This window comes from Pyrus communis, chromosome 12, assembly GCF_963583255.1.
Source record: "Pyrus communis chromosome 12, drPyrComm1.1, whole genome shotgun sequence".
Lineage (NCBI taxonomy): Eukaryota > Viridiplantae > Streptophyta > Magnoliopsida > Rosales > Rosaceae > Pyrus > Pyrus communis.
Genome location: NC_084814.1, coordinates 12,437,199 through 12,509,287, shown reverse-complemented (window position 1 = coordinate 12,509,287; position 72,089 = coordinate 12,437,199). Strand labels below are relative to the sequence as shown.

Genomic DNA, 72,089 nt, shown 5'->3' with positions numbered 1-72,089 from the left:
GCAACGGGGCAGGCACACTGAACCTCACCAACTAGCCTAACCCGCGTTTGCAAAACAAAAGTGCAGTTTAAAGAAGCAGGATTTCGCTCCACTAAGATAATTAAATCCCTACTGGTGGTCTCTTGAAAAACAAGTGGCCACCACCCATATATCGATATTACGCTAATTTTCGGCACAGACCCATCGAACTGCAGAAGAATTAAGCAAAATTATCAAGGACCATAATTTAGTTACCTGGGTTGAAGGCTCTCATTAACTTTTCCGTAGAACTCAACCGTCAAGTTAGGGTTTTTAGCACCAAAAGTACCTTAGTTTTGTCAACAAAACAAAGAAAGAATTAAGATGGATTACATCACCAAAAAAGAAGAACAAAATTAGCTCAGGAACCAGAGGATTGCCTAAAGACTGAAGCTTTAATCCTGAATAATGCTTCGTTGCACAACTGCGGAAGACAAATGGATAATAATTACAATTAGAAACACTAATCTTTTTTAATTTTTGGGATTAGAAAACGAATTGAAAGAGAAAACAAGAAAATCCCATGAGAGAGGAGAGAAAGAACCTGGGAGGAGGAAGGGAGAGTCTAGCTTGGGGATGAAGGCCTGGAGAAGTAGTCGTTGGGTGAAAAGAGACTGCCATTTTCACCACCAGAGAGCGAGCAAGTGAGATAGAATAGGAGGAAGACGAAGGGAATAGACTGAAGAGACCCGATCCGCTACAACCGGCAACAGATTTACAAGACGACAATAAAAACAATAATTCCAACTAATTCAAGTCATCTAATGCTCTTATTATTTAATTATATATAGCATGAAATAATTTTTTGTAAAGAGATCGAAATTTGAAATGTCACAAGGTGTATCAACAACTAACAGTCTTCAAATTGAATGGAGTTTTTTTTTAGAGATTATGTTTATATGAGGATAAAATAAATAAACGATTTAGATTACAATATTTGTACATTGAAATGACTTCACATTGTCATATAAAAAGCAACAGATAATGATTGTCTGCCCTCCTACTTCCGGTGCCCTCCTATTTTGTGTGGTCACGGTTAAGTCACGTCAACATTTTATATTATTTTTTTTATAGAGATAATAAGACAAAAATGAATAGTAATATAAAATGTTGATGTGGTTTAACCGTGACCACACAAACAGGAGGGTACGGGAGGGCACCGGAAGTAGGAGAGCAGACAATCCTTGTCCAAAAGGAACAACTCCTTGATTGTATTACAAAGAGGAATTGTATCAATGGTCCTTTTGACACACCCCGACCCAGAAAGTCCACTTGGACCCTGAATCGAGCTGTGCTGGCCGACACCTGGAAGGTGACGAAGCCATAAAATGTGATAGTGTATAAAAAGTGAATAAATTTGAATCTAAAAGTGTCTAATTATCAGAGTGCGCTACGAGTGGGAGCGAACCCATTTCACACGCGATGTCAGAGCATAAGTAAGGTACAGTAGTGTGGGTAAGAATCATACCCTTAAAAGAAGCCACCAAAACTAAGATTAGCTATAGATTCTGGTCGATACAAACTCAGCAGCTAAAACCTGGAGGGCACCAAACAGAAGGTGTGAGTAAGCAATAAAACCAAGCTATCCAAAGTTATTACCTTTCTAAAAGTAATGCCCCTAAATGTAAAACCCGTATCGTTTTCCATAAGACAATACGACATATATACATATATCCAAACCATACTCAGAAATGACCAAAACCACGGTTTGCCATTAACTCCACCATACATTAATAAGTAGGCCAAATGAACTAAATCAATACAAAGTGATATATCAGTCAGAGTCATCTAAAATGACATGTACAACTTGTCCGTATCTCATCAATCATGGCTAGCATATAAGTCGGAGTCACCTCTAGTGACCTGTACAACTTATCCATATCTCATCAATCCTGGCTAGCATATAAGTCGGAGTCACCTCTGGTGACCTGTACGACTTATCCATATCTCATCAATCCTGGCTAGCATATAAGTCGGAGTCACCTATAGTGACCTGTACGACTTATCCATATCTCATCAATCCTGGCTAGCATATAAGTCGGAGTCACCTATAGTGACCTGTACGACTTATCCATATCTCATCAATCCTGGCTAGTATATAAGTCGGAGTCACCTCTAGTGACCTGTACGACTTATCCATATCTCATCAATCCTGGCTAGCATATAAGTCGGAGTCACCTATAGTGACCTGTACGACTTACCTATATCTCATCAGTCCTGGCTAGCATATAGCTCAATAAGTATACCTGCACACGAGTCGGAACCACCTAAAGTGGTCTGTACGACAGGACTGGGTGTAAATAAATACGCTCAAGTGCTACGATCACGTGAAGACTGGGCGAATAATCGCGGGTCACCTACAAGTCGGAACCACCTAAAGTGGTCTGTACGACAGGACTGTGCACCTACCTTGGATCCAAGGCGAGCGTAAGGTGCGGGAGGTGAACATCACGTGAAGGACTGTGCCCTGGCCACGGGCGGGAGCACTAACACCGAGGTGCAGGTTTATGAGCTCTCAATGCATCTCAATATAACATGTGCAACTCATGGCAACCAGTACGACCGTATCGAAGTTGCCTAATTCATAACTGTAGTCATGCTATGACGCAATCGATTCAATTAGTACCATAAACTCACCTGAACTTACCTGGGTGTCCTGAGTTCACCTTTGCACTTGAAAGCATTCCCAATAATTATATGCAAGTAATATACATATGGATATATAATGATGCAATCTACTACTCAACCATGTCGTAGCATTTTCAATTATAAACAATATAGTGTGAAGTGTACAATCAATAACGCCCTACTCCCAAACTACTTATTTTCAAGGATAATTATCCATGACAATCCAATTAACTCTAATTTAACTAACTAATTCACAAAACTAAAACTTGTCTTTACCAATTTCCTTCGCATTACTCAATTTCCCAAGCAAGGTTTTTGTCTCAAATATTTTATGGCTGCATCTAACGTCTCGTTAGACTGCCTACGTACCCTAAACAGGGATCAAGCCATTCGTAGTTCACATAGTACTTCAAGCATTCACAATAATTATATATGAAAGTAATATGCCTAATCAATTTAAAAGTGTCGATAGAACTCTCAACAATATGTAAGATAAAAAGGAAAGGATCCACTCACCTGGAGCCCACGCTATGATTCTCTAGCGCACGCATCGAGGCGTCCTAAATGATTGGTCCCTGTGACCAATTATCAAATCACATCTCAGAACTCTTATCCGTAGAATATGTAATTCACATAAAACACAACCTCAACGACATTCTAAAATAGTTTGAGACCCATTGACCACAAGTCAACCGTCGATCAAAGATCGACGGTAGGGTTTACAACCCTGTATAACCTGACCCGGAAGATCCGCATATCAGATTTCCAATCCGCAACTTCCAACGATCCACAATATGTTTCTAGAATAACATATTAAAATTTCATTACGATCCAACGGTCAGATCTCCGCCAATTGCCTAAAACAAGTGGCCGTGAACATTTATTTTACTAACTTACAAATCCAATTCGGAAAGATCCGTACATCGGATTCCCGATCCATAAATTCCTATGATCTTTAAATATTACGTATTATAATGTATCCAATTTTGGTGACGATCCAACGGTCGGATCATCGATTCACATTTTATCAAGTAACGTATCGTAACGAATTTAGGTTCCAACTATCAACCTATGTCATTCTAATAACAAAACTGAATTCAAGACATTCGACATAGCCTAAAAATAGCATTGGCGGCCCACTGGCCACGCGCCGCCGCACGCGCCGCCGCGGGTGGCGGTCGGCCGCCCCGACTCGCCGGAAAATCCAACTATTTCCAAAAATTCTCAAACTTCACAGAAATGAAGATCTCAGTGAGTGGAGCAACTTTCATACCTGCCACGAAGTCCAAAAGTGGACGGAAGATGGTCAATTTTGCCCACGAAGCCGGCGGGTGCCTAAAACTTCCCGACGTCGATTCGTCGTCTACGGTGGTCCAACGGGGTCAAGGTTGGTTGGGTTTTGCTCCTGGGATGATGGGCTACAAAGCCCAAGTGGTGGCATCGGCCATTGCTTTGCCGATTTGCCGGAAAATCGAAAAGGGTGGCCGGAGCACCATTGATTTTCGTCAACTTTCGTGGCCTCAAACCTCCACATCCCATGGTTAATCAAGGTGGTTCTTGGGTGGGTTTTGTAGAGGGGAATGAGAGCTTCAAGATGGTGGTGGTGGCATCGAAAAACTCCACCGGAGTTGGCCGGAATCGGCCCTGGAAAATGGGTGGTCGCGAGTGGGAAAACCCACGGGAAAAACTGGGATTTTTTTTTTTTTTTTTTTTTTTTTTTCTTTTTCTTTCTTTCCTTTTTCTGATTGGGCTTCACCTTAAATAATCAATTTCTAACGTCCGTAACTATACCGTTATAATCCGGACTCGCAAACGGCTTTCGCCTATGCGTTCACATCCACGAGTATTACGAGAATATGTTAAAAGAATAAGTCATACGTCTCTCTAGACGATGGTCAACAGAAGTCAAAGTCCTTGCCTCTAGGGCAATTTCGTAAATTCACGCTTTTAAAATAAAATAAAAACGTAAAATTTGGAACGGGTTGTCACAATCTACCCACCTTAAGAAAATTTCGTCCTCGAAATTTAAAATCATCAATCCAAAGTAGAATACTCAATATTAAAGAGATATATGTATGTAACTACATACACGAGGAAGACACAAAGTGATAGCAACTACATAAAAGAGGATGACATTCTGTCATGATCAGAGTGTAGTGACTCTTCTTTCATGCCTCCAAATTCCTACTTTCCTTCTCTTTTACATAAACGTGTTCAAAGCGTAACGCACTTCGAAATTTAGCATGTAGTATTTTTGGGTCAAGCCTAAACAACCATTAACGAATTAAATAAGTAAATACAAATATTAACGTAGAATAATCTACTTGTTTACTTGCTTAACAACCCAACGAATAAGTTATTAATATTACGGTCTGCACCCCGCAAAACCGACAATTCACTGTTGTCTTGATAAGCAAGTAACAATTCCCGAGGGTGCAACATTACCACCATGCCCCTCAATGGGAAATACACATGCCAGCCTCGATCGTACTCATTCACTACCTTCTGAGGCAACATCGTCAATAACATAAATTTTCTACATCACAATCTCAATCAAATATTTGTTCGCAATAAGCTGCTATAAATCACAAGCTGCACATACAATATTTGTATTATATTTTGAAGGATACCATACTCCTAAACAGGAATGTAACCGTAGTTACCCATAATTCTAACAAAAGTATGTGTCCATTAAATATGCGTTGTATGTAAAATCTCCATACATCAACCCCAATGACACCATAGTTAACCGGAAATTGTAACCGTGGTTACAAGTGACTAGAATGGAGATAAGGATATACTGTAGCCATGCTACTGGTGGGACAAACAAGATGCAACTCGTCCACAAAGGTCTGAGTAACTCATTTCAAACTAATCGTTAATCTAGGGTTAGAAATGCGATACTGAACAACTTCTAATACTCAAAACCTTCATAACGACTTCCAAAGGCTTGGAAGTGAAACATGTAACACAATGAAATATAAATACACCAAGATGATAATCTTGTCAGGTTTCTGTTTGCTGAATTTGTATAAAAGTCTAGGAGTAGTTTTCTCAAAAAGTCATCGTCCTCTGGACGCAATTAGAAAATTGTAGTTGCCCAAGGAAGTTTGAACTCTATATCCTCAATATCCCTACAACATTAATCAAAAGCGGGGTGCATCTAGAGTGAGGATTCATTTAGAACACATCAACGGGAGCCTCGATTTTATCTCTTTCCTACTTCCACATTTGATCACGTCACAAAGAGAATTTCTAGATCACATCCCCCGAAGAGGTTGACTACATCCCACTTCTATCTTAGTGGTCTTCACAAGTGTCTTGTTGTTGAAATTTCAACACCCATTTTAAGGAAATAACTATTGCCAATACTTCAATTTTTAGAGCAAGAAGAATATTGTTTTCTACTTAAGTAAACAACCACCAATTGGAACATCATATAAGCGTATCATTGGTTTAGCATCACGATTAATGAATTTCACATTCTTTACATATACCACACATCTCGGACTGCGCATATAAAAAGATACTTCCTAACTCCATTCATACAAAATGATTAAAATCATTTGAACCATTTCTTGATAGATTAAAGGTAACTCTATATCAATACTCATATTTCCCAACCAAATAGAATAGGACATGCTGGAAGTGTGCGAGAGTAGATACACGATAATGCACTCATAGATGCCAATTTAATTCTACTATTGCCTCTGACAAAACTTAGCTTGTTCCAAAAAGTAAATGTAATAAAAAGTTCGAAGATCAATGAAGATTTGGACACACTTTACTGCATAAAAGTCCCAATCAATATTCCAATAAAATTAGAAATTGTTAATTCTAAGTCATAAGTATGATGGTTCATCTTTAGCGGTTCTACCACCGAGAAACATAAGCGTTAACATACTAAGAAAGTCTGAATCCAAATTGACTTATCACATCAATCGACAATCACTATGCATCATCAAAATCTCCACCGAGAAGTGTCATCTAGCCTTCGAAATAAGGTGACGACTATTGACTTTAGGTCAATGAATAAGATGGTTCGTTTCAAACGATTCTAATCGTGAAAATAAAAGCAATACTCCGTCATGTTGCCATACCAACTTAACAATGTGGTGGTATCCGCGGTAAGATTTTTTTTTTTGGGATATGACGCCAAAAGTATACGTCCTCGAAATTTACAGTACTACTAACCAACTCTACGACACGAACTAAAAGGTCTTCACATTTTCCTTGACACTCATAACAATCTAATAGTGAGATACCATCCCGCATTTCGATTCTAAAGTCTACCTATGGAAGTGATCGAGAGGTGGTTAGTCAAAGGGTTTTCGTTTACATAGATAAGTGATAGAGTAAAAACAACAATCATGAGTTTAACGTCCTATTGCAAAGCTTATTCCTAAGCTTCCACGATCCTAATTTATTCGGCTCAAGCGAAGTAGTTCATTGATCCTAGGAGGATTTGATGATTGCTTTTCGGATTTCTACAACTCCCAGGATATGACAACTTACATTCGCAAGCCTATTCTCACACATTTAATAAGTACAACTACGAAAGCAAAAATCTAGGAATAGCGTTGATTGAAAAATCCCAATGCTAGAAAAAAAACCTTGCTTAATATCTACTTTCAAAAAGACTTCATCGACAGTCGATCTTCCTCCTAAAGATCCAACATGAACACAAGTACGCTTGAAGATATTAGTGCTAATAGGGACCGAACAATAATTATCCCTCAGATGATCTTCCGCGAAATGTTACTAAGAAATCAAGACTAACTAAGATTTCCAATCTTTAAAGAATCAATACTAACGGCGGTAGGACAATGATAGAATTATTTGGTAATATCTCTGGCGATACATGATTATCAAAACATTTACTTAGGTCATCAACTCGCCTCACTTTTATACCTTTCCTCCACAAGGAAAATCTTCGTTTTAGTTCTATGGACATGGCCAAAATGATTTTATAAAATGTCGTCAAGGCCACAAGATTGTCCAAAACTGAAGAAAAGTTAACATATTTTTCCATATTCGACGAGGTGGCATCATTCGAACGTCAGACACAAAAACCAAGAGTGCTCACATCACGCGTGTGATGAACACAATACTGCCCAACATATGCTCTGATACCAAACTGACACACCCCGACCCAGAAAGTCCACTTGGACCCTGAATCGAGCTGTGCTGGCCGACACCTGGAAGGTGACGAAGCCATAAAATGTGATAGTGTATAAAAAGTGAATAAATTTGAATCTAAAAGTGTCTAATTATCAGAGTGCGCTACGAGTGGGAGCGAACCCATTTCACACGCGATGTCAGAGCATAAGTAAGGTACAGTAGTGTGGGTAAGAATCATACCCTTAAAAGAAGCCACCAAAACTAAGATTAGCTATAGATTCTGGTCGATACAAACTCAGCAGCTAAAACCTGGAGGGCACCAAACAGAAGGTGTGAGTAAGCAATAAAACCAAGCTATCCAAAGTTATTACCTTTCTAAAAGTAATGCCCCTAAATGTAAAACCCGTATCGTTTTCCATAAGACAATACGACATATATACATATATCCAAACCATACTCAGAAATGACCAAAACCACGGTTTGCCATTAACTCCACCATACATTAATAAGTAGGCCAAATGAACTAAATCAATACAAAGTGATATATCAGTCAGAGTCATCTAAAATGACATGTACAACTTGTCCGTATCTCATCAATCATGGCTAGCATATAAGTCGGAGTCACCTCTAGTGACCTGTACAACTTATCCATATCTCATCAATCCTGGCTAGCATATAAGTCGGAGTCACCTCTGGTGACCTGTACGACTTATCCATATCTCATCAATCCTGGCTAGCATATAAGTCGGAGTCACCTATAGTGACCTGTACGACTTATCCATATCTCATCAATCCTGGCTAGCATATAAGTCGGAGTCACCTATAGTGACCTGTACGACTTATCCATATCTCATCAATCCTGGCTAGTATATAAGTCGGAGTCACCTCTAGTGACCTGTACGACTTATCCATATCTCATCAATCCTGGCTAGCATATAAGTCGGAGTCACCTATAGTGACCTGTACGACTTACCTATATCTCATCAGTCCTGGCTAGCATATAGCTCAATAAGTATACCTGCACACGAGTCGGAACCACCTAAAGTGGTCTGTACGACAGGACTGGGTGTAAATAAATACGCTCAAGTGCTACGATCACGTGAAGACTGGGCGAATAATCGCGGGTCACCTACAAGTCGGAACCACCTAAAGTGGTCTGTACGACAGGACTGTGCACCTACCTTGGATCCAAGGCGAGCGTAAGGTGCGGGAGGTGAACATCACGTGAAGGACTGTGCCCTGGCCACGGGCGGGAGCACTAACACCGAGGTGCAGGTTTATGAGCTCTCAATGCATCTCAATATAACATGTGCAACTCATGGCAACCAGTACGACCGTATCGAAGTTGCCTAATTCATAACTGTAGTCATGCTATGACGCAATCGATTCAATTAGTACCATAAACTCACCTGAACTTACCTGGGTGTCCTGAGTTCACCTTTGCACTTGAAAGCATTCCCAATAATTATATGCAAGTAATATACATATGGATATATAATGATGCAATCTACTACTCAACCATGTCGTAGCATTTTCAATTATAAACAATATAGTGTGAAGTGTACAATCAATAACGCCCTACTCCCAAACTACTTATTTTCAAGGATAATTATCCATGACAATCCAATTAACTCTAATTTAACTAACTAATTCACAAAACTAAAACTTGTCTTTACCAATTTCCTTCGCATTACTCAATTTCCCAAGCAAGGTTTTTGTCTCAAATATTTTATGGCTGCATCTAACGTCTCGTTAGACTGCCTACGTACCCTAAACAGGGATCAAGCCATTCGTAGTTCACATAGTACTTCAAGCATTCACAATAATTATATATGAAAGTAATATGCCTAATCAATTTAAAAGTGTCGATAGAACTCTCAACAATATGTAAGATAAAAAGGAAAGGATCCACTCACCTGGAGCCCACGCTATGATTCTCTAGCGCACGCATCGAGGCGTCCTAAATGATTGGTCCCTGTGACCAATTATCAAATCACATCTCAGAACTCTTATCCGTAGAATATGTAATTCACATAAAACACAACCTCAACGACATTCTAAAATAGTTTGAGACCCATTGACCACAAGTCAACCGTCGATCAAAGATCGACGGTAGGGTTTACAACCCTGTATAACCTGACCCGGAAGATCCGCATATCAGATTTCCAATCCGCAACTTCCAACGATCCACAATATGTTTCTAGAATAACATATTAAAATTTCATTACGATCCAACGGTCAGATCTCCGCCAATTGCCTAAAACAAGTGGCCGTGAACATTTATTTTACTAACTTACAAATCCAATTCGGAAAGATCCGTACATCGGATTCCCGATCCATAAATTCCTATGATCTTTAAATATTACGTATTATAATGTATCCAATTTTGGTGACGATCCAACGGTCGGATCATCGATTCACATTTTATCAAGTAACGTATCGTAACGAATTTAGGTTCCAACTATCAACCTATGTCATTCTAATAACAAAACTGAATTCAAGACATTCGACATAGCCTAAAAATAGCATTGGCGGCCCACTGGCCACGCGCCGCCGCACGCGCCGCCGCGGGTGGCGGTCGGCCGCCCCGACTCGCCGGAAAATCCAACTATTTCCAAAAATTCTCAAACTTCACAGAAATGAAGATCTCAGTGAGTGGAGCAACTTTCATACCTGCCACGAAGTCCAAAAGTGGACGGAAGATGGTCAATTTTGCCCACGAAGCCGGCGGGTGCCTAAAACTTCCCGACGTCGATTCGTCGTCTACGGTGGTCCAACGGGGTCAAGGTTGGTTGGGTTTTGCTCCTGGGATGATGGGCTACAAAGCCCAAGTGGTGGCATCGGCCATTGCTTTGCCGATTTGCCGGAAAATCGAAAAGGGTGGCCGGAGCACCATTGATTTTCGTCAACTTTCGTGGCCTCAAACCTCCACATCCCATGGTTAATCAAGGTGGTTCTTGGGTGGGTTTTGTAGAGGGGAATGAGAGCTTCAAGATGGTGGTGGTGGCATCGAAAAACTCCACCGGAGTTGGCCGGAATCGGCCCTGGAAAATGGGTGGTCGCGAGTGGGAAAACCCACGGGAAAAACTGGGATTTTTTTTTTTTTTTTTTTTTTTTTTTCTTTTTCTTTCTTTCCTTTTTCTGATTGGGCTTCACCTTAAATAATCAATTTCTAACGTCCGTAACTATACCGTTATAATCCGGACTCGCAAACGGCTTTCGCCTATGCGTTCACATCCACGAGTATTACGAGAATATGTTAAAAGAATAAGTCATACGTCTCTCTAGACGATGGTCAACAGAAGTCAAAGTCCTTGCCTCTAGGGCAATTTCGTAAATTCACGCTTTTAAAATAAAATAAAAACGTAAAATTTGGAACGGGTTGTCACACCTTTAACTTTAACCTAATAGGAACAATGGTCCCTCAACTAAAAACCTATGATCATTGGTCCCTTAACTCATCAAAATGGGTAGCTATGGTCTTTTTTGTCAACTCCCAAAATTTCGTCAAAATGAGTCATGTTCAAAGGACCATTGCTACAATTTGGTTAAAGTTGTAGAACCATTTCTCTAATTGGGTTAAAGTTAAGAGATCATTGTTACAATTTTTCTCATTTGGTTTTCCATATTTTCCTCTTAATTCAGCCTCACGTGTGTGGCACATAACTCATTTTAACGGGATTCTGACGAAGTTGACAAAAAGGACTATAACTGTACACTTTGATGAGTTTAGGGATTAATGATCATGAATTTTTAGTTGAAGGAATATTATTTTAATTAGGTTAAAATTGAAAGACCATTACTACAATTTTCTCTATTATTAGTTTTTAGATGTTACGTTTTTACATTTAACACTATTATCTAATTTCAATTACCGGGGCTACTCTCCCTCTCCACACTCAATTTTCAATTTCCTTCCTTGCAGTTTAAATTAACCTAATTAAAATATTGATTCAATAAAAAAAAATCAATCGCTCTCCAAATTTAACTTTTGCCCTTTTTCAGCAATTAACATTTGCCCATTTTTAAATTAGAATATTGACAAAAAAACCAAAGCCGAAACCGAAACACAAACCAAACTGATCGGTACCGAACGATTTGGTTTTTGTGCCTTTAAAACTGAACCACAGTGGGAAAAAGCGATTTGGTTTCAGTTTGGTCTTCTGAAACTGAACAGCACAACAAAAAATAAAAAAATATATTTAATTTAAAATACCCATATAGATGGTGTGTTCTAAATGGTTGTTTGTTTGAGTCCATAAATTTAGTTTGATCCGCACACTGCAAACCCATTTGTTTGTTGTTTTTCAAACCAAAGGGGGATTCAAACTTAGTTTACTGCCCTTGTTTGGAAATAAATAGTCAAATGCTATGATCCCTTCCCTTGTTTCAGATTCAAAGGAAGTTCTCTGCCCTTGTTTGGAATTAAAGGAATAGGATCCTCTCCCGATCCTTTTTGTGGGGATCCGAAGGTTCAATTAATTGTATCCGTTCATCATATATCGTGCAGTTATAAATCATTTTAAATTTTAAATTTTAAATTGAAAATAAATAGTATCTAACGAAAGTTGACCACACAATGTATAATGAACATACATGATTGATTGATCCCCGGATCCCCACAAAGAGGATCCGGAGAGGATCCTTGTCCGGAATTAAATACTTAAACAAACAAACCCATTCGGCCATTTATTTACTGTGTTTCAGATTCAAGTATTTAACTAAAAATATGCTAATTGATATTTAAATTTTGCAGCATGAATTGAATTTCCTACAAAATTTGTAATTGAATTCCATGTAATTTGCTGTGTTTCACCTTTTATTTTGTTTGCAAATGATTTGAAACCAAGCGGTCTGAACCAAAACTGTTTGAAACAGCACCAAACCGAACTGTGCCCACCCCTATTCGAAACACAGTTCACTACATTTAATACAATGCATGGGTATCATTCAAACTTCCATGTTTTCCGACTACAAAAGCACAAGGTAGTATAATTTCTCTTACAGGAAGCTGGGATTCGTATTAACAGCTTCAGTCGACAAAGAACTGGAGGAAGGATTTAAAGCCATGATATGAACGATGAATCAAACATTTGGTCTCCAAAGCACTCAAGTCGGCTTCTCATATGAATTCTGATCTCTGAATTCTGCAATGGCGCTTCTTATCATCTCGGCAGCATGGGGCTGCACAAAAAGGTGAGTGCTATCCAAGACGTGTATTATGAATCTCTGTGAAGCAGGCAGTGAATTGTCGTAATTGATGATGAATTGCGCCATCGGTATGTCACTGTGCAAGAGAAGCACAAATGCTTTCAGAAAAAGGCAAGAGCATGAGATGGTTAAAGAAGAAACTAAAACTATTCTTTAAGGATGGTGAACTCAGCAGCTGGATTAACAGATACTAAAAGCCTGAAGATACAAACTCCCCGGAAATTGCTTCACTGAATGAATCAAAATCTATTTGTGCATTGCGCTGTGTATGATCATGTAATGTACAGAAGTCGGAAGCTTTAAATCCAAGCACTTGCTTTGAACTCAAAAACACTAATGTGAATCTGTGATGACCAGACACTCCGTAGTAGCTACCAATAGAAACAAATCAACCCTAAACCCAAAAGAGAGAGAGAACTGCCAAGTGCCAACCCAATTGCACGATAATTTTTAAGCAAGACGAGATTTTAAACTTGTCATTGTATGCATTGAATTGAAGTAGTTTTCTAAATATACGAAAGCGAGGAGGAACCACAACCGAATATCTTTGAAAACCATGCTAAATTCCACAAAATTAATATAACCCGGAAGATACAAACTCCACAGAAATCGCTTCACCGGATGAATCAAAATCTATTTGTGGATTGCGCTTTGTATCATCATATAACGTACACAAGTCAGAAGCTTTAAATCCATGCACTCGCTTTGAACTAAAAAAACCTATTGTGAATCTGTGATGATCGGACACTCCGTTGTAGCTACCAACAGAAACAAATCAAACCTAAGACCCAAAAGACATAGAACTGCCGAGTGCCAACGTATGCAAGACAAGATTTTAAACTTCTTGTTGTATCCATTGAATAGAAGTAGTTTTCGAAATGTACGAAGGCGAGGAGGAACGGCAACCTAATATCTTTGAAAACCATGCCAAATTCCGCAAAACTAATAGAAGCGCAACACAGAATTGGTACAAGTAGTATCTTACCAAGAGATGAACAGTCCTTTAACAGCGTTCACCATCTTGCATCAGAAACCTCAATATTCTTAACTTCAGCAACAAAAGCCAAGATATGAGAAAATACTTGGATTATATCCTTAACCCTAAATACATAACATAATTAAAAGAAAGATTAAATCCACAACACACTGCCTGAATTAATTAATTAATTATTTTACGACACAAGATCCAATCCAGAATATAAATCAATCAATGAGCCAAAGTACCAAACCCAATTCCACAAAAAGGGAATCTTTCGGGGAACCCCAAAGTCCCAAAAACACCGAAGCTTAAAAATGGAATAATAAACAAGATCGACAAGCATTCAGCAGGAAACAAGCTCCATTTTTTTATTTTTTGGTCAAAAAGCTCCATTTTTTAAGGTGAAGACATTAAGATTGCCAACCTTCTGTTGCAGAGGTGTTCGGAGATTTTGTATCGGTCTGTCCCGGCAAGGTCTCGCCCGATCACACTGTATTTAGCGCTCACTCTTCTATTTTATGCTCCTCACGTGTTTTCCTTCTCTTCGGAATCGCAGCCGAACCATCCCGATTTCCGTTCTTTGTTTTTCCATTAAATTTATTTATTATCAGCAATGACTCACCCGCGCAACATTTTTAGTACCAATTCTATTATTGCACTATTCACACTAAGAAGCTTAATGTTATTCATTTTCATTTAGAAATGAAAGATCTCATCAAATGCATACTTGAACCATATTATTACTAGCCTATTGTGAGGTAAAGTCTACCCCTCTCCTTTAGTGTAGATAATATATTTGTTCAAAAGAAATAAAACTTACACTTTTTCTTTTTAAACAAACAATATTATCGAAACTAAAGGGGTGACCGGGTGAGGAGTGAGCTAAGTCTTTCAATTAGCTTGCCATAATAATGTGGTTTAACTTTACCTTTAACGAGAATTGAACCTAATATCTCTCACTTACACTATTTGAAAAAAAAAAAAAAAAAACAAACAAACGATATTATCTACATTACAAGATTGGGTAGGAATGAGCTTAGCCTCATAATGGGCTAACAATAATGTGGTTCAAATTCACATTTGAAGAGAATCAAACTTCAAACTTTTTACTTACAAGTGAAGAAAAACACTGTTAGACCATATTACTAAGTAGCCTCTCACTTGCACTATTAGACTGAAGAGTTTGAATTCGGGCTACCATCAGTTAAAATGAACACTTTATCTATCGTGACAACCTATTACTTGCTCTTTATTTACAATTATAATGATGTCTTGTGTGAAAAAAAAAAAACATTTGTATATATTTTCCTGCATGTCCTTGTGTTATGAAGTTGTTCTCCCGTATTTGTGTTTTAGTCACTCTCAAGTTTGCCTCTGTTTGCAGAGAAATTTTTCCAAGTGCCGGGAACACCATGACACATGGTGTTCACTCATCCATTAGCATTTAGTTTTATTTATTTATTGAAATATAAAATTGAAGGATATCCAAGATGTCAAATCCTAATGGGTGAGGGAACACCATGTGTCATGGTGTTCCCGGCACTTGGAAAAATTTCTCCTGTTTGCAGGGTAAACACGTAAACTTATGTCCTTTTTACATGAAATTATCATGATGATGCAAAAATTAGTAATTAAAAGAACAAAAGAAATGAAATTGGCTTTGAATGGTGGGTGCAGCTGGATTTAGTTTGGTTTGGCACAAAAAGTATAACTAAATTAATTAGCAATCAACGGTTTCGTTTGATTTGACTTTGACTAATACCATTATTGAAACTAAACCATACTATTGTTAGTCGGTTTGGTTTGGCTGGTTTAAGCCTATTACATGTCAACATAAAATACTCAATATCTCAAGAGTTCTAGTTTTCTAAACATCCATGCATTTCACAGATTTCTATTGGATTATATTTTTTTGGGAACATGCATATTTCATCAAGTCAACCACGACTAAGTTTCAATTAAACAAAATAATGTGCTAGCAAATCTTTATTTGTTACATCTCACATAAACATAAAATACAAACGAATTCTCCTAATTGTTGATAGTCATTAATGCTTACAAAAATTTCATCATGTTACAACTAATAATATGTCTACAAAAGACCTCCTAATAACGTATAGTATGTGGGCATTGTAAAACAAATATATATTGTAGGCCTATTTAATTGAGCTATTCTAGGGGAATAGAGAGGGGGAGGCCGGCGGTAATGAGAGAGAGAAGAGAGAGATTTGATTGTGAGGTGTGTGTTGTCTCCCCCATTGTGCCTTTATTTATGGTAGTAAGACCCTTTTAGGATTACAACTCTAATAGGAATTAGACAACTAAAAGGAATATAAAAGATATCCTTAAATACACTAGGATTTTCACAATCAAATTCCTATTCCAAATATGGCAACAACACTCCCCTTTAGTGTGTAAATACTCAAACAAACATCCCATCAGATCTTTTACAGATAAGATAGAATAGTTGATGAAGTCGGCAGCACAACGGGCTAATGTGACTTTCACATTTTAAAAGAAAGTATGCATTGGTAGTAAAACTCACAAAACCTTGTTATGGTAAAACTCAAGGTGGGAGAAAAACCCATAGGCTAAGGAGAAAAGTGAGAAGTATGCATAATGTCTAAAACAAACGTCAAACAGGATGAAAGTAGTGAACTCAACGGAGTATGACCATCTCATGATGGGTGCCCCATCAAAACCTCGTTAGGTAGCAAAAACCCAGTGGGAAAAATGCTCCTAATTGTAGGAAAAAGAGTACATTAAGATCAAGTGAGTATGCTTCAGTATACTCCCTCTGAGTTAGACATAACTTCCAAATAAGAGAACTACAAGCAATTCAATTCAGATAATTTACGCATACCGATTCCTTGGACGAGCTTTTGAAAAGTAGACTTGGGCAATGACTTGGTGAAGAGATCGGCTAGGTTGTCCTGGGAACAGATTTTCTTGACTTCAATGTTTTGATGTTGTTGTTGCTGGTGAGAATAAAAGAACTTCGGCGTTATGTGCTTGGTGTTGTCTCCCTTGATATATCCTTTCTTTAACTGCTCGATACATGCTACAGTGTCTTTAAAGATCATCGTAGGAAGGTCAACGATGGAAGTAAGGCCACTAATGCTTTGAATATGCTCCATAACTGTTCTCAACCAAAAGCACACACGTGATGCTTCATGCAGGGCAAGAATCTCAGCATGGTTCGAAGAAGTCGCAACTAGCGTTTGCTTGGTAGACCTCCAAGATATAGTGGTGTCTCCAACGGTAAACATATAGCCCGTTTGAGAACGTTCCCTAAGTGGGTCAGACAGATATCCAACATCTGCGTAACCAACAAGGTGGGAATCAATCCAAGAACCGAGGGGGGTGACAACTCTCGAAGATTCGCAGGTATAGAACAAGCCCAAATCCGTAGTACCCTTAAGGTAGAGGAAACTATCTTTAACACCATTCTAGTGTCTACGTGTGGGTGCATTGCTGTATCTAGCCAAAAGATTAACAGCGAATGAGATGTCGGGTCTAGTGCATTGAGCCAAGTACAATAAAGCCCCAATTGCACTTAGGTATGGAACTTCGGGTTCCAAAATCTCTTCCTCATCCTCCTTTGGACGGAATGGATCTCGTTTAGCATCTACAGTCCGAATGACCATAGGTGTACTTGAAGGCTTCGCTTTATCCTCATTAAAACGTCGCAACACCTTTAGGGTGTAGTTCGATTGATGTACTAGGATTCCATGCGAACAATGCTCGATCTCCAGGCTGAGGCAATATGAAGTTTTCCCAAGATCTTTCATCTCAAATTCCGATTTCAAGTGCGCGACAATTTCCTCAAGCTCTGCGGGAGTTTCGATGAGGTTCATGTCGTCGACATAAACTGCAACGATTGCAAATCTGGAATGTGACTCCTTTATGAACACACATGGGCATAATTCGATGATCACATAATCCCGACTTGTCAAATATTCACTTAAACGGTTATACCACATCCGCCCGGATTGTTTCAATCCGTATAGTGATCTCTTCAATCTAATAGAGAGAGTGTTCCGTGATCTATAACTATTTGAACCAGTTAATGGAAGTCATTCTGGAACTTTCATGTAGATTTCCGTATCTAGATCCCTATAGAGATACACAGTTACCACGTCCATAAGATGCATATTCAGTTTTTCGGAAACTACCAAACTGATTAGGTAGCATGATGTGATTTATAATAGCACACAAATTAAACCCTATAATTGTAGTATGTGTAAGTAGGGATCGTTCTAGGCCGGGGATTAGAAAGGATGCTAATCTACACAATTTAAACTCTAAAACACTAAACTAGACCCAAAAACAGAACTAGACTCTAACAACTCAAAACAAGATAAATAGACTCAAAACACACAAACTAAGTTAAATTGACTCAAAACAGGTACTAGAAAGTGATTTGGACGAATACTAAATAGGGCCATATTTTGACGAATTGAAACTAAACTAACACAAATAAGAACTAAAGAGGTATTTGGACGAATTTCAAACTTAACTTGACTCAAAACACTAATATAAATAGACTTAAACAGATTCTAACTAAGTTCAAACACAAACTATTAAAGGGGCATTGGTTTTGGATGAAATTAATTAAACTAAACAGATTGCATAAACTAAATAGGTTAGACACGAAATTGGGTGTTTTAAAGGTGAAAGGCTAGCTAGAGGGTCATTCTCCACACATGACACATATGCAACACAAATCGATTTCCAGTTATTATTCCTTTAAACCATGAATGACAATGTCCCAAATTAATCGTGAGAAGCACAAATTGACTTTCAGATTTTCCTAAGGTCATTGAATTGGATGGATAACGCATCGGCAACCAAATTATTCTTCAATAGTTCCCTACATGAACATCATAATAGAGATACAATCAAAGATCATTAAACTTTGTGAAAATCATAAGCATTGGCAAGGCATTCATAACTATGAACTGCATGATACTCCTACCATGGATTTACTTGACACAATCATGACTAGTGACTTCCATTACTTATAAATATAAGTTCATAACGATTAGGTGAAATTCCCTGATATTTTAGCATCAAACTCATGCATGCAAACTAAGTGTGCACCCTTAATCAACATACAAGAATAAGTTATCAGTCAAACAGATAAGTAAATTGCATTCATGTTTTACGAAACAACAACTCAAGGAAATCAATTCATATCACATATATGTTCATGGCTTTGAATCCACCTCTAGCTAAAACGAGTTTAGTTCCACATAATTGCATTAATTAACAACGAAATCAACATAATTGTAAAACTAAAACAAGGATAGAAGACACCCCAGAGACGCTCCAGCACTCCCAAAAGCTTGGGCATAGGCACGGCACAAAGGTTTCTCCCTTCCTTCCTTCTCCTTGCTGCGGCACACCTTTAAAACTCTCTAAAAATCTCTCAATTGCTCTCTTCTGTGTGTTCTAAATCTCTATAGGAACTTCATATATATAGGGTTAAAATGGCTGAATCCAATGAGGAAAGGGATTAAGTTGTTTGGATGGATTAGGACTCCTAGAATCAGATGGGAAGTATTTAGAATATGATAAGGACTCCTTTTGCAGCTGGAGATAAGTTTAGATAATGTTGGATTAAATAGGATAATGTTTGGATAATATGGGCTAAGATAAGATAAGACTGGATAAGATAGAATAAGGTTGGATAAGATCTCCTTGTTTTCAGCTGATTCCTTGTCTTCCAAGCCTTAATTTAATTCTTCCAGATTTGTAGCACATTTTTAGCATCATATGTCATTAAAAACGTCCATCCATTATGCTCCATACACATGCTATCCAATCCAAGTCCAAAACTACTCCAAATTGCTCATTTTGGCCATTTATTGTCATCTTCACCAATTGAACCTACAATAATACGAAAATAAACTCAATCACTATAATAAATAGAAACTAACTATCTAAATGCAAGAAAACAAGCTAAGTCACATAAATATGCTCCTATCATAGCGGAACGTTATGACATCCATTATGGGGGAATACGCCTCCTTGTAATCAATCTCAAGGCGTTGAGAGAAGCCTTGCGCTACGAGGCATGCTTTGTATCGCACTATTTCATTATTCTTATTACGCTTCTTCACGAAAATCCACTTGTAGCCCACGGGCTTCAAATGTGGTGGAGTATGAGCTATATGTCCAAACACCTTACGTTTCGCAAGCGAATTAAGTTCGACCTGGATTGCTTGTTTCCAGTTTGACCAATCCGTTCTACGTCGGCATTCATCAACAGAACGTGGTTCAATATCATCACTAAGAATGATGTTAGTAGCTACTGTGTATGTAAATGCATCGTCGACGATCATCTCATTTCGATTCCAAACCTCATCAAATACTGCGTAGTGGACCGAAATCTTGTGATTCTTGGGAGGTCAGTTTGCCTTATCTAAGATATTACCGTAATCTATAATAACCTCATGCATTGGAACATATGAGTGAGCGATGGTTGGATTTAAACTAAGGTCACTAGTTGGTGCCGTTTTCCTCTTTCAGGATTATGAATCCTTTGAACTAAGCGGTCTGCATGCTTCAGGGTCTGGGTAGATGATTGGCTAGCTGCTAATGTACCGAACTGCGTGGAAGGTGCAACGTCCCCACCTTCGGCGATTGTCCGACCTTCCTAGGCAGGATTGTGACGTACGCATGGTACATCTATCTTACAGGTGCATTTGCAGCAGGTATATGTGATCTTGTCACCTTAGCTAGATCATTAAAAGCACCTAGCATGCTCTGAGCAATGCTCTGAAGATATATAATTTGTTGCACCTTAGTTTTAGACTGGGTAGTATGGGGATCTAAATGAGACATAGTGGGAGTATACCAAGACAATTCGCGATGTTCTCCAAGAACGTTAGCATGCTTATCTCCCCTTAATGACGGGAAGATTGTCTCATCAAAGTGACAATCCAAAAAACGTGTGGTAAAGAGATCTTTTGTCAAGGGTTCTAAATAATGAACAATTGATGACGAATCATAATTGACATAGATTCCCATTTTTCTTTGATGATCCATTTTGGGACGTAGTAGCAGCGCTATGGGCACATAAACTGTTCACCCAAACACACATAAATACGAGACGTTAGGCTCGCATCTAGTAACCAACTGTAACGATGAATGAGGTTAGGTAGCGGTGGGCGTTAGGCAAACCGGCATAGTTGTGTGCAATATTATATAGCCCCCCGCAGATACCGACAGTTTGGTTTGCATAACCAAAGTCCGAGCTATCAATTGAAGGCGCTTTATGAAAGCTTCTGCCAGGCCGAAGTGAATATGAGGTACAAGATGTTCCACATCAATCCCTACTGAATGCAATAATTGTCAAAAGTCTGTGACTTAATTAGGGTGGTGAGGCCTTAACTTAATAATTTGTGCTACGAGTTCTATAAATGCAGTGTTACGTGTGGACAATAAGCAAATATGTGACCATCGTGTCGATGCATCAACCAACACCATAAAATATCGAAATGGTCCGCATGTTGGCTGGATAGGTCCATAAATATCCCCTTAAATCCTCTGAAGAAATATAGGAGGGTTGTGAATAATCTTTGTAATCGAGGGTTGAGTATTCAACTTCCCTAAAGAACACGCTTTGCATGGTGGGAATCCAATGTAGGGAGGTAAATGATGCCTATGTGATGATTTGAGGATATGGCGCATCATGTCACGTTCGGGATGTCTCATATGGTTAAGCCAAAGTAGCAAAGTGCTTTGGAATTCAGGCACAAGGTCAGCCACATGGTGGGCTTCCATGCCGCGAATGGTTGTTATGTATAACCCACTCGGGAGACGTTCCAACTTCTCGTGAATAAGCTTTTAGCCATATTCGTATGAAGTGATACAAAAAAATTCAGAACCATTATCTTCAATGGTTTCAATATGGTATTGATTATCTTGAATATCTCTAAAACTCAGCAACATTCCGGAATGTTGAGAATAAAAGACCTCTTTAATGGTTAAGACGGTACCATTGGACAACATGATAGGGCCTTTCCGTATCCTTCAATCAGGTTGGATGAGCCTAAGAGAGTTGTCAGAGGTGCTTTCTTAGGTACAAAGTTAGAAAAATAGTGTCGCTCACGCAATATGGTGTGCATGGTAGCACTATCAGCCAGACAACTAACTTCCCCACTAGACATTACCTAGAAATAAATTGATTGAATGGGTCACATGCATAAATATAATTCCATTCATTTAATTAATCAATTCGAGAAATAATTATCCATAATTCAAAACAAACTAAAACCAAACAAATTATTCCAAATACTTAGAAGCAACGAATGAAAGTTTGAAAGAAATTAATGTGATGAAAGCCTAAGGTCATGAATCCACCAATAACAATCATATCCTCTTTTCTTCAAGCCAATTACTATCCAATTACCATGCCAACATTTAAGGTTGTTCTTTCTAAGATAAGAATTAATCCTTGGTCAGGCATGAACTCGTGTGTCTATACAGTTAACTATATCCTATTGGTTAGGCATACAGTTAAACACATAAAAACCCATTAAGCACGAAAGAATAATGTCAACCAAGACTAGTTTGATATTGGTCATCCTCACTAGTTTGTCCACTATTCTTCATCTTAGTTCCAATAAACCTAATTGATATTGGTTATCCTCTCAGATTTATCTAAATATCTAGAAACAAGTCCACAATGATGGCAGTCACAAGAACATTCAAAACTAGAATAGATTAAGCACAAAGATTAAGAACTAAAGATGGCATGCAATCGAATAATAATCAACAAGATACTTCGGAAATAATCATGTCATGGCTTCATCATAAACCTTAGAAAAGTATTTTAGTCACACATAATCATAATAAAAATCACAAAAGAAGTCATGGAAGATGAAACCTGGAAAAGAATGGCAAAAGCACACTAAATTGTCCTCTTTCACTTTTGACGAATTTCTTGTGTATTTCGTTCCCCCTTTAAGGTAGCCCGTGACACTCTATTTATTCTAATAAAATCCTAAAAATTCTGATAAAAACTATCCTAAAAGAAAACAAACTCCTAAATAATTAATGACACAAACTAGGAAAGAGTCCTTCTTGACTTGGGAAACACGGCATCTGTCTTGCACACCAGATTTAGGGTCGATTTATCTTCTGAAAAATTCTGTACAAATATGGAAAATGTAGCTTTATCTCTTATTTTTCCACGCATATATCGCAGGCCTCTAGGAAAAATCGGGAAAGCCTCCAAATCTTCATTCTCCTCCAGTTGTGCAGATATGACGAGAAAGTTACTTCTGCGAGATTGATTAGTAAAATTGGAAAGTTTGGCTCCATGAAAAATTACGAAATTCAGATACAAAGATCTTCCAGCCTTGCATCAAAACTCCTCCGGAAAGTTGAATTATCGCCAAAAACGTTCTAAGTGCGCAGATTGGCTGAAACAGAGAAAAGGAAAGTAAGAAGGCTCTTTTAAGACTAATTCCTTAACAAAACTTAGGGATAAATGATATGAAAACATGATAAATAATGCACCTATCAAATACCCCTAAACTACACTTTTGCTAATCCTCGAGCAAAACAAAAATAAAAGACAAGAAAAACAATAGACCTTCCATACATTCGCCTCGAAGCAATCTAGAGACGGTCACCAAACTTAAGAGAATTTAAACATTTTTCAAAATCAAATTAACCAAGCCTTACACAACATTCTCAAGCGTAATGAGTGAAATAATCAATATCAACACAACTTACTCAACCCGGATAGGTATATGCAAACCAAAGTTTCCACTTCAAATCCTTTACCATGAATATCACTCACAAAGAAATCACACATTAAAGGGCAAAGTGTTTCACTCAAATCATGATCAGCAATATACAACCCCATAAGCTTGCTCTTCATATCAACTTTCCACTAATGTAAGTCAATGCAACACCAAAGATCAAAGGTCTTTACAAGGGTTGTAACATTAGGCTAGGGTATGAGCTATCGAAGAAAGGATAGGGAAAAACTAAAACTTAAGAAATACCAAGATATCTTCGTTATGTACTTTGGTTGGTCCTCTTTAAAACTTGGATCTTCTATTATTGGCATCCAGGACTCATGATGTAGGAATGGAACAATTTCAAGCTTTTATTTCATAACTTCTAATATAACATAAAAGGTTGGTTAGAACGGCTCAAACGATCCAAACATGGCCTTAATCATCTCCCTAGTGTTGCATGACTTAGGATTTCGCCTCGAGAGATATTGAAGTAAGTTCTAGTGAATGATAATGTAATCATGAAACTCACAAGAAAGAATATGCAAGAGGCTCAAAAGCTCACAAGGGTTCAATAAGTTTTCACTTAAAAGCCACATATAATTCTCTAAGTTAGAAGCTGATTATTGACATTAGTTATTGGTATAAAATAAACTTGATAATGATCATGTAAGAATCAGATTAACCATATAAAACAATTAAATTTTCACATAAAAAAGAACAAATTCAAATAAGTGACGTAGAAGAAAGCAACTTATTATCATTGACTTATGGAAGGTCTAACAAAACGACCCAAGAAAAATAAAATCTTTTTTTTTTTTGATAATTTTTTTTATGAATTGTTTTTTTATGACATTAAGACTTAAATAAAAGAACGGAAAATAGAACAAATAAACACAAAGAAACATATGCCAACAGAAATTACAAACAGTAAGTTGCAATATGACAGTACCACAGGCAGTTTCGACCTTCAGACAGAGATTTGATCATAACTTTTGAAAGAAAAATCCGATTTTCAAAATCTTTAAATGGATGGAAAGAAGACAAAAAACTGAAGAACTCAAAACGGACAAAATGTTCAAATTCCTTCCCAGTTAATACAGTTTTACGCAAACATAGACATGATGAACACTAAACAAAAACAGAACACAGAAACAGAGATCGAGATCCTCCCCCAAACTTGAATCAAACATTGTCCTCAATAAGTAAAACAAAGAAAACAGAATGAATAACACACTGAAAGATAGGGTATGAAAACTTCCCGGGATTTTTCAATGGAACATGCATGAGCAATGTTGACCCTGAGACGTCATGCCTTGTAACGTAGTCCTCCCCAAACTGCGCATGCTGGACGTCCCCCAAACTGGATCATTGCAGACTACCGTGCCTGAGAGCATGAACGGAATTAAAACTTACTCAAACAACAAGAAACAAAAATGAAAAATTACAAAAATAAAAGAAAAGTTTAGAAAGCTTGGGTTGCCTCCCAAGAAACGCTTCTTTATAGTCATGAGCTAGACTATGCTGAAATTAACACGAGGATGGCGGATCATTCAAATGAGGAACCACTCCATGCATCTTCTTTGTTTTCCCTTTCTTCCGCCTTGTGGCTTTGAAATGTGGTGTCGACACAAGACAATGAGGTGCTGCTGGTCCTAGAGGCTCCCATGCTTGCCTCCACTTTGGTGCATGAATGAGGGACGAATTGAGGGCTGCAATTATGTCCATGGCTGCCTCTCCTTCCATATTTAACTCTTCACTGCATGTCTTCAGCAAATTTGTAGAGACATTCTCCAAGAAGTTGGCATTAACAATGGCAGCAAAAGCTCGATGTTGCTGCACTTTTCTACGTCGACTGGTAACTTAAGTGCTTCAAACATCTTGAATTCTATGGATTCTCCTTGAACTCGCAGCTTGAGTGTGCCTTCTTTGACATCAATTAAAGCTTCAACGGTTGCAAGGAAAGGATGACCAAGTAAAATAGGAATGTTTTGGTCTTCCTTCATGTCAAGCACAAGGAAATCTGCTGGAAAGATGAATTGGTCTACTTTGATCAAAACGTCCTCAACAAGGCCCTTGGGATAAGTCACTGATCGATCAGCCAATTGCAAAGAGACGGATGTTCTTTGTAGCTCTCCAATACCTAGCTGCTTATAAATAGAAAATGGCATGAGATTAATACTGGAACCAAGGTCTAAGAAAGCTTTATTAAATTTAAAATCACCAATAACACATGGGATAGTGAAACTCCTCAGATCTTGTAATTTTGGAGGCATCTTTGTGGTCAAAACCTCACTGCAACAATTTGTAAGCTCAATCTTCTCATGGTCTGTAAATTTCCTCTTGTTTGTGCAGAGACCCTTCAAAAACTTTGCGTACGATGGAATTTGTGCTACAGCATCGAGTAAGGGAATGTTGATTTGAACCTTTTTAAATTTCTCCAATATATCTAACATATGCTTGTCCTTTCTCTGCCTCTGAAATCTCTGCGGGAAAGGCATAGGAGGATCATAATTCTTCAACTTTGGAGCAGGAGTAGGAGCAGCGAGTGGTGAAGAAGGTAGTGGAACTGCTTCGTTGGCATTCTCTTCTTGGTCCTTTGGTTCTACGACTTCTTCCCTTCTATCATAAAGTTTGCCACTCCTCAATGTTCTAATGGCATTAACTTGCTCCTTGCCTTTTGGATTAGCATCAGTTTGGCTTGGAAAACGCCCCGGTTCTCTTTCACTCATTGCCGCATCGATTTGACCGACTTTTGCTTCCAATTTGCCGATGGCTTGACTATTTACTTGCAGCCCTTGTTGGAGAGCCTGTTGCCCTTATTGGAGAGCTTGCAAAACTTGAGAATTAACTTGAACCATCTGAGCGATTCTTCCCAAGAAGGTTTCTTGGTGTCTATAGGTGCGGCTCCTTGTTGCCATGGCTTGGATCCTTGGTTAAAATTATTCTTCCAAGCTAAATTAGGATGCTCTCTCCACCCTGGATTATAAGTATTTGAGAAGGGGTCGTTTCTTTGACGGTTAAACGCGTTGACTTGATTAACCTCTTCAACTTCTGGACAAGTACCACTTTGAGGACGAAGATGAGTAGGATGGGTCTGAGTAGCACAAATCCCACACGGTTCTGCATTCTTGGATAACATAGTCACCATTGCATCTAATTTCCTTGATAGATGAACTTACTTCATATGCAGAATTTCGGGTTAACTCCCTACTATCCCATTGAGATGAATTTGCAACAACATTCTCAATGATAGTAGTAGCTTGCTCTGGTTCTTTACCCAGTATATTACCATCAGCGGCAGCATCCAATCTATGTCGACATTCATCACGTAAGTGTTGGTAGAAGTATAAAATTAGTTGCCATGGTAAAAATTGATGGTGTGGACAACTAATTATCAAAGCTTTAAATCTCTGCCATGCTTGAAAAAGTGGTTCTCCCTTGTTCTGCCTAAAGTGAAATATGTGATCCCTCAACCTCTGAGTTCTAGACTGAGTGTAAAACTTTTGAATGAACTTACTAGAAAGTTGAGTCCAATAGGTAATTGATCTCGCTGGCAGAGTCTTGAACCAGGTTCTAGCATCACCCGTGAAAGAGAAAGAGAAAAGCTTTAGGCGAATGAACTCATCGGAGACGCCTTTAATGTTCTGTGTCCCACAAATATCCAGAAAGTTATCTACATGTTCACTGGCATCTTGGTTCTCATCACCAGAAAATTTGGGCAACATGTTAATAACATAATCTTTAATCTCATAAGAAGAAGTAGCATCAAGTTCAGAATAAACTATGCATGATTGTCGAGAAGAAAATTGCGGCATAGAGAAATCTTGAATGGTTCGAGGTGCACCATCGTTATTGTCGTTTGCAGCCATCTCTTCCTGTTAGCTCTTCTCCTTAGCCTTCTCTTCTCTTTGTTCCCTTTGTTCCTTGCGAATTTGCTTGAGCTTTTGTTCAATTTCTGGTTCGAATTCCACAAGCTGACTTTCTGAGGAACGAGTATCGACCATTCACCTATGAAGAACCAAAGAGTGATTTCAGTAATACGCTTTCAGATGTAACGCAGAGAATCTGCTGATGGGTTATGGTGGAAACAAAATTCCAATTGGAAGACTAAAAGACTCGGGGTGGTAAGGGAAAACTAAAAGCCAAAAGAAGAAGGTATCTACCGGACAATGATAACCAAACACTAATAGTCAAACAAGGAAAAGTCTAATTGACAATTAAAGATTTATGCGATTAGATCATCTCCAATGGTTGGACTAAAAACCAAATTTTTTAGCCCGAAAAATTTAGCTTTTAGTCCAGAAATAACTTTTTTGCTCTAATCGTTCTAGCCTAAAATTTTAGCCCGGGACTATTAAAAAATAAACTTAGACTATTGTTTTTTAAAATTAAATTTAAAAAAAAAAAATATGTAGACCATTGTAAATTAATTTTATAAACATTTTAATCTAAAAAAATTTAAATTCCGATAAATATTGGATGGAGTCCATTCCGATTTTTGGGCTAAATTTTGGGGGGAATTTGGCATTGGTTTAGCATTTAACATTTAGCCCAAAAATTCCCCTTGGGTTGGAGTGTGTTTGGGGGAAAATTTTGGGGGGTAATTTGGCTTTTAGCCCACCATTGGAGTTGGTCTTAGCAAATTTTTTTTTAAATATGAAAATAAAAACAAGATAAAGAACAAAAAAAAAAAAGGTAAAAAAAAAAGTAAATAAAATAAAATAAAATCAATTAAGTAAAGTGTAATCAACAAGCCGAGTTGGGATTAAGGGGCAATCCCCAGCAACGGCGTCAAAAACTTGATGTATATTTAAACTAACCCAAATAATAGATTAATTTAAACCAAATTAAACTTGCAAGTGCATGAATCAGTTGTAGAAATAAACGTAAATACGAGGTCGATCCCACAGAGATTGCTTTTAATACCAATTCAACCAGTTGATTACGTGAAACTTAACTAAACTAGGAAATGAATGATTGACTAATTGATTGTGAAAAATAATAAAAACTTCAACTTAAAATTAAACAAGGAATATGAATAACGAAAACACGCAACGAATGAAAATTTGAAAGAAATTAATGTGATGAAAACCTAAGGTCATGAATCCACCAATATCAATCGTATCCCCTTTTCTTCAAGCCAATTACTATCCAATTACCATGCCAACATTTAAGGTTGTTCTTTCTAAGATATGAATTAATTCTTGGTCAGGCATCAACTCGTGTGTCTATACGTGATAACTATATCCTATTGGTTAGGCATACAGTTAAACACATAAAAACCCATTAAGCACTGAAGAATAATGTCAACCAAGGATATTGGTCATCCTCACTAGTTTGTCCACTCTTCTTAATCTTAGTTCCAATAAACCTAATTGATATTGGTTATTCTCTTAGATTTATCTAAATATCTAGAAACAAGTCAACAATGATGGCTAGTCACAAGAACATTCGAAACTAGAATAGATTAAGCACAAAGATTAAGAACTAAACATGGCATGTAATCAAATAATAATCAACAAGATACTTCGGAAATAATCATGTCATGGCTTCATCATAAACCTTAGAAAAGTATTTTAGTTACACATAATCATAATAAAAATCACAAAAGAAGTCATGGAAGATAAAACCCGGAAAGGAATGGTAAAAGCATGCTAAATTGTCCTCTTTCACTTTTGATGAATTTCTTGTGTAGTTCGTTCCCCCCTTTAAGATAGCCTATGACACTCTATTTATTCTAATAAAATCCTAAAAATTCTGATAAAAGCTATCCTAAAAGATAACAAACTCCTAAATAATTAATGACACAAACTCCTAAATAATCCTAAAGAGTCCTTCTTGACTTGGGAAACACGGCATCTGTCTTGCACGCCAGATTTGGGGTCGATTTATCTTCTGAAAAATTCTGTAAAAATATGAAAAATGTAGCTTTATCTCTTATCTTTCCAAGCATATATCGCACACCTCTAGGAAAAATCGGGAAAGCCTCCAAATCTTCATTCACCTCCAGCTGCGCAGATCTGACGGGAAAGTTACTTTTGCGAGATTGATTAGTAAAACTGGAACGTTTGGCTCCATGAAAAATTACAAAATTTGGACACAAAGATCTTCTGCCTCTTAGCTTCCTTCTCCAATTGGCCTTGCATCAAAACTTCTCCGGAAAGTTGAATTATCGCCAAAAACGTTCTAAGTGCGCAGATTGGCTGAAACAGAGAAAAGGAAAGTAATAAGGCTCTTTTAAGACTAATTCCTTAACAAAACATAGGGATAAATGATATGAAAACATGATAAATAATGCACCTATTAGGGGGTTCGGCCATTAGAGGTAAAACGCCCTAAAAACATGTCTAAACTTTATTCGTCTATAGGAGTTGATGCCTCCTGAAAATTTGATATCTCCATGGATGTAGTAACATCTTCGGGATGATCCACATGCGCAAAGTTAGACTCACGACAGGAATGATACTTGGCAATAGCCTCGGGGGTAGCTCGGCATACGCGTGACCAATGATCCTTTGATCCACAGTGGTAGCACATGTCCATTTTAGTGGAAGCCGATTGAATGGTAGTTTTTCGCTTGTTCTTGAAGTTTGGGACCTTAGGTGCAAGGGGTTGGCACTTCGAGGTCAAATTTCCTCCCTTGGGTGGCCCTTGATTTTGTTGACCTTAGGCCCGTGGTTGGGCTTGCCACCCATTTCCACGGCCACGACAATTCTTGCGTCATTTATGGCTCCTAAAATTGGTTACATGCACTTCAGGTGCGACGTTCGAGCCAGTGGGTCGAGCTTGATGATTCTTCATCAAAAGCTGGTTCTGTTTTCAGCGAGAAGTAAAACAGAGGTCAAATCCGAAAATTTGATCAATTTATGTGCCCTATATTGTTGCTGCAAGACAATATTGGTGGCATGGAAGGTTGAATAGGTCTTCTCAAGGAGATCTGATTCGATTAGTTCCACTTTATAGAACTTCAAAAGTGATCGGATTCTACAAACTTCAGAGTTGTATTTATTCACTGACTTAAAGTCTTGGAAGCAAAGATGCTGCCACTCGTGTCTTACTTCAAGCAAGTGGATGCCATTTTAGTGATCGAAACGGTCAGCCAGGGAAAGCCAGAGGGTGTGTGGGTCCTCCTTAGCGAGGCACTTGGTTTGTAAAGCATCAAGGATGTGTCTTCAAATGAAGATCATTGCAGTAGCTTTCTGAGCTTCGTCGACAGGTTTGTCATCGGTAGGTGCCTCGATGGCTGCTCTAATACCCTTTGCAGTAAGATGAAGCTTCACGTCTTGAATCCACTTCAGGTAGTTTCTTCCAGATACTTCCAAAGTGGTGAAATCGAGCTTGTTCAAGTTCAACATATCCTTAAAACGGAGGGTACAACAAAACATGGTTAGTCATATAGTAATCCATAGACATACATCGTAGAATATTCAGGTTCTATGGACATGTATTGGTTTAATTTATGCATGAAAGCTGCAGGTTTCATGTGGTAAATTTTGAATGCAAACTTCAGGTTTCAAAGGCACTAAATATGAAACTACAGGTTCAATTTAGTTTTATGAATGATTAGTTCATAAAGGAGAGGTTCCTGGAAGAAACACATAATGCAATATGCTGAATGAAGTGTAATGGATTTGAGTTTCTTCAAGAACTCAAGGGTGAGAGCTTTGGGACTACGAAAAGATGTCAACGGTTCAAAGTATACAAATAAATTATTGAATCGATAATGTCCAAAAGTGATATTCGGGTTAATAATTTTGGATTAATTATCAGATTAATGGACTGTAGGTTGTTTTTAATTAATTCAATAGATTGGGACCAAACGGGGTCGATCGTGGAAGCAAAAATAATAATAACATTCAGATTAAAATTATTTAAAATGCCAAAAATTAGCATTGGATTCGAAAAACCATAGCCTAATAGCATTTAAGCTTGGGTGTCGTGAGTAGAGCAAAGCCCTAGAGGCTTTTGGGCCTCGAGTTTGGCTGCTAAGCAGCCCACATGTGGTTGTAGGCCATAGGCCGAGGGACTGGGTGGCCCAGCAGCAAGTTGCTGGCGTTTTTAGGCCAAAGGGTGCGTGGGAGCAAGCCTAGCTGAAGTTGGCTTGTGGGTCAGCACACGCAAGGCCCAACCAAAGTTGGGGCCAGGTCTTTGGACCATGGGACAAGCCCAGCCTGTAGGGCTGGCTAAGGTACATAGGTGTCAGGGCGGTAACAAGCCCAACAAGCCCAACAAGCCAAAGGCTTATGGGTTATGGACTCGGGTTGGATCGGGGCTTCAGCCCCGTAGGTTATGCAACCCAGGCTGAAGCCTGGTTGGTTTCCAATAAGGCAGTGAGCCCAAAGGGCTGTGTGCCTTGTCCAGGTGTCAATACGACATCGTTTCCCCACGTGGCTAGGCTCCAGGCCAGCGTGGTGGTCCAACATGGTGTCACGGTGCTGCAAAAAAATATCCCAATTTTGTTTTTGTTTTTCGAATTTTCTAGGGTTTGAAAAACCCAAATTGCTTTTAATTTATTTAGCTTTGACTCAAAAATTCCCCATAGTAATATAATTGTGTAATGCATAAAACATATATATATATATATTGATAGATATATGAAACATATACAATATATATATATATATATATACATAAAACATATATATATATATATATTGACAAATATATGAAACATATACAATATATATATATATATATATATATATATATATATCGGAAGGGAAATATAAACATAGAGGGGTTCATGCATCATAGGGAATGTTTTCATGCTTCGTGGACGTTTCAAATATCTTTCTTTATTTTAAGCGTACCTGATTGGTAGAAAACAAATAAAAGCCTTTGAATTTGGTAGAAGAGAGCCTCCTCCTATGATCCTTCAGTTCCTTAGTTTCTGGCAAGAGCATGTTGATAATGTGTTACAAGCCTATTTAAATTGAGCTATTCTAGGGGAATAGAGAGAGGGAGGCCAGCGATAGTGAGAGAGAGAAGAGAGAGATTTGTTGTGTGGTGTGTGTTGTATCATCCCATTATGTCGTTATTTATAATAGTATAATAGTATGATAGGTAAAATCCTTACCTAAAGATTACTAAGAGGAATATAAAAGATATCCCTAGATACTTTAGGATTTACACAATCACAGTCATATTCCAAATATGACTGCAACAATATAATTATTAATAAAAAAATCTATAGTCGATTCAGTTTCATTTTGATTGGTTTCAAAAGTAACCAAACCAAAATAAATCGGTTTGGTTCAACTTTTCAATTATCTAACTTTTCTTCTTGCTGAAAACCGAACCGAACCAACCAAAATAGTTCGGATAAACTAGTTTGGTCAGTTGAGTCGGTTTGATGCCCAACCCTAATTAATAGGAGCTGTCATCAGTTGAATTAGAACACGAATCGAACCTTTTTGATCACTGAATTACACCCTAATCAACATTAATCAGTCACATACACAACAAATCGAACCTTGTAATTGAAGGAAAGAAGTGAAATTGGCGTCCGAGTGGAGCTAAAATATCGCCTAGGTCATCAATTTTGTTTCTTTTTGTTTTTGGTTTTTTTTTTTCTTTTTTTCTTTTGAACAAACAATATCATGGAGGCCTAAGACACTAATCAACATTAACTCGTAAAGATACACAACAAACCGAACGTCAAACACTCAATTTCGGCGAAAGGACAGGAAAAAACTTTACAGTAGTGACAGAGAAGGACTATGAGGAACACAAAATTCAACTATACTCCTATGAATCCTGAACCACACGACCTAAAACATAAAATCAAAGCAGACACCAAATAACACTACTTTTTTTTTTTTTTTTTTGGGACTACTTAAGGCTTGATGTAAACTTGGAAAATTGATCATGGATGAAATACAAGTAAATAGAAGCTAAATTGGACTGAAATGTATCGATGCATCACCTTGCAATGCGTGGGAGTACGGGTTGTTCATCACCGTACATACACCACCTCTTCTTTGCAAACATCAAAATACCACCCTAAGGGCCCGTTTGTTTGATAGGATTAAGGAGGACTGGACTGGACTGGACTATAGTCCCTTGTTTGGTCTGCTGCAGGATTTAGTTTAATGAGATTAGGTGGGATTCGCTCGGATTAAACACCTCCTTACGAGGTCTTACCCAGGATCCCCGAAATTGGGCGGACTCGTAAGCCCAGAGAAACTGAGAAAATCACGAGGTTCCTGCTCGTCCTCCCTGCCCTCGCTCATCGTCGTCTTCCCTCATCGTCGTCTTGCCGTCGCTCATCGTCGTCTTCCTCACCCTCATCTCTACGTCTTCCCTCATCTGCATCTGCTCGCCCTCATCTGCTCCGAGCTGTCTGGTAAACTTCGAATCTTCGATTTATTTCGTCATTTGTTTTGCAGATCGTGATATTACTGAGCTTTATTTGATTTTGTTGTTTTGGGTTTGAGAAATTTTGAATCCTAGACCTCTGCACTTGAACAAATTGACGTGGCTTCGAATTTGATGTGTAAATCTGAAATGTGATCTGGCTTCGAATTTGATGTGTAAATCTGATATATGATCTGGGTTCTAAACAAATTCGAGATTTTAATTCGAATGGGATTTTTTTGGGTTTTTCGAAAACATGATGCGATAATGTTGCTTCGATAAAGTAGGAAAATGTTCGTCTTCTCAGCAGATTAGTAAGTCTGCCAAAAGAATACGCATACGAGTTAGCAAGCAACATGTATAGAAAATGTTCGGTGAATAACTCATTAGGACTCCACTGTCAATACGAACTTTGAACAACTCATTCGTCTTTTACTTACGAGTAATTTCTTTATCTTTTGGTCTTATTTCTTTATCTTTCTGCGGGATAACCGGCTCCTAGTGGAAAAACTGCACGATACTATTGGCTGTTGAATACATTTCATTTGCATTGTTTCTGAAGACACATTTTTCTGTTTGTACTGTCTTCGACTGATAATCCCGTTGTTATGGTTTAGATTGATTTATTCAAATGTTACTTGGGCTTGGATTGTTTAGACTTTGTAGTTTGCCATATGCTTTAAAATGCTCCAGCTAATTGCTTGTTAATATCGTTCGGATTTATCCCTTGTCTTGCTTTTCTTATCTTGTAGTTCCTAGTTCTTCATGAGTCACGCAGACTTAGCATCATTCGTACATTCGATGATAAGGAATCATAGCATCCATTGTAGCTTTATGAACTCAACATTACATTGAAATGACAGCATTGTTCTGCATATTGATCTTCCTAACTGCAGGTGCTATTCTCGAAACGTTTGTTGTTTCTTCCCTTCTATATACACCACCATACACGCAAGGGAGTCGTTTGCCAATAGTCCGAGAACTGCATACTGACTCTTTAACCCCTCCAATATTCTATTTGACTCTTTAACCCCTCCAAGAACAGGGTCATTTCTTAGTTCCCAGTACATATTATGTTATGCATGGATGAGATTTGTCTCTGTTACTTGGCACTGTCATTTCCTTGCGGTTGAAGTTAAATTATAGACATATATACTTTTTACAACGTTTTTAGTTGATTTATTTTCTTCTGCAATTTAGGCTTCGAATTATGTCATTGCTGTTGTTGGCCACACAATTGGTGGCATGTAAATTTCGTTTTTGTGCAGTCAGCATAGTGTATTCAAGTTCTGAACTGTGTGAGCACTGTGAGGTGTGTAACATCTGTTCTTCCTGCCCTTCATCTTTTTCTGTTTAAGTGGAACAACATGATAGGAGTATATTCATGCGACTTAAATGGCTTGTTCTCGTGCATTTACGTTATGTTTCTCTCGTTATTTTAGTCCTTTATGCTTCTTTTGTGTGTTTTCAGGTTCTAAGGGCCTAGGGAGCAAGAAAGTGCATTTTGAGGCCATTTGGAGCATTTTTGGGCATGGATTGGATAGCTTATCCATGGAGCCAAGAGGATGGACGAATTTGAAGGCCTTGTATGCACTTGAAGACACAAAACAATGGCCCTAACCCAATCACATAACACCTTGCCATGGGCTTAACACAAACACCATTCCTTGCCATGCAAGGAGGAGCAATTTGGGTCCATTTCATGTACTTAAACTCTAGCCCAATCCACAATCAATTCAAAGCCATGCAAAACCTTTCAACACCCTTTAATCATCCCCCTTTAAGTTATGATTTTATTTCCTAACCCTACATGCATTATTTATTAGCTCCCATTCCCTTATGCCATTTTCAGATTTCCACCCACTAACCTAGTCATCAACACATGCATTCACTTCATCATTACACCACCACTCATTCTTTAATCCACATGCACATTCAATCATTCACTCAAGCACCCTTGTGCCATGTTTCCCCCTTTGTTCCCACCCATCACATGCATCATCATCAAACAAACATTGCAGCCACATGCACCTAAAACTAATCAATGCCGTGCACTTCCCTTGCATTTTCAGCCATCACACTTCATCATTGCAGCCACCATTCACCCTAATTGTCAATCACATACTTTCCCATTGTATAATACATCCACATGCATCTTTAACCAACAAACATTGCAGCCACAAACACTCAAACACAATCAATGCCGTGGGGTACATTACAATTCCAGAAATTCCAGCTTTCCAACCTAGCCACATTCACATGCATTCACTCATAATCATTCACCAAACTTGCAGCCACATTTCCACCTATTCCAAGCTGTCATGTTCCCTCTCATTTACCTATAAATAAGCATGCAACCTAGCCACAAGGGATTCATCTCATTTCATACACTTCACACAACACAAACACAACCCTTGTGCCGCAAATCCCCTTCCATTTCTGTGCAGTTTTTCTCCTCCATTGCAGCCACTATCCAACCACTTCCCATCCCTCCAAAACACTTCACATAATCCCCAAAGCTTACTTAGACCTTGTGCTACAACAACGAGGAAGAAAAGAGTGCCTAAACGTTCATACAATTCAAGTTTGAGTTGTTGGAATTTTTAGGTGTTTCTTTGATTTCAAAGTTTAAATTTAATTCTCTTTGTTTTGTACGTATGAGAATGGAAGAGAAGAGTGCCTAAACGTTCATACAATTCAAGTTTGAGTTGTTGGAATGTTTAGGGGTTTCTTTGATTTCAAAGTTATGAGGAACTAAACCCCCTTTAGCTAGGGGGTGATTCGAAACTATGTTTATATTTGCAATATGAATTGATTACTTTTGGTTGGAATTTCATAAGTTGTGGATTCAATTCGTTTAACTGTTTGATTGATAATTTATTTATGTATGTTCATTGAGATTGCAAGCTTAATTTTCATGCATGAATATGACGCTAGAATATAAGTGAGTTTCACCTAATCGTTATGAACTTATATTCACAAGTAGTGGAGGTTGCTTATAAACAATCGCGTTAAACGAATTCTTGGCATAAGTTTCATGCGTATTCCATAGTAACGAATGCCTCGTCAACACTTATAATTTTCATTGAACTTAATGATCTTTGTTGAATGTCTCTATCATGCGTATTCCATAGTTAGGGACTTTGATTAAGAATAATTTGGTTGTAATGCGTATTCCATTCAATCCAACGAATTTAGGGAAATCTGAAAGTTAATCTAAGCGGACCTAATTAACTTGGAGCATTGAGTTTCACAACTTATCGAAAGACCAACTGAGAATCAATATTGTATGCAAGTGTAACATGTGTGGAGAAGAACCCCTTGGCTATTCCATCATCCATATTTTCATCACATTCATATTTACGTTTTGCCTTTAATTACAATTTGTCCATTTAATTTAATCTCGTCCAACCACAATCACCCCCCTTATTTTGTTAAGTCTTATTCATTTGATTTGTCTTATTTTATGTTTTTGAGTATTTGGAGTCTTTTAAACTTGTTTTGATTCTTTTAGTTTGTCTTAGTGTTTTAAAAGTTAGTTTTATTTATTTGAGTCAAGTATTTAGCATCCCTAGTTAATCCCCGGTTAGAACGATCCCTACTTACATCATTACTACAATTGTCACAAATAGGGTTTAGTTTGTGTGCGTATAAATATCGCATCAAATTTTGGCGCCGTTGCCGGGGATTAGCAACTTTGCTAATCCTTTGTCTTTATTTTTATATTTTGTTTTTCGTGCATTCTTATTTCAGATTCTTAGTTTGTTTGTTTCCTTGTTTTTTTTAGGTACTGTGTATGACTCGTAGCTCTCGGCCTATTATAGAGAACATCTCCGACTTTGACGGTGATTTTGAACGCACTTTGAGGAGAACGAGGAGTCAACAAGAGCCACCACAACCTCCACCACAACCTGGGCTTGAAGAAGACGAAGTAGGTGTAGAAGAAAAGCCCACGGATCAGATTTTTGAAGAAGAACAAGCCATGGCAGCAGATAATAGAACCATCAAGGAGCTTTCGGCCTCGGGTTTGGCCAATGCAGCCCCTCTTTGCATTCAATACCCCGCGGCTGCCCAAGGCAAGACCGATGAATTTGAACTCAAATCCAGTTTGTTACACCATATTCCGAAGTTCCATGGCTTGTCTATGGAAGACCCCAACAAACACTTGAAGGAGTTCGAGGTGGTTTGTTCGAGCATGACCCCCATCACTGTGGATGGGAGTATATTGAAGATGAAGGCCTTTCCATTTTCACTTATGGACAAGGCCAAAGATTGGCTCTACGAACTAGCCCCGGGAACTGTGACTTCGTGGGAGAGTATGAAGCGTGCTTTCTTGGAGAAATTCTTCCCTACTTCGAGAGTGATTCTCCTACGGAAGAAAATTAATGGTATTCAACAGAATCATGGTGAGACATTCCCGGCTTATTATGAGCGCTTCAAGGGCCTTGTAGCTTCATGTCCTCAACATCAAATGAAGGAGGAACTTCTCCTTCAATATTTCTATGAGGGCCTCCTTCCTATCGAACGTCAAATGCTTGATGCATCAGCGGGAGGAGCATTGGTGGACAAAACACCAAGGGATGCCAAGATTCTCATAGCCAACCGAGCGCTCAACGCTCAACAATATGAAGGAGTGGGCCAAAGGGAAGCCCCACGGCAACAAAGTGTAAATGAGGTGAGTGCTATTTCTGAAATTCAATCACAACTTGCTAATCTTAATTCTCTTGTTTCTCAGGTTGTGATTGGTCCAAAAGCACAAGAACACCAAGTTTGTGGCGTGTGCTCAATTCAAGGGCATCCATCCGACAAGTGCCCTCAACTAATCGAGAATGGTGGGTGGGAATCTGCCAATGCAATTGGTTTCCAAGGACAAAATCAAAACAATCCATACTCGAACACTTACAATGTCGGATGGAGGGACCATCCAAACTTCAAATGGAGGGAGCCACAACAAGCTGCCCAACAAGGAGGATTTAGGCCAAGCCCCCCTGGTTTTTATTCAAAGCCGTATGCACCCCAACAACCCCAACAACCTTCGGCATCATCTCATTCAGGTACGTCCTTGGAAAGTGATCAAGCTATGCAATTACTAACCTCTATTTCGCAGGGATTGCAAAATCAAAACAACCGGATAGCAAATAACGAGAAGGAGATGATGGATATGAAGAAACAAATAGGGCAGATTTCTGAGTTCCTTGGACAGATTAGAGAGCAAGGAAAGCTTCCTAGCTCAACCACAGTCAATCCAAAGGGAGGATTCGAATCCGCCAAGGCCATCACCCTAAGGGGTGGAAAAGAAGTTGGGACCGAGCCAAACAATCCCAAATCTGCCCAGAAAGTAGATGAAGAGACGACACAACCTGAGGAAGTGTCTAGCTCACCCACGGTAAGGGTGAAAAACCCAATGCCGCAGGCCCCCAATCACCCTAACTCGGCCAAATCAGGTAATTTAAGTTCAAATTCATGTACTTCACGTCCTAATCTGCCCAATGTACCTTTTCCTCGCAGGTTCATGCAAGAAAAAAAGGAAGAAAGCGAGAAGGACATTCTTGAAACGTTCCGGAAGGTGCAAGTGAACATACCGCTTCTCGATGCAATCAAACAGGTTCCAAAGTATGCTAAATTCCTCAAGGACCTATGCAATACAAAGAGAAGAAGGGCAAACAAAGAGGTAGTGAAGGTAAGCGAGAATGTGTCCGCTGTTTTGCAACGTAAACTGCCTACCAAGTGCAAAGACCCCGGTAGTTTCACGATTCCTTGTGTGATTGGACATAATCGTTTTGAACATGCCATGCTTGATTTAGGTGCATCCATAAATGTCATGCCTTATTCTATTTATGCATCTATGAATTTGGGTGAATTAAAACAAGATGGTGTAATTATACAATTGGCCGATCGTTCTAACGCGTATCCAAAAGGAGTTTTGGAAGATGTGCTTGTGCAGGTGAACCATTTAATTTTTCCGGCTGATTTCTACGTCCTAGACATGGAGGATTCAGCCCATTCTACATCTTTGCCGATTCTCCTTGGTAGGCCATTCATGAAGACGGCCCGAACGAAGATTGATGTGTACAAAGGCACCTTGACAATGGAATTCGATGGGGAAGTGATTGATTTTAATATTTCTGAAACTATGAGATATCCCGTTGATGACCATTCTTGTTTTTCCATTGATGTTATCGATTCTTTGGCACAGATATACCTTGAAGAATTGAACGAGGACGCCCTGGAAACAACCATCACTAAGGCCATAGAGCGCAAAAATGAAGGATTTGGGCCAATGCAAGGCCACGGCAAAGAGGAGGAATTCTTTGCAATGGGTTCTAGTGAAGAAATAATTGAGGTTGTGGCAGCCCTTGAGTCATTGCCACAACAATATGGTAAGGTTCCACTCTCACTTTCAAATTCAGTTTCCACTAAGATGCTACCTTCTGTTGTTCAGGCACCATCGCTTGAACTTAAGCCGTTGCCAGACCATTTGAAGTATGTGTTTTTGGGAGAAGGTGAAACATTGCCCGTCATCATTTCATCAAGTGTCACGGCAATGGAGGAGGAGAAGCTTGTGAGGGTGCTTCGAGAGCACAAAACGGCCATAGGATGGACTTTGGCCGACATTAAAGGAATAAGCCCTACCACATGCATGCACCGTATACTTCTTGAGGAGGGGACTAAGCCATCCCGAGAGGCTCAACGCCGTCTCAACCCTCCGATGATGGAAGTGGTGAAGAAGGAAATAATCAAGCTTTTGGATTGCGGAGTGATCTACCCTATCTCCGATAGCCGTTGGGTCTCTCCAGTTCAAGTCGTTCCCAAGAAGTCCGGAGTAACTGTTATCAAGAATGATGAGAATGAGCTCGTGCCTACACGCATTCAGACTGGATGGCGAGTATGTATCGATTATCGGAAGCTAAATGCCATGACTAGGAAAGATCACTTTCCTTTGCCATTCATCGACCAGATGCTCGAAAGGTTAGCCGGTCATGCTTTTTACTGTTTTCTTGATGGATACTCTGGATATAACCAAATTGTGATAGCCCCGGATGATCAAGAGAAGACCACATTCACATGTCCCTTTGGAACATTTGCTTATCGTCGCATGCCATTTGGCTTATGCAACGCACCGGCCACTTTCCAAAGGTGTATGGTAAGTATATTTTCCGATTTTGTTGAAAAGATCATTGAGGTTTTCATGGATGATTTCAGTGTATTTGGGAGTTCATTTGATAATTGCTTGGATAATCTGACCTTAATTTTGAAACGATGTGTTGAAACTAACCTTGTCTTGAATTGGGAGAAATGTCACTTTATGGTGAAACAAGGTATAGTTTTAGGACATATTGTTTCAGAAAAAGGAATTGAAGTAGATAAATCGAAAATAGACCTTGTACGTCACTTACCCTCTCCTACTTCGGTTAGAGAGGTACGTTCGTTTCTTGGCCATGCAGGGTTCTATAAGCGTTTTATCAAGGACTTCTCCAAGATGTCCAACCCTCTTTGCCGATTGCTTCAAAAAGATGTGCCATTCAAGTTTGATGAAAAGTGTAATTCGACATTTAACCAACTCAAGGAGAAGCTAGTCTCGGCCCCCATTATTGTACCTCCAGATTGGAGCCTTCCGTTTGAGCTCATGTGCGATGCATCCGACTATGCATTAGGAGCTGTTCTAGGACAAAGAAGAGACAAGCGGCCGCATGTCATATACTATGCCTCTCGGACTCTCAATGATGCCCAATTGAACTACTCCACGACGGAAAAAGAACTTCTAGCTGTGGTTTTTGCTTTAGAGAAATTCCGTTCATATTTAATTGGTACTAAAGTAATCGTTTATTCTGATCATGCAGCTTTGAGGTACTTGCTCACGAAAAAGGAAGCAAAGCCGAGGCTTATCCGTTGGATTCTTCTTCTTCAAGAATTTGATATTGAAATCCGGGATAAGAAAGGAAGCGAGAATGTAGTGGCTGACCATTTAAGCCGAATGATCCACGAGGAGCATGAACATGCCGTACCTATCCCTGAAACTTTTCCCGATGAGCAGCTGCTATCCATTGAGGTAAGTGAACCATGGTATGCAGATTTAGTGAATTACTTGGTGGCTAAACAAATTCCAAATGAACTAAACAAGCACCAACATGATAAGCTTAAAAATGATGCACGTTTCTATGTTTGGGATGACCCTTATTTGTGGAAGTATTGCTCAGATCAAATTGTACGTAGATGTGTGCATGATTCTGAATTTCACTCAATTCTAAGCTTTTGTCACACATATGCATGTGGTGGTCATTTTGGCACACAACGCACTGCCCTCAAGGTTCTAGAGTGTGGTTTTTATTGGCCGACTATATTTAGGGATGCTAGAACCTTTTGTATGTCTTGTGATCATTGCCAACGAATGGGTAACATAGGTACCAAGGACCAAATGCCGCAAACCCCTGTCTTTAATGTTGAAATTTTTGATGTTTGGGGCATTGATTTCATGGGCCCTTTCCCTCCATCTTATGGTTTCACTTATATCTTGCTAGCCGTTGATTATGTTTCTAAATGGGTGGAAGCAAAAGCCACCCGTACTAACGATTCTAAGGTGGTTGCAGATTTCGTGAAAACTAACATTTTTGCTAGGTTTGGAATGCCGAGAGTAATCATAAGTGATGGAGGGTCTCACTTTTGCAATCGGACCACTGAGGCGTTGCTAAGAAAGTACCATGTCAACCATAAGGTCTCCACACCTTACCATCCTCAAACAAATGGCCAAGCCGAGGTGTCTAACCGAGAAATCAAACAAATTTTGGAGAAGACCGTTGGACCAACAAGGAGGGATTGGAGCTTACGTTTAGATGATGCACTGTGGGCATATCGTACGGCATACAAAACACCCATTGGGATGTCACCTTTTTGGCTCGTCTATGGTAAGCCATGTCATTTGCCCGTAGAGTTAGAGCACAAGGCACATTGGGCCGTGAAGACTTTCAACATGGACATAGATGCAGCGGGAGTTCATAGGAAGCTCCAATTGAATGAACTTGAGGAGATTCGGAATGAAGCCTATGAGAATGCCCGGATGTACAAAGCCAAGACCAAAGCATTCCATGATAAAATGATTCGAACCAAGACCTTCACAGTTGGGCAGAAAATGTTACTTTTCAACTCTCGCCTACGTTTGTTTCCTGGTAAGTTGCGTTCTAAATGGATTGGCCCGTTTGTTGTTACTAATGTTTTCCCTCATGGTGCAGTGCAAATCAAAAGTTCAAGGACGCAGCAAGAATTCAAAGTGAATGGGCATCGATTGAAGCCCTATTACGAGATGTTTGAGGAGCATGTCGTGGAGGAGGTACCCCTCCATGCCTTGGAACCTAGTCAAGCTTAAACGGAGGTACCGTCCGGCTGCAAGACGTAAAAGAAAGCGCTACTTGGGAGGCAACCCATGCATTCAACAAAGGAAGACTTAGAAAGCACTCCAAATCCAGATTCCTAAAAAACTCTTCTCTTTGTTGCTATTTCGTTTCTGCCTTGTTAGGTTGTTTAGTTGTTATCGTTTGTTTGTTTATTAATTGTGTGAGTCTATGATTGTAACATTGAGAAAATGTTTGATTTATTGATAGGCACTGCTAAACAAAGAAAGATGGTGCTTCACAAAGGTTGTTTGCTTGAGGCCCCACTACGTGGCTTTACTCTTGAAGCGGAAGGCGTAGGAACAGAAGGCATCGGAGCGGAAGGCGTAGGAGCAGAAGGCATCGGAGCGGGAGGCATCGAAGATAGAGCATTCCAGGCCTCAATACTTGGCCAAGCGCTGGATGAGCCAGGAAAAAGGTGCCTCTGGAGGAAAGACGAAAACCTTTGATGGTCACTGTGAATCCGACCTTCAGACTCTTGCAGCTCATCAAGCTTCCTCTTCATGCCCGTCGAATAGTTGTTTGCAAGCACGTGCAAACTTCTATTCTCATACTTCAGCTGCTGGATCTCCTGCTTGAGACTTTCCACCTCTGCCATCAATGATTCCACCTGACGGGAGCGGGCAAGCAGGCGTTGGCCCATGTTGGACACAGAACTCGCACACTGAACACTAAGTGCGAGGGACTCTTGAACGGCCAACTCATCGGACCGTCCTGACAGCAGCCTACTATCTTTTGGAGTGAGGAGGTTCCTAGCTACTATTGTAGCTGTTGTGGCGTCCTGCATCACGGAGTCTTCACCTGTAAGAAGACCGTTAGAAGATAAGAAAGAAGGGCGCCATATGTTACCTTGACGCGGCGCGCCCGTATCACTGCTAAGGCTCAATTCCAAGCTAAGGTTCGATGAGTTTGCCATTTTTTCAAAAGTGTTCAAAGAGGAGGGATGGAGTAAAAATTTCAAAGGGCCGGAGACGATGTTCAAGAATGGGAATTCTTCAGAGTGTGTGTGTTGGGGTGATTGATAGCTCTATAAAAAGCCAAGGCGATGCGTCCACCGATTCAAAGAGCCAGATTTTCCGGCGTAATTTAGGCGACGCTTTCTCGGCTTTTCAGAAGACGCGTTCAACTTTGTCAAAAGATATCTGACAAAGCTGAAAACACGTGGAGGCCATCATCGCAACTACACCTCTTTAGCCGACAAGCGCAAAGTTCGGCGACGCTTTCTCTGCTTTTCAGAAAACGCGTGCAGCTTTGTCAAAAGGAGCCGCATCCGCACTACTACGTGTCGTTCAGAAAGCAAAGGGGCGTCGTTCAGAAATCGAAGGGGCGCCTGCTCAGAAATCGAAGAGGCGTCGTTCAGATATCGAAGAGACATTTGTCGACAAGGGTAAAAACACAGTACCACCACTTGATATTTTCTCTATATATGTTGACCTTCGTCTTTTATGGCAAGGCAAACCTGAAGAGAATGCCCAACTCTCCCTCACCTCTGAGGGCGCACTCCCAGCAAAGCCTTTCGAAATACTCAATTCTTTCTTCTTCCCCAAAGATGATACCAGATGCCTGGAGTACATATGACCCAGAAGGAAACAGCACAACAAATACATGTGCTGATTCATTCACCGCTTCTTCAAAAGCAAAGGTATCTCATATCATCAAGGTCAAAAGCAAAAGTATCTCATATCATGCTCTTTCCCTGTCTTTTTCTTTGTCCTTGTTCTTACTCACATGGCAAAGTAAAAGAAGCAATCAGCCGGCACTTGGAGTCAGTCTTCCGATCTGGAGCCAACTGCCTGGGATCTATTCCTGATTGCTTACCTAGCGTTGCTCTCGAGTAGTCATCTTCAACGGTTGATACACTTCCGGAGAAGGGACCACTTCTGCAAAGGGGAGCGAGTAAGGCAAGTGAAAATGATACATTGAAGCATGTGGAGACAAACATAGGCTGAGTTATCCTCCAACCCTTTTCAATACGAATTGGAAAGATTGAACAAAGAAACAGACCAAAGGGGTAAGGTCAGACCTTCGGGGAAGACCAAAAGAATCCTCCAGCCCAGTAGCACAAAGGAAAATCAATGATGGGCGGAAACCAGTTCGAGAGTAAGCCTGTGGAATCATCAAGATCAAGCCTCAATGCAATCAACAAAGAGAAGAGGGAATTTACACTCCATAACCAGATTTGCGTCCCTAAACTCTTCTCTTTGTTAATTACATTCTGCCATGTTTAGTATGTTTAGTTGTTGTTTGTGTGTTTACTTATGTTTTGTGTGAATCTATGCTTAAAACATTGAGGACAATGTTTGATTTAAGTGTGGGGGGGTAACTAATGTTGTTAATGCAAATTCGTGGGATTTTATCACCCATAACTTCAAATGTTGTTCCTTGCTGTTTTAAGGTGTTTTTAAGTTGTTTTAGAGTGTTTTAGTATGTTTTGTTTTTATAACTCCGAAAAGCACATAAAAATTTGAAAAATTGTTTTGAAAAGCCTAAAAAGAGTGTTTTGAGTCGTTTTTGTGAGTTTGTGTCTTAGGGTACCTTCCAACACAATGATAAGGATTTGGTTTATAATTGCATGACGGTTAGAAAGAGTTATAAACATAGAGAAAAGTTTGATTTAATCTTGGTATATGCTTAGTTATGGTTATAATGTATGACTTCACATGCAATCATAAAAAAAAAAAAAATCGTTTTTGTAACATGCTTGAAGGAAGGAACTCAAACAAACGCTACAACCCTGAGAGACTTGAGCCTATAACGTTCTTTGGAGAGTATAATCTGTGATTTCTTGTTTTCTAAAGTCGTTGCATGATCTCATTATTCTTTGCTTGGTTACTACTTAGAAGGCGTTTCATCATATAGTTCCAAATGCTAGAACTCATGCCCATTTCATTCAAAGCATGTTATTGATTTGCATAACACATATTCAAGATGAAGTTGTGTAGTTGCCACCATAGCCAAATAGCCTCACTTCCCATATTTCGTATATGTTGTAAGTTGTACCCCCGTTGAGCCGTGTTAGCCCATGTTCTTTGTTAACCCACTTTTTCCTCACCTAGCCTAGTTTAGGACAATCCCCACCCTTGTTCTTAAAAGATAGTGAGCATGACTTAATTGAATTCCTTTTGAGTTACATTATGAAAGAAAATAAGTGTGGGGGAGAGAATGTTTAAGTGTTTATGTTTTGAGATTCAAAAGAAAAGAAAAAGAAAAGAAAAAAAAAAAAAAAAAAAAAAAAAAAAAAAAAGAGAAAAGAATAAGTGATTGAAGAAAGGTTCCAAAACACCAATTCTGGGCGTAAATTGTCTAAATTCTCCCTTTTTGTTCAAAAGTTGAGTTTTCATTCAAAAGTGAATTCTAAGTTGATTCAAATGCTTTGCTCACTATTTCTTTAAGAACCTTTGTTTTCCATATCCCTTCTTTGTTATCCACATACCCCAAGCCCCGTTACAACCCTTGACTTCTATCTTGAGTGTTGTGTATTTCAATTTGTGGAGTTTGAACTTGGTATGAGCTTATGGTGTCACTGGTTCTCGCGTCTAAGTAGTAGCATTCCATTCATGAGATCATATCTAAACATGCTTATTAACTCCAGAAATTGCGTTCTTTGTGATACTTATATGTGAGTGTTCGTTTTCATGTTACATCAATCTTCTCACATATGACTAGATTAGGGTGTGTAGTTAGAAATTCTGAGTGAAAATCGAGTGCATATCTAATAAGTCACATTTTGCATGCATCTATATCTCCCTTATTTGGTGTCTTTGTGATGTTTTGGATTAAACTAGTTGCGTTTTACATTGTTTTGTGTTAGTGTGCAGCCAAGTGTGTAATTCGACCACATTGGATGGTTCTAAACAGAAAGTGATGCATTGGAGTCACTTTGGGTGGTTCTAAACAAGGCAAAAACATGCAATCACATGCATGTCCACAACCTGCCCGTGCACTCCCATTTGGTTCCAAATCAGATTATGCACTTCTAAAACATCAAAACATGCATTCACATGCATGTTCATACCTTGTGCCGTGCATTCCATTTCCCTTCTTGATAGGAGCATATTCATGCGACTTAAATGGCTTGTTCTCGTGCATTTACGTTATGTTTCTCTCGTTATTTTAGTCCTTTATGCTTCTTTTGTGTGTTTTCAGGTTCTAAGGGCCTAGGGAGCAAGAAAGTGCATTTTGAGGCCATTTGGAGCATTTTTGGGCATGGATTGGATAGCTTATCCATGGAGCCAAGAGGATGGACGAATTTGAAGGCCTTGTATTCACTTTGGACATAAAACAAAGGGCCTAGCCCATTCTCTCTTATTCTCTCCCTTATAGCCATGCAAAGAACCATCCATTCCATCAAAAACAATCCATCAATTCACATGCAAAACCACCATTAACGCACATGCACCCAAACAAAGCCAACCTAGCTAACCCTACATGCATTCTTTATTCACTCTTCATCATTACATTCATTCTCCAAACACTTTCATTAATTAAAACACATTTGCACATCCACTCATTCTTTCCTTATTGCCGTGCATCCCCCCCCTAATTCCATCCATCCTCCACACCTTTCCAACCTAGACACATCCTTTAATCATTCCCCCTTTAAGTTATGATTTTATTTCCTAACCCTACATGCATTATTTATTAACTCTTCATCATGCATCCACATTTTAAATCATCAAACAACTTCACCCATGCCGTGGCCTATGCACCCATCACCAAATAAATCCCCACCATTGCCGTGCCTTCCCCTTAGATTTTTAGCAATTTCTCTTCATCATTGCACCACAAATCATTCAACAAATGCATCCATAATCATTTCTCCAACCTAGCATTCCCATTCTTTAATCCAATTTCAGCAAACACATGCTTTCCAATCTAGCATTCCCATCATAATTCCACCACCAATTCAGCCACAAAACATCATCATTGCACCACAACATTCCTCCTTTGCCGTGGCCTTCATTCCCATTTCCAGCATGCATTCACATGCATTTTCAGCACCTACACATCTCACTCACATGCACATTCACCCCTTTCTCTCCCTATAAAAACCCTTGCATTCATTCATTCAAGGATATCTCATTTCATACACAACACACCACAAACACATCCCTTTCTCTCTTAGCCGTGAGTTTCTCTCCATTTTCTCCACCACTCCTCACCTATTTCCATAATTCCCCACTCCATTCCACACTTCCATCCCCCCAAACCAACTATCTTTAGACCTTGTGCTACAACGAAGAGGAAGAGAAGAGGGCCTAAACGTTCATACAATTCAAGTTTGAGTTGTTGGAATGTTTAGGTGTTTCTTTGATTTCAATGTTTAATTTTAATTCTCTTTGTTTTGTATGAGGAACTAAACCCCCCCCTAGCTAGGGGGTGATTCGAAATATATGTTTATGCTTGCAATATGATTTGATTACTTTTAATTACGTTTCATAAGTTGTGAATTCAATTTGTTTAACTATTTGATTGATATCCTATTTATGTATGTTTATTGAGAATGAACGCTTAATTTTCATGCATGAATATGACGCTAGAATATAAGTGAGTTTCACGTAATAGTTATGAACTTATATTCACAAGTAGTGGAGGTTGCTTATAAACAATCGCGTTAAACAAATTCTTGGCATAAGTTTCATGCAATCATAGTAACGAATGCCTCGTCAACACTTATAGTTTTCATGATGCTTAATGATTCTTGCTTGTTTCTCTATTATGCAATTCATGTAGGGAACTTGTGAGGAATGCTTTGGGTTGTCGTATGCAATCATCCAATTCATTAACTTAAGGAAAACTTGACGGTTAATTTAAGCGGACCTAATTAACCCGGGGTGTTGAGAATTCATGGTTTCTTGAAATGCAATTGGAAATCATTTTATTATGCAAGTGTAACATGTATGGAGATGAACCCCTTAGCTAGCCATACCATCCATTCATTTCCGTCAATTTCATATTTACAATTTGTTTTCTTTACAATCTATCCATTTTAGTTTAAATTCGTCCAAAATCAATCCCCCCATATTTCGTTTAAGTCTTAGTCTTAATCTTTTTTATTTTTAGTTTTGAATTCTTCGAGTTTAGTATAGCATTTTAGTTTGTGTTTTTAAAAGCATTTTGAGTCTTTTGATTTGTTTTAGAGTTTTAAAGTTTAGTTTTACATTCTTTGAGTCTAGTTTAGTGTTTTATATTATGTTTTTACGTTTTTAAGTCAAATCCAAGTGATTAACAATCCCTCCTAATCCCCGGTCCAGAACGATCCCTACTTATACTTATACTACAATTGTCAAAAAGAGGGTTTAATTTGTGTGCGTATAAATCTCGCACCACTTCTCCACTTCATCATTTCAGAAATCCAACTCATCCCTTCATGTCCAGCCCGTGCATGTCCATACCCAATTCCAGATTATTCTAACTAGTTTCAGATTGTCCACTCACTTGTGGCAGGCTTTGCACATGCATTTTGTTTAAACAAACCACACACTTGCAGACCTTGTCCATGCCGTGGGAACAACTCCTCAGAAACCCATTCAAGTCCAGCTCATTTGATGCCATTCCATCACTTATGCACTGCTATCTGAATTAAACATTTGAGAGATCCAATCTGATGGTGTAAGACACATTCTTTTTGTATAAACAATGCTCACTTGACACAAAAAGGAGGGGCCGCAAGTTTTCTTCTGAAACCATTCCATTACACACATTCCATTGGCTCCATTTTCTGCCCATCATTCTATCTCATTCTCACTCACCATCCTCTTAGATTCGACACATTCTCCCTCTTTCACAAAAACTGTCCATTATTCTCTCCCTTTTCCATCCGCAAGTTTTCCTCTTCATTTCAGTCCATTTACACACCCATAACCTCTCCCATTTTCACTCCATTCTCTGTCCATTTCTGTCCTAAGGGCAGAAACCATTCAAACCAAACCAATCTACTTCATCCGCACCACATTTGGAGAAGCAACACCAAGGAACTCTTCAAGGACTTCAACATCAGTTTTGCTTCAAGGGTTCCTTCTACTTCATTCTATGTTCATTCATGTTGTGTATTTTTACGTTAAACATTCTGTAAACATGAATTGTAACTAATCTATCTATAGGGATTCGATGTAGCCTTGCAAAGTTTGCCATGTAATTAAGTTAGAATGCTCAGTTTGTCCATCTATTTCTTGTTTCATTTTCTGTTTTAATGGTGACTTAGTATGTTGATTTTAATGTTTGATCATCATTTGAATTAATCACTAAGTTGGGTAGCCAAGATTAAAGCACACATCATGCATAATCTTGGTAGATATGTGAATGAATGAAGGGAGTGTTTAGCACACATCCTGCCGAGTTACTCCCTTTGGTTTTATGAAAGTTTCTTGTACATTACATAATCTTGATTATGAACCAAAGTTGCACATCACAATTAGGTTCACGATTAGAGACATTTGATCAAATCCACACATCATATGGTTGATCATATCCTAGTGAAACAAACTCAAGAAATAGGTAGATGAATGAGTACAAACTAACTTGACAAACATGGACTTAGTTGAGCAATGGTGAAACCGAATCCCTAGCTTCATTTCCATTGATACTATCCTATTCTATTAGTTGTTGATTCATTTAGTTGTGTTTACTTCTTTTATTTATGCTTTCAAGTAACAACAACAAATCTGCTCAATTTGATTAGTTTGGTTCATTTCATAGAAGTTCTTGCAAAACAAGTAATTACATAGGTCCAATTAGTCCCTGTGGATTCGACACCCTTGCTTGTGCCATTATACTAAATATATTCTAGCATTAGGAAGGAATTATACATCAACAATATCTTGTAAGGAATTGAGCAAATTCTCTAAGGCATGTTACTACATTCAAAACATGGTTTTAAATGCTTAATTGTGAACTAGTATATGGTGACTATGATTAAGAATGTACTTAAGTGTGAAGATGACTAAAATCTGTGAGAATGATGATTTTTAACATGTCATGTGCATTGGAAATCCCTAAGACGGTTGTTGGAAGGTTTAGGTTGTGTTTTACGTGTTTAGTGTCGTTTTGTTTATTTGTTTTTATTCTGTTTTGCTCGAGGACTAGCAAAAGCTAAGTGTGGGGGTATTTGATAGGAGTATATTCATGCGACTTAAATGGCTTGTTCTCGTGCATTTACGTTATGTTTCTCTCGTTATTTTAGTCATTTATGCTTCTTTTGTGTGTTTTCAGGTTCTAAGGGCCTAGGGAGCAAGAAAGTGCATTTTGAGGCCATTTGGAGCATTTTTGGGCATGGATTGGATAGCTTATCCATGGAGCCAAGAGGATGGACGAATTTGAAGGCCTTGTATGCACTTGAAGACACAAAACAATGGCCCTAACCCAATCACATAACACCTTGCCATGGGCTTAACACAAACACCATTCCTTGCCATGCAAGGAGGAGCAATTTGGGTCCATTTCATGTACTTAAACTCTAGCCCAATCCACAATCACTTCAAAGCCATGCAAAACCTTTCAACACCCTTTAATCATCCCCCTTTAAGTTATGATTTTATTTCCTAACCCTACATGCATTATTTATTAGCTCCCATTCCCTTATGCCATTTTCAGATTTCCACCCACTAACCTAGTCATCAACACATGCATTCACTTCATCATTACACCACCACTCATTCTTTAATCCACATGCACATTCAATCATTCACTCAAGCACCCTTGTGCCATGTTTCCCCCTTTGTTCCCACCCATCACATGCATCATCATCAAACAAACATTGCAGCCACATGCACCTAAAACTAATCAATGCCGTGCACTTCCCTTGCATTTTCAGCCATCACACTTCATCATTGCAGCCACCATTCACCCTAATTGTCAATCACATACTTTCCCATTGTATAATACATCCACATGCATCTTTAACCAACAAACATTGCAGCCACAAACACTCAAACACAATCAATGCCGTGGGGTACATTACAATTCCAGAAATTCCAGCTTTCCAACCTAGCCACATTCACATGCATTCACTCATAATCATTCACCAAACTTGCAGCCACATTTCCACCTATTCCAAGCTGTCATGTTCCCTCTCATTTACCTATAAATAAGCATGCAACCTAGCCACAAGGGATTCATCTCATTTCATACACTTCACACAACACAAACACAACCCTTGTGCCGCAAATCCCCTTCCATTTCTGTGCAGTTTTTCTCCTCCATTGCAGCCACTATCCAACCACTTCCCATCCCTCCAAAACACTTCACATAATCCCCAAAGCTTACTTAGACCTTGTGCTACAACAACGAGGAAGAAAAGAGTGCCTAAACGTTCATACAATTCAAGTTTGAGTTGTTGGAATTTTTAGGTGTTTCTTTGATTTCAAAGTTTAAATTTAATTCTCTTTGTTTTGTACGTATGAGAATGGAAGAGAAGAGTGCCTAAACGTTCATACAATTCAAGTTTGAGTTGTTGGAATGTTTAGGGGTTTCTTTGATTTCAAAGTTATGAGGAACTAAACCCCCTTTAGCTAGGGGGTGATTCGAAACTATGTTTATATTTGCAATATGAATTGATTACTTTTGGTTGGAATTTCATAAGTTGTGGATTCAATTCGTTTAACTGTTTGATTGATAATTTATTTATGTATGTTCATTGAGATTGCAAGCTTAATTTTCATGCATGAATATGACGCTAGAATATAAGTGAGTTTCACCTAATCGTTATGAACTTATATTCACAAGTAGTGGAGGTTGCTTATAAACAATCGCGTTAAACGAATTCTTGGCATAAGTTTCATGCGTATTCCATAGTAACGAATGCCTCGTCAACACTTATAATTTTCATTGAACTTAATGATCTTTGTTGAATGTCTCTATCATGCGTATTCCATAGTTAGGGACTTTGATTAAGAATAATTTGGTTGTAATGCGTATTCCATTCAATCCAACGAATTTAGGGAAATCTGAAAGTTAATCTAAGCGGACCTAATTAACTTGGAGCATTGAGTTTCACAACTTATCGAAAGACCAACTGAGAATCAATATTGTATGCAAGTGTAACATGTGTGGAGAAGAACCCCTTGGCTATTCCATCATCCATATTTTCATCACATTCATATTTACGTTTTGCCTTTAATTACAATTTGTCCATTTAATTTAATCTCGTCCAACCACAATCACCCCCCTTATTTTGTTAAGTCTTATTCATTTGATTTGTCTTATTTTATGTTTTTGAGTATTTGGAGTCTTTTAAACTTGTTTTGATTCTTTTAGTTTGTCTTAGTGTTTTAAAAGTTAGTTTTATTTATTTGAGTCAAGTATTTAGCATCCCTAGTTAATCCCCGGTTAGAACGATCCCTACTTACATCATTACTACAATTGTCACAAATAGGGTTTAGTTTGTGTGCGTATAAATATCGCATCACAACACACCTTGTATACAAACCAAACTATTCATCTTTCTCTGTTTAAGTGAAACAACACACCTTGTATACAAACCAAACTAACTTTATTACATGTAACCGCTATATTACCGGTACAGTGGGGAAATACCTTCAGAAGAGAACTACGACTTATTTGTTTTTTCTTGCTTCTTGTCACCATAGCCATACTAAATTGGATAATAGTTATTTTATCTTATTCTAGTAAAATCACTGAATATTTCCATGGACCTTGTTCATCTTCTCGTCATGACCACCCACCCCGCCACCATAACCTGGGCCTGTGCCTGCCCCAATTCCGCCATCTCCTCCACTGCCATTACCAAAACACTGCACGATTGATTAGTTCAAGTGCAACTTGTCATTTCCCTACCTATTTTTCCATGATTTCTATTTTTCTAGGTATAAGTATACCTAGAAATTTTGTACTTGTTTCAGTTTGCTTTTGATATTTGCGGTAATGTTGTTTTATCAGCTGATATAGCATAGCTGGATTATATTATTTGGTTTGTTCTTTGTGCCAGATGGAAAGCGTGCAGTAGCATAATGTCCTTAATATTTTTTTTCGTTTTTTTTTTTTTGGATAGATATGGATCGAAGGAAGCTTTTATTGATCTTATTGTTAGAGATGTCTCATTTAGAGACGATTTGCATTTGTACGATTCTTGTGTTGCTGATACTAAGGGCAAAACAGAGACATGTTGAACGACGCACCTTGACTAACCGTTCACTTGTTAGACGAGAGATTAGTTTGTGTTATCTGAATGGTATAATAGGGAATACTGATGTTGAATGTGTCAACGAATTGAGAATGGATAGAAGGACTTTTGGCATATTATGTGACTTACTTCGTCAAGATGGGAGGATAAAAACGGATGGTTTGGTCTCTGTAGAGGAGCAGGTGTGTATGACTTTACAAATACTAGCACATCATACTAAAATTCGTAGTGTTGGTGGTAGATTTTATAGGTCGGAAGAGACTATAAGTAGGTATTTCAATAGTGTATTGCAAGGAATTTTGCGATTACAAGGTATCCTACTAAAAGTCCCTCAACCTGTGCCTATTGATTCTACAGATCCTAGGTGGCGATGTTTTAAGGTATGTTGATAATTATTTTCATTTTCCCTAAGCTTTAACTCTTCATTCCCTTTGTATAAATTAACAAAAGCTTATTTTTTTTTTTTAGAATTGCTTGGGAGCATTAGATGGAACACACATTGATGTGCATGTACCTGAAATTGACAAACCAAGATACCGAACTAGAAAGGGTCGAGTCGCAACTAATGTATTAGGTGTGTGTTCAGGAGATATGCAGTTCATATATGTGTTTCCAGGGTGGGAGGGTTCCGCATCAGACTCTAGAGTGCTACATGATGCAATTACTAGGCCTAATGGTTTTAAGGTACCAACGGGTAAGATTATTAGTTAGTCTCAACTTTGTAAGTTAGGTCTAGTTTTGTTTTTGAACTACAAAATACTAATATAAGGTCTTTTTTTTATTAGGTTATTATTACCTTGTAGATGGTGGTTATACAAATGGTGAAGGATTCCTTGCACCCTATAGAGGAATACCTTATCATTTATCTGAATGGGAAGGACGAACACCTTCTAATAAGGAAGAATATTTTAACATGAAGCATTCTAAGGCAAGGAATGTAATTGAACGTTGTTTTGGCTTGCTAAAAGGAAGGTGGGGGATACTAAGGAGTCCATCTTTCTATCCGATAAGGACACAAGGTCGAATAATTACCGCTTGTTGTCTACTACACAATCTTATTAGGCAAGAGATGTCTGTAGATCCAATGGAGAATGTGCCAATAATAGAAGATGGACAAAATACAGAAGAAGGTGAATATGTTGGTAGTGTTGAAACATCTGACCAGTGGACTGCAAAGAGGAATGCCATGGCTCAGGAAATGTATAATGAGTGGAGAGCAATTAGGAACCAGCAACCGAACTAGCTATATGTGTTAATGATAAGATTTTATTTTAGTTTTCCTTTTTATCATGCATATGTTGGATATTATTAAAATGATTGGATATTATGAAAATTGATTGGATATTATGCAAATTGATTCTTTGTATTGTATTTTAGTACATTCAAATATTTTTTGTTTAGGTATGGATAACCACAATAATTTGAATGCTTCTCAAGAGCCAAAAGGAAGAAGGCGTAAATGGGAAGCATTTGAGGAAGAAGTATTACTATCCGTTCTTGAGGATTTTGTTGCTCGGAAGCAACGATGTGACACAGGTGCTTTCAAACAAGGTACTTTGATTGAAATAGCGAAAGCTGTCAATGTTTTATGTCCTAATTCAAATATAAAGGCAACTCCACATATTGAGTCAAAGTTGAAGAAATGGAAAAAAACATATAGTTTGGTCCTTGACATGATAAACACAAGTGGATTTGCATGGAATGATGTCAAAAAGTGCGTTGAAGTTGACAGTGATGATGCATGGCTTTCTTATGTGCAGGTTCATATCCTATTTTATTTATACATTAGTTATATTCTTGCTGCTATATTTGTTATGCATGCTAAATTTTAGTTTTGCTATGTTCATATAATCTTAGAAAAATAAAGAAGCTGATGGATGGAGAAGCAAACCTTTTCAACTGTACGATAGATTTGCATATATATTTGGAAAAGATCGGGCTACGGGTAATGTAGCCGAAACCCCTGCGGAAATGATGGAGGAACAAAGTCATGCTCAGGTTGGTGCAAGTGATATTGGAGGTGAAAATGTTGTATCTTCAATGAACCAACAAAGCCAACAAAGCACCCCATCTGAAAATAGCCAAAGAAAGAGGAAAAGAGCTATGGGAAACTCAAGTGATGGAACCGAGGCAATTATTAGTGGACTGAAAGAATTTTATGTTGAAAGTGGGAAAAGGATGCAAATGGTAACTGAAGCTTTAGTTCAAGGTACTGCAAATCATACTGACATAGCTAACGAACTTGAAGCAATGGGTCTTTCTCCTATGGATCAAATTGATGCATTGACTCTTATTTTGGAAAAACCACAAAATGTGGGAGTGTTCAGGGCAATCAATTCGGGACTCAAGAAAGTGTTCGTCCAAAGGCTTTTAAGCGACAAAGCAAGCGGATGAGTATATTATGTGGTGCCCTTAGACATGGATGTATTTTATTAATCGTACAATCTTAGGTTATGGCTTCTAACTTAGCTTTGCACTATGACGTATTTTGGCTAATGTTAACTAGGATTTTGTAAAGTATGGAGATCTACTTTGGAATGCTATACTATAGTTAACTGGCATTTTGTAAAATATCCTAGATGAAAATTTAGTGAATGATGTATTTGTCGGACTAAGAAATCCTTGGATCAAGTTATGTTGATATAAGTATTTGATGGCTAATGACGTTTAATGTGTGATAAGAAGACAAATTAAATCAACTTTTAAGGGCAAGTTGTGGATTGTTACTCCCATTTCAATTTTAATGCTGCTACACCTATGCCAACCCCAATTCCAATTCCAAACCCTCCAATTTTTAGGGCATTGGACACATGTATTGGAGCTATTAAAATAGAACAATAATGTAATCCTAGTCTAAGCAAACACAAATATGGTGAATAATCCTGTTTTCATTATCCTGCTTCTTAGTCCGACACTGCACCAAACGCTTCACTAAGTTAGTCCAGCTTAGTCTAGTCTAAGCCAGTCCAACTTAGTCCCTGCAGCTAGTCCAGTCCGAGACAGTCCGGTGCAACAAACGCACAAGAGTTTTAGATTGCTTGAACCTGCAAATCTATAAAACACAACCCTAAATCCCTCAAACTTACAGAAGTGTTATACGAAAATGTCAGAGTACTGTACCAAATTAATTTACGATCCAATCTCCCACAAATTACATCATTTGTAATTTAGTGGCAATAAATCATGAAAAGGAGCAGCAATTAGTAGCAACCGTGCAGACAGGGCAATTGTTTCCGAATCTGAATATTTCCGCTGAGGCAGCCATTGTCCCCCAATTATTCATGGTCTTCCAATGCAGTTAGAATCATCCTACAACAAATGTATGAGCCAGAGATGTAACAAAGCGGTAATTAACAGAAAGAAAAACAACAACTCAAAGAATAAGTGCAAATGTCTGAGAAACCGTACCAGAATATCGAGAGAAACAGGAGGACGACAAGATAAAAGAGTTTGAAAAGCCGGATCTTCTTTTCTTTGTTGAGCATATTGAATATCTCAGTAACATCTACCAGGTGATTCTTTCTCATATACCTAATCAAAACAACAGGATGTTTAGTCAGAAAACAAAACAGCTAACAACACCAAGACACGATCACTGTAATAAAAGAAAAATTGGTCCATAAATCATGGCTACATCATATGGTCCATGGAAATAGGGTTTAAGTCTCATCAACGAGCAACATACCATACCATTTCCATGTACAATAAATGCTAGCAAACTTTGCATTTGGACCTTTTTGTTGGAATTTTAGATCGATGGACCCGAGGGCCCCACTCTAACGACAACGATATTGTCCTCAACTTGGTAATTACCACCTGCCCCATCCGTCAAGTGTGAGGTCTTATCAGAAAAACCTCGGTATTAGATAGAGTGGGGTAATCCTATTTAAAGTCATTATATTTGACTTCCCCCATTGATGTGCGATAGCTATCACGCCCCCTCGCGCGAGACTTCATTTAGTGGTTCACATGTGGAGATCCACACATCGGCAATTGAAACTCAGAGGTTGGCTCCAATGGAGTCCAAACTTATTTTCACTCCTTCCAGGCGGATGCCGGCTCTATGTTAAGAGTCCAGGCTTGTTTCCAAGCCCACACTTCCTGGTGACAAGCACTTTGGCTTGCACGGGCTCGTAATCAAGGCCCTCTGATACCACGTTGGAATTTAGATTGACGGGCTTGAGGTGCCCCGCTCTAACGACACCGATACTCCCCAACTTGGTAATTACCACCTATCCAATCCGTCAAGTGTGGGGTTTTATCACAAAAGGCCTTGGTATTAGTTAGAGTGGGGTAATCCTATTTAAAGTCATTATATTTGACTTCCACCATTGATGTGGGATAGCTAACACTTTTCACTTCTTCACATAACATGTGCCATCTTGTTTTACAAGACTTTTAATATTTTCTATTTTTCATCATTAATTCCTATTCAAAAGCATTAAAGTTCATATTTTTGTGTGTAAAGAGATGACATGTCTCAATTGAAGAAGTGAAAAGGTCCAAATGCATCCAAATATCAACAATAGAGTTTGAAGCCTTGGAGAAGCGTTCTAATATTTATCTTAATAGAATATTATGCATCATTTGTACGAAATTTTCCACCCCAACCCCACTGTCACATATTTATATATAAGGGCGTGCTTAGATGTCTACAATTTTGGAACAAAAGTACATGACTTTAACTTTCTAGCCAAAAAACTTGTGATATAGCTGCCTCCCCAGCCCTCCACCCCAGGCGATTCAACTCTATCTTCTGAGTGTTTATCTTGTCGTTCATCTCAAGGATTATTTCCCTTTTTGTTTGATTTTCTATCGACTATTACTTTTGCATATTTCTTGATTTTGGTAATCCTAGCTTCCACTTTTCCTTATCGTTGCTTAGGTTCCAACTTTACAATAATCACAATGCATAGCATTAGAATATATGGAATGCAAGAGAACTTACAGTTTCACATTATAATAGAGGTATGGACCACAAAACAGTGACATGCACCAATGCCCTGTTATAAGAAAGAAAGCACACAAAACTCCTTCTGTAATATACTCTGGCAAAATCACTTTGTTTATCCGATTTGAAGAGTCATAAGGGTTGATATAATCAAACTCAAGATCTGCCAGGCACATCAGCTGCAACAATTTTTTAAGTGTTAAATTTCATGTTTTATATCGCTAAACAATACAAGAGTAGCAATAGCATTATGCCACAAGGATGCTATAGCATATATAAAAACCAACCATATATTAAATATACTTTCCAACACACTTCCAACCACAAAAAAATGTAGTTACATCTTTGTCCCAGCATAATCTTAACACCAGCCAATTCAATTTCAAAACAGTTGATCTCTGAGCCATAGCATTACCATCACCAATCCAAGATTAATTAGCGATTAAGCACCACAACAAGCTACTGTAAAAGTTAACATAATGGGGTTACCAATCCAAGTCCAGTAAAACTGTAAAATGGAAGGACAAAAACAGGCAGCACAAGAAAACCTTAACTAGTAACTACCACGGTTAAAGGGTAAAAACCACAAACTTTTGGTTCCAAAGATGTCATTTTCTTTCAACCCAAGATGTCATTTTTTTTTCCTTTTCCAAAAGAAAAAACTTTGGTGACAGTTTCAGTTTGATAAATGTTTCTGTTGTTCGTACATTTTGGTTAAACAATTCCAATCTCTGGTCCCATGAATCTGGGAAAACTTCATCCCAACACCATAAGAAACAAAACGAAACTAAGGGGCAGGCAACTGAACACCATTACAAAAGAATAAAAACGTAAACGAACTAAAATGAAAAGGCACTCTAAGCATCCTACCTAAGGAAAGAAAAAGCATTTTACTGTTTGACTAGTGAAGAATGCTACGAAATAAGCCATAGCAATGCACAATTAAACTCGAAGTAAGCCATAGCAATGACGATTAAGCTTGAAATAAGCCTTAGCAATGCACGATTAAACTCAAAATAAGCCATTGCAATGCACGATTAAGCTCGAAATAAGCAGAGAAACTAACGTGCTACACGACACACACAATTTACGCAAAAGGGAAAATGTATTTCAATCACATCTAGCATAAACACCTAATTTCTTCATTCTTTTATAGCCAAAATATAAAGACACTGCCAAAAGCACACATTTTCATATACACACAGAGACCCTTTAAACTAAAAGTAACATTTTGATGATCAAGGTATAAAATTTCTTCTTTTCAGGAGTAAATCTAAATTATAAAATTGAAATTAAAAGAATGAGCTCATAAAAGTGTGAAAAAATCGAGATTAAACAGATAAATCGATTGAAATTGAAAGGGAGTTTTCTAGGGAGGATTTGACCTGGAAAACAACAAGGGCGAGCAGGGCAATGAGGAAGAAGAAGGAGATGAGCCAAACGTAGAGATCTCCCATGCTCACTGCCTTCTCTTCCTCTCTCAGTCCTGACTTCTAACTTCGATTCTATGTGCGCACGATAGCAGCCCCACAGTCTGAGATGTGCTAACAGAGGCGCATGGTGCGCAGTTCGCGCGGCTGGTTGGGTCTGTGGCTTTTGCTGTGGGTGTGAAAGGATCGGAGCGGAACTTTTTTGTTCTTTCGGACGGTCGGAAGAGGAGACTGAGGATTCGGTGGTCAAGGCTGTAAAGCTAACGCGGTGCATTTATTTTTTTTCATAATCAAAGACCGATAATACCCATTCTTCCCAGGTGTATTTTTAGCACAACCATATATTTTACACTAAAATAAAAAAATTCGATTAAGTCACATAATAAATAATTTAATTTGATATTAAATTCGTCACTCACCAGATTCGAATTAAGACCTCTCACTTACAAGTGAAGATGAATACCATCAGACTATTGTATTGAGTGGCTTCACAATGGGCTAACAATAATACGGTTCAAATTCACCTTTGGCGAGAATCGAATCTAAGACTTCTCACTTACAAGTGAAGAGGAATACCACTAAATTGTAACAAAACAGTTTAAACAAAGACAGCTCCTAAACCCAACTCATTGGCCTATTTGTTTACTCACTTTTTAATAAAAATATTAATAACACATTTGTTTTTAATAGAAAGAAAATTTATTCAAAGAGAAACCTTGAGTACAACAATTTCCGGTACAATAAAAAAGAAAAACATTTCTAAGAATAGTGGGTAAGGACCTATCCCATATATAAGTGTCCAACTCTAGTATTGACATCAATTAGAAAATTCAGTGCCCAAAAGACATGAGCCCAAGGTAGAGAAGAAGGTATCGTGCCAATAATGTGATGTCCTCAATAATAGTCTTCAATTGCCAAGATGTTTTGCGCTTGGTCAAAATGGAGTCAATAATGAGATTGGAGTTACCTTAAATAAATACATCTTGAAAATCCTTGACTTTTGCAAACTTCAACGCATCACGGGTCTAGAAATTGAGCTTTGCATGGTACTTTGTAAGAATCTTGTTTACACTAGTGGATTGGACTCAATGGAGAGTCTTCGATTTTTTAACCCAGAGGTGGGTTTTTTGGCCAAAAACTCCTAATGCAATTTATTGCTATTCTAGTTTACTTATCTTTTTCTTTGTTTGTGATATGCATCCATCATTATTTGCAACTAAGCTTGTCTGAGTTAAAATGTGCACTGAACTGGATCTTAGTTAGCTAGTAACACTTCAGTAAACCAAGTTTTAAATTGACTACTTCCGTTGTTGGTAAACTAACATATCTAATCTTAGTTGATTGGTGTTGATTTAGTCAGACAAACACATATATAGATTTTTAATTGCAGGATACTCTGCGTACCAATTTCAATTGGTATTAGAGCCTTGCTCTAGATATACGTAGAGTGATCTTTGGGAGCTACTGGCATTGTGTGGAATCTCGCAATGGAACGTCATAGTGTTGCTGGATCTTGAAACTCTTCTCCGTTCTTTGATGGAACAAACTATGCTGCATGGAGCGACAAGTTTCATATCTTTCTGGAAGCACATGATTTAATTATTGTAGATTTGAATGGAAGGTTCATTGGTGGACTGTCGATGGAGAATTTGTGGTAAAGGCCAAAGGTGAGTGGACTTAAGGGGAGATTACTTTAGTTATGGCTAACAGAAAAGCATGGAATGTCATTGTCTTTGCTATCTTGCCTACTCAGTTTGCACATATTTGTTATTGCTCCATCGCAAAAAAAAGCATAGGACAAACTGAGAATTCTACATGAAGGTGACAAACAAGTGAGGGATCTTAAACTCCAAATGATTCTTTCAAAGTTTGAAGATTTAAGAATGTTGGAGTTTGAGACCTTCTCGGTCTTTTATGAGAAAGTTGAAATGTTGACTAATGAGGCATTGGGGTTGGGAAAACCTATTGATGAGACAATTGTCCAAAAGATCTTAAGGACCTTACCTAAGATATTTCAAGCAAAGAAAGCTGCTATACAAGAATTTCAAGACCTGAATGAGATTAAACTTGGAAAATTGGTTGGCAAACTCATCACCTATGAGATGAAGCTGGACATGGATGAAGGTGATTCCAATAAGAAAAAAGAGGTTGCTCTTCAAAGTGTTGACAAATCTCAAGCTATAAATAAATCATGTGATCAATCTTTTGCTAATGATCTTGCCTTATTTGTTAAACAATTTTGAAAGATTTTCAAGAACAAAGGAAAAGAAGTTAAAAAGTTTGGGGAGTCATCAAATAATCACTTTGGTCAAGAACATGAAAAGTTGACTTTTAGACAGAAATTAGGAAGGTTTGTTAGTAGAAGAGACAAGTCATCTTCAAGTGTACCTGGACCATGTTTCGAATGTGGTGGAATAAGACATTGTGTTGTTGAGTGTGCAAACAACAAAATATCCAGTTAGAAGCGTGACAAAGCCATGATGGCTACATGGAGTGACAATGAAGATCATGATTTTGTCTGTTCTGACAAGTCATCAAAAGATGAAGAAAGAGTTGCTACTTTTGTTGCATCTGTAAAAGAAGTCTATACTAGTCTTCCATGTATAACTCTATGTTTGATGAGACTTGTGTTTTAAAACTAGATAATGCTCATTTGCTATATTTATGTTCCAAGTGTTGTTTCTTGAACTTAATGGATTATTAAAAGCTCAGTTAGCCTTTATATTAATCTTGAGCTTAGTGGAATGAAGTTTTGATTTAAAGATGACTATCTCCAATCCTATTCCTATACCTTGACAGATCATGGATGCAATATAAACTTGTATTAATCTATGTTTTTCTGTCCATGTATAACTTTGAAGATCTATATCTATAATACTGCATAGCATATTTCCTTTCAAGTACTTAATTGAGTTTAGCTCTGGTTTTTTTTTAATTTTTTAATTTTTTAATTTTATTTATTTATTTATTTTTTTTAGAAGCAAAGATATTGGAGCTGTGTTTATTTGTGTTCTCTGTGAGAAACGTATGATTAGCTGTAGCTTAATGGTGCCAACAATGTGCTCATCTCTTGTGTTATCTATTGGTCTTGAGTGTGGTATTCTTTCTGGCCATTGCTTTTGGCACTAAATTGTTTTCAAAATAGGTGTTTGTTTTTTCTATCCTGTCGCTGGTACTTAGCAGAAAAGAGGTGTTCATTTAGGGTATTTCTATCTTTGTACTTAGTGTTTTAACCTTCCCATCTCAACTGTTTGTGTCATCTCTACGGCCCAGATTAACTTCACATTATCCTAGGCTATAACTTCTTCTAACCTCATTGGGTTTTTATGTTCACCCTAATTTGTGTTGTTTTTCTTCATCCTTGTACCCTCTCATTTCTCAAACTCCGATCAACTGTCACCGAAAATGTTTGTCGATCATGTCTTCAAATCGAGAGTCACTCCGCCACTCCAGTTCTCAATCTCTTCTCCTTCGCCGGAAAACTCGCTCTCAAATTGCAAGAGATGTTGTGGACGAAACCTCCAATGAATATCCTCCTACTTTCCCACCACTCGCGCGAAAAATTTCTTCAAATTATAGCAGCTTGGAAAGTTATTCCTGAGCGTATGATCATTTGGGATGATTTAACTATTCTCGATGCCATTCTCTCTGACAACCTCATGAACTGTTATAACTTACACAAGGTACACTCACCTCATTTTGTCTTCAATCTGTCAATGGTCAAGAGTTTTATGCTAATATCCCTTCCAAGTTTCCTAAGTTTGGTGGCCAAGTTTATATGCATGGAGTGTATGTTCCATTTGATTCCTTGGTTATATGTGAGGTCCTAGGTCTTGAACCCTTATGCGCTGCTGATATGTATAATTTTAACCTCATCACTTGTCATTACGACATGAAAACTTATCATTGTGAAGCCTATCTAGATATATCCATTCCTTTGTCAAAAGGTTAAGCATCTAAGTCTCGACTTAAGTTTTTTTATAGGAATTGGTCTGATTTCCTTTGGAGAAACATTCTGGGTACTTCTAATAATGGAAATTCCACTTTAGAGTCGGCCAAAGTGCTACATGCAATGTTGAGTCTGTCAGATGTTCCGTTTGGGTACTTAATCTTTAAGTCTGTTCTGTCCAAAACAAAGCTTCCTAGTAAGCAACAAAGAGGTTCTACAATTCAATTATGTCTTATTATTTTATTCTATCAGTGTGTTAGTGTTCTATCTCATCCTGATGATGTTTATCCTTGGTCCACAAAGGATTTGGACAAAGGTCTTATTGATCTGAGCAACGTGATGTGTGTTGTTGCTCATGGTGATCCTTATCCGCCTCTTCCACCTAATGTTTCTCAGGGAAGAAAGATTGTCGTCTTGAGTCTGAGCTTAATCTACTTCGAAAATAATTTGTTGAGTTCCAATTTTCAATGGGTTAAACTGTATCATCACTTCACATGAGTCACTCGTCTTTTTCATAGTCTTTGATCTGTTCCTCTCAATCATCAATGAACCACCCTGCTTTGTGCTTGAGACTTCTCTGCGCCCTTTTAAGTTTATACCTCAACATCTTGTGGCCCCACCATCTGCTTCTTATTTCTCTGCTACCACATCTAGTCATTTTGGTGCTGTTGCTACAAAATGGCTGCCATCTATGCTGCCAAGGGTAAGGGGATCTCTCATGAATTTCATTAATTTCCCTCTCCTCCAATCCCCAAGGCAAAACATGTGAGGTTTACCTACTCGGATGACGAAGATGATGTTGACGAAACTGCCAAGACTTATTCCTTTGAGGAGTTTTGAGCTTATGGGGGAGTGAGTGGTTATGAGTTAGTATCGTAGGAGAGCACTTGTATGGGAGAGAGCAATTTTTTGGTCAATTATTAGACATTTGTGCTTAAGTTGTAATTTGAAACTCCAACTTTTTTGGATTAATGGGTGTACTACTCTTGGTTTTGTTGGGTGACTTGAACAGATTACTTTGACATGTTTTTATGCTCGGAATTGTTGGTACCGAAAATTGTACCTTGGGCTTAATCTTGATTGTTGAATATTCTTTGCATGTGCTTAGTCATTTATCCAATTCTGTTAGATTAGCATGTCATTCCATTTACATCCTTTGTCTTTGCCATTACAAAATGGGGGAGAAAAATTTGTGTTGCAATCATTTACAATGTTACAATTTATGTTCCTTGCAAATGCTTTACCCATGATAACCTTTTCACTTGTTCTTGTCAAGAGTGTTTTTATGCAGGATTTGTTCTTTGGGTTTTCTTGAGTGAGTTTGAGTGAACTTAGTTATAGGGTTTGGGTTATTTTGTCAAGGAAAACTAAAGGGGGAGATTGTGAAGTCTAGAATTATTATTTGGTTTCCCTTGTCAAATATTGTAAATTGTACCACACATGCTCTAGTTAGATTTAGGGTTCAAATGTCACTTTTGGGATCAATGCTGATGGAAATATTTTCTTAAGAGCTTAACTTCTTACATCAAAGGTTTGTTCATTCATATGCATTTCATGGTAATTTTTTCAGTACATTTTGTCTAGTGGTTCTATCTTGTGAAAACTTCTTATTGCTTTCACATGAGCTGGGCACACTTTAAGACAACCTACGTGGGCCTTTTGACAAATTTTTTTCCTAAAAATGGATTTTTAGCCCTAGATCTTTCCAGATTGCTTTTGCACATGACATGTGTCTTTTTTTGATCCATTTTCTTGTCTCAAACTCAAGCCTCTTTAAAATCTCAATTTAGGGTTTCATTTCAATTTGATAGGTGATTTATATTTTCTTAAAGATAGTGCTTTTTAGCTTAGAGCTGTCTCTTGTGTTCTTAGTGACAACCTGAGCCACAATATCACACTTATGCACTAAATACTTGCATCGTTGCATATTAGGGTAGCATTGTCTTTGTGATTTTGATTCATGTTTTTGGTCAAGTTTTTCTAGTTTTAAATCTTTGAATTAACCTATTTTTGGATTCACGTCAATTTCATCTTTCAAGTATTTCACTGGTGAAACTGACTAGACATTGAATATAGATTTTGATAGGAGCATATTTATGCTACTTAGCTATGTTGTTTCCTTGCATTTAGTGAGTCAATTACTACTTATTATAGTCTTTTAAGCTATTTTCGTATGTTTTTAGGTCCTAATGACAAAAGGAGCAAGAAAGTGCATTTTGGAGCCATTTGGAGCAGTTTTGGGCATGGATTGGATAGCTTAACTATGGAGCAAAGTAGATGGACGAAATTGAAGTCAAGAGAGGCTAGGAAAGGTTACAAATCTGGAGAAAGAAGTTCAAATACAAAGAAGATAAGGAAGGAGCAAGAAATAAGGAACCTTATCCAACCTTATCTTACCTTATCTTAACCAACCTTATCATATCCTATCTTATCTTATCCAAATCAGTTTGTGCCTTAATTCTAGCTATTTAGAAGGGATTAGATATACATTTAAACACATAACTCAGATTCTAGAAGCCTAATCCTTTATGTGCCGCATATATACCATTCCTTGAAGGTTTAGGAGTTGTAATCCCTCTCCACAAAGGTGCCGCACCCCTTAGTCAAAGTTCTTCTAGAAATCTGCCATTTATCCCTTCTAGAAGTCCTATTTCTGCCACAAAACACATTGTTTCTAGAATTCCTACAAAAGTGGCACCTCCCCCTATTCTAGAAGCTGTAGAATCTGCAATCATTTTCCCATTCTTCCTTGGTCTTTGCCGTGGAATCCTAGTCCTTTTCCCCTAGGATTATGTAAACCTTTTCCGACCTGATTTCTACCGCACCCTAATCTGATTTCCTTAGGGTTTCAGCCCTATAAATACAAGCCTATGCCGCAGCATTCAAACCATCCATTCACTCAGTCATTCATTCATACATTCAGCCATCAAACACCATAATTCACAGCACATCACCCTAGTGCCGCAAGCAAGGAAGGAAGGAGAAAAAGACTGGTGCAATCTACCATCCAAGGGAGTGCCGTGCATGCCATTGGAGTGTGGAGCATTTCTTGGTTCTTTCTATCCTTAGTTTTAGTTTGATGTTTATATTAATTTAGTTTTCAATTATGATGAACATGTGGAACTAATTTCTTTTTAGTTAGAGGTGAATTCGAAGCCATGATTATATGTTTTATATGAATTGATTACGTCCAGTTATTGTTTCTTAAGTCTTGAATGTGATTTGCTTATCTGAGTTATTAAAGCTTGTTTATGTGTGTTGGTTGAGGGTCGACACTTAATTTGCATGGATGAATTTGATGCTAGAGTATAAGGGAGTTTCACGTAATAGTTATTCACTTATATTCACAAGTAGTGGAGGTTGCTAGTCACAATCGTGCTAAGTAAATCCTTGGTATGAGTCTTATGCGTTTCATAGTGATGAATGCCTTGTCAATGCTTATGATTTTCACAAAACTTAATGACTTTTGATATGTATCTTTATTATGCGTTTCATATAAGGAACTTGAGAAAGATATTTGGTTGTAATGCATATTCATTCAATTCAATGGAATAAGGAAAATTTGATGGTTAGTTGTGCGATGCAACTAACTTGGGGCGTTGTCATTCATAGTCTAAAGGAATAATAACTGGAAATTGGTTTGTATGCATATATCATGTGTGGAGAAGGACCCTTTGACTAGCCTTTCACCCATTTAATTCACCCAAATTCGTTTTTACAAAGTGTTTTCTACAAAGTTTATGTTTTAAGTTTTAAATTTGTCAAAAACAATCCCCTTTCATTTAGTCTTGTTATTTGAGTCAAAATTTGTTTTCTTTTAGTCTTTTGAGTCAAGTTAAGTTTTATTTTCGTCAAAATCACTTGTTAGGTCTACAATTGAGTCTTTTTGAGTGTTTGTTGCTGTTTTAAGCGTTTTAAGTTAGTTTTGAGTCTATAGAGTCTAAATTAGTGTTTTTGAGTCTTAATTGTGTTGATTAGCATCCCTAGTTAATTCCCGGTCTAGAACGATCCCTACTTGCATATATACTACAATTGTCACAAATAGGGTTTAATTTGTGTGTTAAGTTAATTTTCACATCAGATTTACATCAACTTCACCCTAACATCATATACATAAGTTGATTTGGTTTCGGTGACACAACATGAAGAGCTCAGGAAGAGCTGTCACTTCGTGAAGATCGAAAGAATCCTTCTTGTATAAGGCAAGGTTACACAAAGGTGAAGCTACTCTGTAGACTAAGTCTAGAAATTAAGCTTCGCATGGTACTCTGCAAGAATTTTGTTTACACTAGTGGATTGGACTTAGTTAAGAATCCCCTATTTTTAACCTAGAGATGGGTTCTTCCGACCAAAAACTCCTTTTGCAGTTGATTTCTTTTCTAGTTTACTTATCTTACTCTTTGCTTGTGATATATGTTCATCATTATTTGCAAATACATAAGTCCATGCAATTAAGCTTGTTAGAGTTAAAATGTGCACTAAATTGGATCTTAGTTAACTAGGAACACTTCAGTAAACCAAGCTTTAAATTGACCACCTCTGCTATTGATAAACTAACATATCTGATTTTAGTTGACTAGTGTTGACGACTAGTCAAATAAGCACATTTAATTGAAGGATATTTCACTTGGTACTAATTTCAAGTGTGAATGTTGGTAGCATTCCCCCAATTGTTATAAGGAGGAGGTTTGCATGTGGACATCTTTGATGATGAGCGCGAGCACTATGTAATAAATACAATATTTTATTTCAGTCATAAACATTGACAAACCAAACCACCATCCATCCATAAAAGTGGAAAGGAATGACCTCTAATTTGTGGTATACTCTTGTTCTCTTAGATTTTATGGTTCAAGAAAATTGTGGCCACTTATCATTCAATATTTCTCCTTGACGATTGGATAAAAATTAAGGAAAACTAATGAAAAAGGGTGTCAAAACTTGGAATTTTAACAAAGCACCATTTAATAACTTTATTTAATGATAAAGACAAAAGAATGAAAAAGAAGAAAAAAAGGAATCAAAAGCACCTGCAAGGCGCATGCCAACCCGTGTTCAGTTTCTGAAATAGTACCTATATTCAGTTTTAGAAATAATGTGTGTTGAGTTTAAGAAATAGTGACAATATTAGTGTTGAGTTTAAGAAATAGTGAGAGTACCTGCATTTAGTTTTCAAAATAGTCAATGTTCAGTTTAAAAATAGTATAGTACCCATATCCGGTTTTAGAAATAGTCAATCTAAGAAATAATTAGTGTTAAAAAATGATGGAGTTTTTTTGTTACTTTTTTATTTTATTTTATTTTATATTATATTAAACTTTAGTCATTTTCATTAAATTTTTTTATTAAAGTTTAGGTTTTCTTTTTCATTAAATAAAGTTATTAAATTATTTTTGATTAATAAATAGTTTAGATAAATCATTTTCATTAAAGCTCCCTAAAAATTAAAAAGTTTAGAGAAATCATTTTCATTTGCAGACCAAATTTGCAAACTATGTGATGTGTCACAAATAGAAAAAAAAGCACGTAAACTAACACTTAAGTAATAATTCAATTATCAATAACCACATTATATGATTTACAAAATATAGTTTAATTAGATGGTCTCCCTAACTATTACATCCCACATCGCCCAGGGGAGTGGATCTTGTAAGCCTTATATATATATTCCCATCTCTACCTAGCACGAAGCCTTTTGGGAGCTCACTGGCTTCGGATTCTATTGGAAATCCGAAGTTTAGCGAGTTCGCACGAGAACAATCCCAGGATGGATGATCCACTAAGAAGTTCTTGTGTAAGTTCCCAAAAACAAAACCGTGATATTGAAAACATTAAAAAGAACAATTGAATTAACAAAGTAAACACTAATTTCCATATTCCATTGAGCCAATGAGGCCTCGAAGATGTGACTGCTCCAAGATTAAAGCACATATCACAGTATATGATGAACAAGTTATTATCAAATTTGCCTATATATTCTTCAGTGAAAGCAGTCAAGGAGAGTTCCCCAGTGAGGATTAGTCGAACCTTCCGAAGTGTGGGATATCTTAGGCTTTTAATAGATAAAAAGAAAACTTACAAGTCAATGACTATATTTTAGCATTTTAAACATTCGAGTAGGTTTGGAATGATTATACTCCTAGCCTTGAAAACATGGTCTAAAAAAGTCAATGATTGTATTCTAGATTTATAACTTCATTTCCATTCTAGATTAATTTAGATAGTAAAAGAATGTCATTCAATACTATGGTCTGGTGGTATTTCTTTTGTAAGTGAGAAGTCTTAGGTTCGAATCTCGTGGATGGCGAATTTGATGCCAAATTGAGTTGCTGATGCGAAAATAGTTAAGCACACAAATTAAACCCTCTTTTTGACAATTGTAGTAAGTATGTAAGTAGGGATCGTTCTGGACCAGGGATTAGGAGGGATTGTTAATCACTTGGATTTGACTCAAAAACGTAAAAACACAATATAAAACACTACACTAGACTCAAGGAATGCAAAACTAAACTTTAAAACACTCAAACAAACTAAAAGACTCAAAACAGCACAACTACACTCAAATCTGCCTAAAAACCACTTTCTGGGCAGTTTTGAGTATAAACACAAATTTGGACGAAATTAAGTTGTAACTTGACTCAAGACTCTTAAAAACACAAACTAAATTGATTTCTAACTAATTTGACATTAAAGTAAAGGGGGATTTAGGTTTATACGAAATTAAATTAAATGAACAAATTGCAATTAAAACAGAATGTAAATATGAAATTGATGAAATGGAATGAATGGATGATAGAATAGCTAAGGGGTTCATCTCCATACATGTTACACTTGCATAATAAAATGATTTCCAATTGCATTTCAATAAACCATGACTTCTCAACGCTCCAACTTAATTAGGTCCGCTTAAATTAACTTTCAGATTTCCCTAGATTCATTGGATTGAATGGAATACGCATTACAACCAAATTATTCCTAATCAAAGTCCCTAACTATGGAATACGCATGATAGAGACATTCAACAAAGATCATTAAGTTCAACGGAAATCATAAACATCAACGAGGCATTCGTTACTATGGAATACACATGAAACTTATGCCAAGAATTCATTTAACGCGATTGTTTATAAGCAACCTCCACTACTTGTGAATATAAGTT

General features: G+C 37.9%; 6 protein-coding genes and 1 non-coding gene across 7 annotated transcripts in view; 3 read left to right on the top strand and 4 right to left on the bottom strand.

Annotated features, from left to right (window-relative positions):
- Positions 1 to 730, bottom strand: part of LOC137710854 (ATP-dependent Clp protease proteolytic subunit-related protein 2, chloroplastic-like) — a 3,077-nt gene extending 2,347 nt beyond the window's left edge. Inside the window, exons 1-3 of the mRNA XM_068449999.1 lie at positions 563 to 730; positions 399 to 442; positions 235 to 307 (exon numbers count right to left, since the gene is read on the bottom strand). Of these exons, the coding sequence (XP_068306100.1) occupies positions 235 to 307; positions 399 to 442; positions 563 to 639 (194 nt within the window). The 5' untranslated portion in view covers positions 640 to 730. The remainder of the gene's footprint in view (positions 1 to 234; positions 308 to 398; positions 443 to 562) is intronic.
- Positions 731 to 12,758: 12,028 nt separating this feature from the next.
- LOC137709758 (general transcription and DNA repair factor IIH subunit TFB5) lies at positions 12,759 to 14,504 on the bottom strand. The gene is made up of 3 exons (XM_068448736.1): positions 14,382 to 14,504; positions 13,964 to 14,026; positions 12,759 to 13,054 (listed from the first exon to the last, which is right to left on the bottom strand). The coding sequence occupies exons 2-3, from the start codon at positions 13,996 to 13,998 to the stop codon at positions 12,877 to 12,879; spliced, it is 213 nt and encodes a 70-aa protein (XP_068304837.1). The 5' UTR covers positions 13,999 to 14,026; positions 14,382 to 14,504; the 3' UTR covers positions 12,759 to 12,876.
- Positions 14,505 to 25,484: 10,980 nt separating this feature from the next.
- LOC137710010 (uncharacterized) lies at positions 25,485 to 27,587 on the bottom strand. The gene is made up of 3 exons (XM_068448977.1): positions 27,193 to 27,587; positions 26,898 to 27,027; positions 25,485 to 26,525 (listed from the first exon to the last, which is right to left on the bottom strand). Exons 1-3 carry the CDS (start codon positions 27,585 to 27,587, stop codon positions 25,485 to 25,487), a joined length of 1,566 nt encoding a protein of 521 aa, XP_068305078.1.
- On the top strand, positions 27,088 to 27,194 carry LOC137711777 (small nucleolar RNA R71). Its single transcript, XR_011065123.1, has one exon. It is a non-coding gene; the product is annotated as a small nucleolar RNA R71 (small nucleolar RNA).
- Positions 27,588 to 54,509: 26,922 nt separating the features above from the next.
- On the top strand, positions 54,510 to 55,861 carry LOC137710009 (protein ALP1-like). The gene is made up of 3 exons (XM_068448976.1): positions 54,510 to 54,980; positions 55,069 to 55,294; positions 55,386 to 55,861. The coding sequence occupies exons 1-3, from the start codon at positions 54,510 to 54,512 to the stop codon at positions 55,841 to 55,843; spliced, it is 1,155 nt and encodes a 384-aa protein (XP_068305077.1). The 3' UTR covers positions 55,844 to 55,861.
- Positions 55,862 to 55,900: 39 nt separating this feature from the next.
- On the top strand, positions 55,901 to 57,483 carry LOC137711621 (uncharacterized). Its single transcript, XM_068450877.1, has 2 exons — positions 55,901 to 56,360; positions 56,458 to 57,483. The coding sequence occupies exons 1-2, from the start codon at positions 55,947 to 55,949 to the stop codon at positions 56,992 to 56,994; spliced, it is 951 nt and encodes a 316-aa protein (XP_068306978.1). The 5' UTR covers positions 55,901 to 55,946; the 3' UTR covers positions 56,995 to 57,483.
- A 172-nt stretch (positions 57,484 to 57,655) lies between these two features.
- LOC137711622 (protein cornichon homolog 4-like) lies at positions 57,656 to 61,247 on the bottom strand. The gene is made up of 4 exons (XM_068450878.1): positions 60,937 to 61,247; positions 59,549 to 59,730; positions 58,009 to 58,131; positions 57,656 to 57,909 (listed from the first exon to the last, which is right to left on the bottom strand). The coding sequence occupies exons 1-4, from the start codon at positions 61,006 to 61,008 to the stop codon at positions 57,876 to 57,878; spliced, it is 411 nt and encodes a 136-aa protein (XP_068306979.1). The 5' UTR covers positions 61,009 to 61,247; the 3' UTR covers positions 57,656 to 57,875.
- Positions 61,248 to 72,089: the final 10,842 nt, after the last annotated feature.

Coding starts and splice junctions, on each gene's coding strand:
- LOC137711621 (XM_068450877.1), top strand. CDS start 55,947: ATGCAAATTGATTCTTTGTATTGTATTTTAGTACATTCAAATATTTTT. Junction 56,361..56,457: donor CATGGCTTTCTTATGTGCAG/GTTCATATCCTA, acceptor ATATAATCTTAG/AAAAATAAAGAAGCTGATGG.
- LOC137709758 (XM_068448736.1), bottom strand. CDS start 13,998: ATGGTGAACGCTGTTAAAGGACTGTTCATCTCTTG. Junction 13,055..13,963: donor AAAGGACTGTTCATCTCTTG/GTAAGATACTAC, acceptor TCTCTTGCACAG/TGACATACCGATGGCGCAAT.
- LOC137711622 (XM_068450878.1), bottom strand. CDS start 61,008: ATGGGAGATCTCTACGTTTGGCTCATCTCCTTCTTCTTCCTCATTGCC. Junction 59,731..60,936: donor TCGCCCTTGTTGTTTTCCAG/GTCAAATCCTCC, acceptor AAATTGTTGCAG/CTGATGTGCCTGGCAGATCT. Junction 57,910..58,008: donor CTGTTTCTCTCGATATTCTG/GTACGGTTTCTC, acceptor CATTTGTTGTAG/GATGATTCTAACTGCATTGG.
- LOC137710010 (XM_068448977.1), bottom strand. CDS start 27,587: ATGGCTGCAAACGACAATAACGATGGTGCACCTCGAACCATTCAAGAT. Junction 27,028..27,192: donor ACTCAGTCTAGAACTCAGAG/GTTGAGGGATCA, acceptor ATGTCGACATAG/ATTGGATGCTGCCGCTGATG. Junction 26,526..26,897: donor CCCGAAATTCTGCATATGAA/GTAAGTTCATCT, acceptor TAAGGGCAACAG/GCTCTCCAACAAGGGCTGCA.
- LOC137710009 (XM_068448976.1), top strand. CDS start 54,510: ATGTCTCATTTAGAGACGATTTGCATTTGTACGATTCTTGTGTTGCTG. Junction 54,981..55,068: donor CTAGGTGGCGATGTTTTAAG/GTATGTTGATAA, acceptor TTTTTTTTTTAG/AATTGCTTGGGAGCATTAGA. Junction 55,295..55,385: donor TGGTTTTAAGGTACCAACGG/GTAAGATTATTA, acceptor TTTTTTTATTAG/GTTATTATTACCTTGTAGAT.